Below are 63,867 nucleotides of genomic sequence, written 5' to 3' on the forward strand. Positions count from 1 at the left end.
AGGTTCGATTCCCTGTTCAGTCACAAATTTTCTACTCCAAGGGAAATTAAGGTCCATCATTCCTATGTTTTTTCACAATAGGTTTGATTAATGGGATATGCATATTTCAAAGAGAATAATAAATTACTTTTTGAATTACACACAACTTCATCATACCTTGCGAAGCAAAGTCAGATATTATTGTTGCCATTTGCCAAGTTTATAAAGGAAAATCAGTAATTTTTCACAGTGGTAGTTTTTTTCCTTAACATGGGATCACTGCACCTTATTTATACTACAAAATAGGCATAGTCTCTGACAGATGTCTAAGATTTATACTACAAAATAGGCATGGTATCTGACAGATGTCTAAGATTTTTAATACAAAATAGGCATAGTATCTGACAGGTGTCTAAGATTCATGATTAAGGACATTTATAAAAAGTAAAGTATTTGTGATATTTAGTTATATTGTGTCAATATGCATGAAACTTGATTCATGGCATTTGAGATATTCGATATGCAAGGTATTCAAGATATCCAATATGCATTGTTTGAGATATCCAATATGCATGGCATCTGAGATATCCACTATATAGGGTATCTGAGATATCTAATATGCATGGTATTTGAGATATCCACTATATAGGGTATCTGAGATATCTAATATGCATGGCATCTGAAATATCCACTATATAGGGTATCTGAGATATCTAATATGCATGGTATTTGAGATATCCAGTATGAAAGATGTTTAACATATCCTGTATGCATGGTATTTAAGTCATCCTATGTTCAGGGCATTTGAGATATTCAATATGCAAGGTTTTAAAGATATCCAATATGCATTGTTTGAGATATATCTATTATGCATGGCATCTGAGATATCCACTTTATAGGGTATCTGAGATATCTAATATACATGGCATCTGAGATATCCGATATATTGAGTAGCTGAGATATCTAATATGCATGGTATTTGATATATCCACAATGAAAGATATTTAAAATATTCTATATGTATGGTATCTTAGTGATCCAAAACTCATGGCATTTGAGATATCCAATATGCATGGTATTTAAGATATCCAATATGCATAGCATCTGAGATATCAACTATATGGTATCTGTGATATCAAATATGCATGGTATTTGAGATATCCACGATGAAAGATATTTAACATATCCTGTAGCCATGGTATTTTAGTGATCCAATGTTCAGGGCATTTGAAATATCCAATATGCATGGTATTCAAGATATCTTACATACATTGTTTGAGATATCCAATATGCATTGCATCTGAGATATCCACTATATAGGGCTATCTCAGATATCTAAAATGCATAGTATTAGAGATATCAACAATGCTAGATATTTCAGATATCCTATATGCATGGTATTTAAGTCATCCAATGTTCAGGGCATTTTAGATATTCAATATGCAAAGTATTTAACATATCCAATATGCATTGTTTCAGATATCCAATATGCATAGTATCTGATATATCTAATATGCGTGGTATTTGTGATATCCACTATGAAAGATATTTAAGATATCTTATAGGCATGGTATTTAAGATATCCAATACACCTTGTTTGAGATATCAAATATGCATGTCGTCTGCGATATCCACTACACAGGGTATCTGAAATATCTAATATACATGGTATTTGAGATATCCACTATGCAAGATATTTAAGATATCCTTTATGCATGGTATTTAAGTCATCCAATGTTCAGGGCATTTGAGATAGTCAATATGCAAGGTATTTAAAATATCCATTATGCATGGCACCTGAGATATCCACTATATAAGGTCTCTGAGATATCTTATATGCATGGTATTTGAAATATTCATTATGAAAGATATTTAAAATAATTTTATATCCTATATGCATGGTATTTTTTTAGTGATCTAATGTGCATGGCATTTGAGATATCCAATATGCATGGTATTTGAGATATCCAATATGCATGGTATTTGAGATATCTGTTTCATATACTTAAATCTAACTCAACTTAAGAAATCACAAAATTGTATGTACAGTTTGAATACTTTTTAATTTTCTGATTGACTAAAAAATAATGTAAAACCACAAACACTTTAAGATGACAACTGATTTCTGGCAGAAAAAAAAAAATAAAAATCAACAAAATACAAAACTGAGGTTTAAAATTTTTTTTCTCAGATATCTATGAAATGAACAACATAAAGAATAGTGTTCAAATATATATAATGGATAAAGAACAGGATAAAATTAGTGAATATCATATGGACAAAATCGAATGAGTATATTTGTATATGTCAGTATTAAAGTTATTGCTATGGTAAATATAAAACCTCTTCATGCAATAAGGTAGTAACACCGGACTCTTTCTAATTACGGTACACTCAATAACTTTCTATACATTCAAATGACAAGATGGGGGGGGGGGATTCTTGGCATTGGCATCAGATTGATTTTACCAATAAAATGGTATTTAAGAAGCAGCATATTGTACACTAAGTGTCAATGTTTTTAAATTATAATACGTCGGATATATCCGACAAACTACATCGCCATGCAGATATTATGACAAGTTACAAAACAAAATGATTTATGATATAGTTGATAATTAATACATGTATCAAGATTCTCCAAACTAATCCTAAACATTTTTGTTCTTGAAAGGATATTACTGAACAATATTTGTTTCAAACTAACCTCAAAATAACTTTTAATATATTAAAGAAATAAATAACATAAATATATTTCTAAAACTGATGTTAATTGATCATTCAATTAGAATTTTCGAGAGAGATTTAAAGTAAAACTTCGCGGTGTTTTGTTGTTTTGTCTGAAATTCGTAAAAAAAATTGAGGTATTGGACAAGCTTCATAATTACAGTGAATGAATATTGTTTGTATCAAAGATGAACAACAATAAACTCATAATACAATAGCAAAAACTTTCCTTTAAGTTATTCCGATACCTATAATACAGTTACAACACAAGTCTTTTCATAACTGCTAAAACATACATTTCGTACTGGTTAAGTTGCATCATCCCTCTATATTACAGAAGCAGAAAATTTTTAATATCAATTAGAATTTTTTTTATGATTATTATTCACCTCCTCCTCCCCCCCCCCCCCCCCCCCAAAAAAAAAAATTAGACTGTAAATGAAAACCAAAGAATTTCCGAAACCTTCCATCTTGACGAATATTGTTGACAGTACATTGGTACAAAGTTTTATTGTACATGTAATTTACATTAGAAGAAGTTATCTCTCTTTACAGATTGACATTGTACCTTTAGAATTACTCACACATGCACTTAAACTATTCCTATGCACACACTTACACACACACTAAGACTAATTTGGTCACAAAATCTGAATTATAATAACTGTAGGACAATCAAACTGTTCGTTATAATAAAAACAAATTTTAAGGCTGTACCCAGGTAAGAATCGTCTAGCAAACGAGAGAAAGAGATTGGGTTTTACCCTCCTTATGGGACATTCCCACCATGATGTAGAGTCACATCATGTCGAACCATTTTAATAAGACCTTGGACTTTCGGTAGAATGTAACTATCTATTTCTTACATCAAAACAAGATGAAACTGACACTGTTTTTAATTAAGTGAATCATACACAGACTGCGTAGTCTTAGCTTAAAAGCAAGACAAGTCTTGTTGATTTCAAAGAGCCGTTGCTGAGTGGCCGGCAATGAAATAGACAGGCCAACGTCACATTGCTGTTTGACACAACTACCCATAGTCCAAGCTCTTGTTAAAATGGTTCTATGTGTGCAGCGGTGGAACCCATGTGCTTGAATGGACTAGCTTAATGAGGACTCCCTGAATTCTAATGGGTCTTAATCATAATATCACCATCTTATTTAAATGTTGGCATTTTGCAGTTTGACTGATTTGTTGCTTATAGTACATAACTGCTTACTGCAGGATAAAAATTCTTTACTTCTCCCTCTCAAAACAATTAATACACCATTTTTAACACCCTCTTTCTTCGAAAAAAAAAAATTATAAATAAAAAATTTCAAAAGGGAATTTTAATAATAAGTATTTTTACAAAACATAATTCTAATACATGTAGTAGACCACTGTAAAATGCAAAGACTTTCATTGTTTTGGACTGGTCATCATTTCCAATAACTAGTAATTCAGTAGGAAGATGCACCTTAGTAAAGAAAGATAACTTTTGATCCTCCAGAAGTGCAAATCTTCAACATTAATGATGCCAGCATGTGTATACAATATCTAACTAAGTGAAGATTCATTAATAAAATCTCCAATGGCACCAAAACATAAAGTTGGTCAAAAAATGGACATTTATTTTATCAACATGTTGGGATCATTTCCTATGATATAAAAATGTTATATATCTTTTTTTTTTATTTGCATGATCAAAATCTATGTAAAATAGAATTATAATGAAGCTATAGATGTTAAAATGATGTTCGGCTACAATGAAAGTCGGAAGGGAGAAAAAAAATGCTTTGAGTTTTCATGGTGTTTGCAGTAGAATGGGTAGAAAATATGGTGTAATATCATATTAATAAATTATTGCACTGAAATAGACTGTTTATGACATTCAACAACATGCACCAAATGACAATTAATGAAACGAAAGTTTAATACAGAGGTAAAATCATAAAGTATATGAGATATAATAATCATAAAAACGAGACAAAAAACCAAAAAAACATTGTTTTGCCCAATGGCATGCTTGACAAAGACAAAATAAATCATAGTTTGCGGCAGTGCAGTGAGGGCAGTGCATACACATAATAATACATGTATAAAGTTTCCAGTCTTTCGAATTTTCCAATACTGATTTGAATTGTGAGGCACAGAAATTTGTGTCATTGCAAGAGAGAGATTGAGTCAACAACCAACCTTGTTAGATTTGTCAAGTTTTATATATCAATATATCTTTATAACTGCAGATCTCTCCTCGATCGCTCTTCTACTTTCATTTGTTTTCTTTCACTTTACACTGAGGTATGTTTGTATCCGTTGCGATCTTCGATGCGATTACAACAAAGCGCCACCACTATCGCCACAAGCCCCACGAGGAGCACACCGCCTGCCACAAGACCGACGATGATGTAAATTGTCCATGCACTCATGCCCTCTTCCTCTTGCTGCTGCCCTTCCGGAAATTCGCTGAACGGATCGTTATTGGTGGGAAGCCGATCATTAATAAACGTATTATCCGAATCGCCCAGATCACCATTGATGTTTCCGTTCGGGAAGAATTCGTTGTCATCTTCAGTGGGTGGTGTTGTATAAAGGTTGGGGACGATGTTTTCAAATGTTTCAAAATGATCTAAATTGGATAAAGACACAGAATAGAACACATCTAAGATCTACGAAGTGTTTATAACAACTATAAATTCAGTCATTTCAACATATATGCATGCCCTTAAAGAGCTTAAAGAGCATGATCAATTTTCTGTTTAAAGATGGCTCACTATTTAGAAATTAATGTCATTTTGCTTCATACTTTAAAGTGGTATGAGACACCTCCATATACTGATGTAATCTCTCTCTCTCTCTCTCTCTCTCTCTCTCTCTCTCTCTCTCTCTCTCTCTCTCTCTGTCCACATTAATAATAACTGTAATGTACCCTGACTGTTGGGATGAATGATGTGGGGGTAATTCACGTCTTGGAAGTCCCCATTGCCTTTGTGAACAGTCTCCTTATTCATCCGGTCCAGTTCCTCCTGTCTCTTCTTCTCCCTCTGCTGTTGCTTCCTCTCTCTCTCCTGCTGTCGCTCCTTCTTCTTCTTATTCTTCCTGTTTTTCTTCTTCTTCCTGTTCTTCTTCTTCTTTCTCTTTTTCTTGTCTTTCTTCTTCTTTTCCACATCATTTCCACTTCCTCCTTGTAGAGAAGATAAATCATACCCACTCAGACACCGACTTCCATTTCATTAATACATGAATCAGTAATATATTTAAGTTCAGCTCACATTAAACCCCTCATCTTCTTTTATAAGAAAGAGGTTAAGATAAGAAATACTGCATCATAGTATACACGGAGAGTCTAGTAATTGATCCCTAAAAAATCAACACCCTTTAAAAACAAGAGGCCAATTGGCCTTAACGGTCACCTGAGTAGCATATATCCCATACACTAACTTGTCATGGAATCTCATATATGCATCTAATTAATTAGGTTTCATACTGGAGTAGAAAAAGTATAAATTTGTAATGACGACCACATTTCAAAAAGAACTGTGAAACCTACAATTTTGGTGAAAAACTAAAAGATCTGGTCTACAAAATCATGAATTCAGTTTTCCTTTCAGATGTGTGGGAGTAAAGAAGATAATTTTTTAATGTTATATGCATTAACATCTATACATCCATTTTGGCCCTGCCCTAGAGTCAATACCCATCCTTGAGGGGACATGAAAATTAAAATTTCAGTAGAGGTCTTCCTGGTAAACATAATTATTAGTCAGTTTTTTATATATAGATGTGTGAGAATAGAGAAGAAAATGTTTAAACATTATATGCATTAACACTATATTGCCATATTGCCCCCCCCCCCTTCATGTCCTGAACCCCTGACCCAGGGGCCATGAATTTCACAATTTAGGTAAAGGAGATTGTGGATATCATATTGTGACCATGTATTCAGTTTTTTGCCCACATGTGTGGATGTAGAGAAAAAGATTTTTTAAGATTTAAAACAGTTTTACTATATGGCCATATTAGCCCCACCCTAAAGCCTGAACACCTAACAAAGGGGTCATGAATTTCACAATTTTGGTAGAGGGCCTCATGGACATCATAACCATGCATTTAGTTTTTAACAAATATATATGGGAGTAGAGAAGACGATATTCTAAGATTTAATACATTTTTACTATTTGGCCATATTGGCCCCACCCTAGAGCCTGAATCCCTGACCAAGGGGTCATGACTTTCACAATTTAGGTTGAAGGCTTCATGGACATCATAACCATGCATTTAGTTTTTTAAAAATATATATGGTAGTAGAAAAGAAGATTTTCTAAGATTTAATACATTTTTACTATTTGGCCACATTGGCCCCACCCTAGAGCCTGAACCCCTGACCCAGGGGTCATTAATTTCACAATTTAGGTAGAGGGCTAAATGGACATCATAATCATGCATTTAGTTTTTAAAAAATATATATGGTAGTAGAAAAGAAGATTTTCTAAGATTTAATACATTTTTACTATTTGGCCACATTGGCCCCACCCTAGAGCCTGAACCCCTGACCAGGGGTCATTAATTTCACAATTTAGGTAGAGGGCTTAATAAACATCATCATCATGCATTTAGTTTTTTAAAAATATATATGCTAGTAGAGAAGAAGATTTTCTAAGATTTAATACATTTTTACTATATGGCCACATTGGCGCCACCCTAGAGCCTGAACCCCTGACCCAGGGGTCATTAATTTCACAATTTTGGTAGAGGGCTAAATGGACATCATAATCATGCATTTAGTTTTTAAAAAATATATATGGTAGTAGAAAAGAAGATTTTCTAAGATTTAATACATTTTTACTATTTGGCCACATTGGCCCCACCCTAGAGCCTGAACCCCTGACCAGGGGTCATTAATTTCACAATTTAGGTAGAGGGCTTAATAAACATCATCATCATGCATTTAGTTTTTTAAAAATATATATGCTAGTAGAGAAGAAGATTTTCTAAGATTTAATACATTTTTACTATATGGCCACATTGGCGCCACCCTAGAGCCTGAACCCCTGACCCAGGGGACATAAATTTCACAATTTTGGTAGAGGGCTTCATGGACATCATAACCATGCAACCAGTTTTTTCCTCACATGCGTGGGAGTAAAGAAGAAAATTTTTGAAAATTTGGCTTTTTTTGCATATTTGGCCCCGCCCGTGGCACCCCAGGGGTGGCAGAGTCATGAATTTCACAATTTAAATTCTTCTTACCATAGAGATGCTTCACACCAAAAATGGTAACAATTGGCCTAGTAGTTTTCAAGAAGAAGTTAAAAATGTAAAATTGTGAACGCATGACGCACGGCGACGGACGAAGACCAATTGCAATAGGTCACCTGAGTGACTCAGGTGACCTAAAGACTACTGATTTTCATCAATCATTTATGTAATGTATTGAATATTAATATGTTAAATATGTTACCTCATATTGACAACTACATACACATCCTTAATATGAGAATGTTGAGGGCATATCTTAAAGAACCTCTATTGATATCTTAATCAATAGGCAAAAATTTGCCCACTATAAGTAATTAATTTTCAGTACAAAACCCACAGACACATCTGCAATCTGAGGTTGAGGGCATATCTAAGAATTTCTTTTGATCCTCACCAAGAAACACATATTAGAAGCAAAAATTCCTCAATCTAAGTTAGTTTATGGCATTTCAAATACGATCTCAATAAAGAGACCAAAAAATCTTATGGTAGTGAACAAGACGTTACCTTCGTACACATCCTCGTCATCTGTGGTATCCGGTACCATAGGACCGATGTAGATCACCTCCATACTGGTGGTAGTGGTTGGCTGCGGTGTACTGGTGGTAGCCACAGTGGTAGTGGTTGTGGTGGTGGTAGGAGCTGGAGTGGTGGTAGTGGTAGAAGCGGTGGTGGTAGTCGGTGGTTTTGTAGTGGTGGTGGTTGTTGATGTAGTGGTTGTCTGTTTAACCGTCACCCAGACATCCACCGACTTTATTCCAATGTAGTTACCCACCATACATATGTATTTGCCAGTGTCTTCCACCTTAGCACTCTCGATCACTAGTTTTGGACCATTATTTTGTAGATACTGAAAGTGACAAACAAAATATTTGCTCGAATTGACATGGTTTTACAAGTGAGTTGAGCAGCGTGTAGAATGATATTAAATATGACCATGGCAAATGCTGTAACAATTCATAATTTGTAATTCCCTTGGAATAATAATTTGATGGGGTTGGAACCATAATGTATTAATTGTGTGGTTTAGGTGAGGGAGGGATGCCAGTCTTTCTCTTTCCTTCTTACCTTCAGAGCTGTATATAAACCAGCTACAACAACATTCATATTGATGTAAGTGCCTGATTAAGTTGTATATAAATTATTATCAATGCAACAAAATTACATTGTAATGAAGTACATGTATATAAATGCAATAAATGGTAAAGTAGAACTGCTGTCATGATGTAATTACATTTTCGCTGGGCGCGGCACCGCTCGTTGAGCCAGAGTCACTGTTTCTTTTGATCCACTGCGTGGTGGCATCTGGGTCGTTCAGGGCACGACATTCGAGCTCCACCTTCTCACCCTCCATTACCGTGGCGTTCTTTGGTTCCTGTATCACCAGTGGCCAAGATGTCCCTATACATTGGAGATTGAGATATATTGAACAGCTGATTTCTGTTTCAATTAAAACAATACTGTAAACCAACTTTTATTCGCGTGCGAGAACTTTTCGCAAGGTCAGCGAGAGCCTTGTTGTCACAAATATTTCTCGCCGCAAACAGATCCTTTTCCCATAGTTTTTATAACTTATAATACTGGTCTGAATAAGGCTTGGTCGCGAACATTTTTGTCGCGAACCAGTTTATCGGCAGTTAATCGCAAAATAAAGTTGCCGCAAATAAAAATTGGTTTACAGTAATTAAAGATGCTAGGTGCATGGTCAACAAATTATATCAATCAGATATTCCTTAAATTTTCTGATATGATTTGTTAAACTATTAAACTAAATAAAACTATTTATGAGTAAATGAAAAAAAATCAATATGTTTTAGCTTTATTTGAAAATTGGCTATAAATACAAATATAGCTTTAAACACGCATAGCTTTTTTATTTCATCTTTCTATCAATATGATTTAAATAAATGTATAATTAAATCCCCTCCCACCCCCAATAATTATTGGTACGTACGTATAACATCGACGATGAACGTGAAGTTTATGCTGCCTTCGGTGTTTTGGACGACGCACTTGTACTTTCCTTTGTCTGCCTCCTGAACATCGTTGAGGATCAAGGAACTATAACGCGCTTTCGTCTGAAACAAAAGAATCGTGTCATACATTTATTTTTTTCATGGTGAAATACTGTGGATTCCTAATTAAACATGAGGAATAAATATTCACATAAAATCGCGAGAAGCAACCCTTGCAGATTTTAACATATCTTGCTTTTAATTTTTAGGAAATTCTTAACAAAAAAAATGGTCCTTGAAAATCTAAATTTTTTAAAATTTGACAAAAAACAGTGGAAGCGTGGAATGAAGTACTTGCGAAAAATAAGGAATATACAGTACTGCCTTTTATCCTTGTAGATCATATACTGTATAACATAACTGCAGGAGCTCATTTTTTTGTGCTTTCATTTCATAGATACATGTATACTGTATACAGGTTATTTTCACCCTGTGTAGTTTTACCCTTCTTCACTTGCAAACAGTTTTGCCCCATTTTGAAATTGCAAACAGATTTATTTCAAAGAGAGATATACACATGTAATATGATTCGATACATTTGAATTAACCCAATCTTAAAGTTGCTCGCTGACAATAAGGGCAAAAGGGGCGAAAATAAAACAATGGCAAATATCTCCCAGCATACAGTATAATTATATACTTTTTGTGATTTTTGAAATGGATTCAGAGAATCAAAGTATTAAATATAAAACAATTTTTCAGTGATTTATTATTCAAATTTCCTGATAAAACAGGTATTTAAAGGTAATTAAAAGAATTTTGTAATTTGAACATAACTGATAATAAAACATGTTTTGGATAAATACTTTATAAAAACTGACAATATACAGTCAGCAAGTAAAAATTGGAAAACAAAACGCAAAGAGCAGCTTATGATATGCTTATATCTTTCATTAGTTGTTACTGGAGAGCTCAACTGAACCCTGTTTTTTGGCATTGAGCAATTATGAGTCCCTCCATGAGAGCCATAATTGAATGCATTCTCTGATAATGAGAGAGATAGTGAATCTTCTGATAACTCGACTGAATACATTCTTTTGGTATCGAGCAATCATACATGAGCCAGGAAAGTCATTCTGAGAGCTCAGATGAACACATTAACACAATAAATAAACCATGAAACTCAAACAAAAAAAAAAACCACAAAAAAAGCTCGAATAATTAGTCTTAATAAAAGCACAGCTGTTTTGGTATTAAACAACGGCAAGTTAACAGTGAGCACCTCCAATCGTCAATTGATTTAATCCAATGTATGTTAAGTATCTCATTTTGATCCTCGACCAAGGATTCAGAAAAAAAAACCTAAGCGAAGAAGTCAGTGTTCACTTGGATCTTCCTCTTCACTCATGTTCAAAAGATTTTTAGGACTTAGATGTGTGAGATAAAGTAAATAAAGAGGATTTGCCAGTCATCTCATGTTTATTTCAACAGAGAGAATGGAAACCCTCAGGAAATTGAGACAAGGTGAGCTTGAAGCGAATTCCAGGAATTTCTTTTATAAACCAGCTTGGAAACACCTATTTGGAAATGCCCATTTCTGACAATACGTAGCATACAGAATTCTGATTCAAAGCAGTTAGACTACATTGTGTTGACAGAAACTGCTTTGAGAACATGGATGAAGAGGTTGTAGACATGAGTTAACTAAATAGCAGCCATACGTGAGAGGACTTAATGCTTAATGGTGAGAGATCACAGACTTCATGTACATTCCATTGTAGAAACTGGGATTGACTAAATTAGCCAAAACAGACACCATGCACATGATGGATAAAAAATTGGAATTTTAGATTAAATTTTCCTGTATTTAACTGTTTCTTTGCATGAAAAGCTAGCTGCTGCCATTTTTTTTAATATCTGCATCATACATCAAATTTAATAAATTGTACCGCAGTAATCTTAGGAAGAACATGTACTTATATCATACCTGTACATCATAAAAAGCTGCATTATCCACAAATATAAGTAAACAAAAATGCCAAAGGACAGAAATAACAGAACCCTCTTCTATGGTAACCAAGCTTCTTGAACATTTCATAAAAATTAATTCTATCCTCAATCTGTAACTTACTACATGACCCCCCCCCCCCCCCCCCCCCCCCCCGATCCTCTCTTAAGTCTCCTTCTCCTGATGAGATTGACGATGGTAGCTTGTTGCATATTTCTTAAAATTAATGCTCCCCCTTCCAATCTCTCACCTTATTACAACCTGAACCTTACCCCCCACCCCCCTACAAACATGTCCCCTTTCTACTCCAAAATATAGGTTAAAATATCTTGATTGAATGTTTATTAAAAATAATGCTTTCCTCAAAATTCTCTCCTACTACATGACCAAGACCCCCCCCCCAAACAAAGCCATCTCCTTCTCTTCATCTAAAGGAGATGTCCTGAATGTGATGCAATCAATGGTCAATCTCACCTTTGGTCTCTGACTTGCATCAAACAGCACATCTTCCTTGTACCATGTAGTGGTCGGTTTAGGGTAGCCATAGGCAGGGCAGGCTAGCTTTATGTTGCTCCCCGAGGATTTTGCGATAATGGTGTCTCCATTGTACGGCCTGGATTTTGGCTTCCAGCGGGGTGCTGTCATGAAAAGATATCAAAAATATACACAGATACATTACATTTTTTAAGATTTTTCATCTGAATGCTGAAGTCCATACATTAGGAAATGAATGTTTTAAGTTTTACTCAGATCACATCATCATTAACATGGTTTATTAAAGAGTCTATACAAGTACTAGCCTCAACCCAGTTTATACTTGTATAAATTGGAAAATTTAATTAATTTCATTCCTTAGACGCAATATACTAACCTTTGTTTTTCTTTTGACATTCCACAGACATAAACATACACCCACACAGAAATAACAGAGTACATGAAAGTTCACAGAACGACTTCATGGCGATCAAAGGTCAAATGTCAAGGACAAGGTCAAACAAGATGTTGTGTTCCTTCAGTGATTGTTTCACATTTCTATAGGAGTTTGGAAATAAATTTTTGTTCCAGTCAGATCAAAAACTCCCAGAAGGCTCAGAGTCACTCATTGTGGATGCCTTTAGTATAAATTCTCCAAAGTAGCGGTGTCATAGATTTCAGGACAATTCAGTGCACCTACAAATAAAAGAAAATGGTTAAAATTAACTTAGTTTATAACTAAAGTCAAACTGGCATAGTAAAGTACCATGTACATGCATTCAATTGAAGGTTTTCATAAATATCTGGCTATATCTCATAAGATATCAAGGAGAGCACCACAGTATTAAGGAAAATGTTAAAACTCCAAACATGATATCTGGATATCAACCCTCAGGGAAGCCAAGAGGTGGAGCACCCAACTGTTGAATTGCTGTGTTCTCTAGTTTAATACCCTCGCATATACTTTTGTTATCTGAATTAATACACATAATGCTCCAAATTCCTTTGATCTATATATGGTGCAGTGACCAGGATTCAATTGAAATATTCTGCTTTTCCTCACTATGTGAAAATGCCTTGTCCCTACCTCCAATTTAACTGCATGCTCTGATAAAAACAAGCCTTTGAAAAAATATACAGTGATGCAACATGACACAGATAAAGTTGGGATGTAAAGAAATTGAAAACAGATGGAATATTTCTATATCACTTTCTCAAAGATTGCTCACTTAATTTTTGTTTTGATCATGAACCCGAGTGTCAAACACATGAGTCTGGCAACAAAATGGTATCCCAGCATATCATTTACTCATATAAACTTTAGGCACATACATCACTTTTCTTTGTGGCACTAGCTTAGGCCAACTATATCTCAAAAAATATGAACGCAGTGACATCACTATCTGAAGATTTTTGGATCAAAAGCTATACACCATTAATCAAATTTTCTGGGTGGTATAATGATACCTACAGAAATACACAAACAAGTCTTATATGTTGCATAAAATCTTCATCTTGTTTAACACGTATAATCCACAACATGTTTGAGACCTAAATTTAACTGCTTTTTAAAGACTTAGGCTCCACATCATAATCCAAAAGCTCATAACTAGCCAAAGGGTTAACCCAATATTAAATAAACTGGCAGGTGTGTAAAATCAAATGCAAAACAATTTTGCATTAATGCTTGTAAAAAAACTGGGAGAGAGAGAGAGAGAGAGAGAGAGAGAGAGAGATTCAACATGATGGGTCATTGGTTGAAAATTGATATGCAGAGCTTTAAATTCTTTGAGCAGGGTCTGCAGTTTCAAAAGAGAGAGAGAGAGAGAGAGAGAGAGAGAGAGAGAGAGAGAGAGAGAGAGAGAGAATGAGAGATATGTCTCTTCAGCTTATTCAGCAATCAAATTTAAGCAGTCGACGATACATTTAACTTAATATTTATCAAAATCCTCTGAGATCACGATCCATTCCAAAAACAGCACTTTTTGCGGCACAAAACTGTTCTGCATATAGAAACATCCATGTACCTCCTTGACCCAAAGCAATTTTTCCCCAGTGTTGAGCTAATATTATCAGCATTCTCTTGAAGCCGTGCCAACCCAAATCCAGATCTCTGGCTGCGACTTACAAGCTCAGAACGATGAGCTGTTTAATCTCCGTCAGATTCGAATCTTTGATTTCAACCTATCAGATATGATGTCATTTACAGTAGGTTTTTCGCACACACACTGGCAGTTCTTCAACTTCAAGCTTCCATCTAACTTACACCTCTATGAAGCCTTTTTTATTTTGACATTTTCCCCATGCAGCAGTCTGGGAATATATCTTTGTTTGAAACTCAACGCATCTTCATAGACAGAAAAAAAAAGAGAAGAAAAAACCTAAAAACATTCTTCAGCCAGATATTCTACATCTGTTTAATATATCAAAGTGTCTTTATATTGGCCTTAAGTAAATATAATGCTCTTCAATGAAGCATCAAAGTTCTGTTCACCTGCAGCAAATACATGCAGTCTGTCAAGCTTGCTGGTTATCAGGAAAATTTACCTTCTAAAAGTATGAGATATCCGAAGTTTGAAATACATGTATTGAGGGATACAAAAAGAAAATAGTAAAAAAAAAATCACTCTGACAATTATTCTATATCCACTGAGGTACTAAAGTTCATTTCTATGATATTTACATTTTCTACTGTCTTTGTCCTACTGATAAAGCTACGAATCAATTTTGAAGCCTAAAACCAAATATTAATTTCATAAAAGATGAGTGACACAAAATGGGCGTGTCTTATAGCATAACCGAAAACCATGTTGGCTGCACCGCCACGTAGTAATTTTAATACATTGCATGTGCTACATGAAAAAATAGTGGTTGATAAAATGTTGTTTTAAAGTGTAAAAATTAGAAATAATATAAATATAAGTAATAAGGAATCTTATGAGGTGATAATATAGGTCGGAGCATGGTCAAATCTATCATTAAGCCCTTTATAGGGCTTTATTGGATTTGACCACGTCCCGACCAAAATTATCACCTCATAATACTCAAAGAATGATTCATTATTCCTTAATTAGAACAAAAACCTTACAGGAACGAAAAACATCTCTACAAAATGAAAGCATTTACAAATCAGCGTAGTGAGGAAAAACCCCTAATTCGGACTACCAGTTTAGCCTTCTACTCATTAGAGGCAAAGATTCAAATAAAAAAATATCAAATTTTACTTCAGTCGCCAAAGTTTATTTCACCGCATTTATAACCCATGATGTCATTGAACTTATTTTTTGCAGCAACTTTATTTACTAATGATAACTGGTTTGCTAATATATATTCTATGACCATTTAGAAAATAAAAAACAATACATTCATGCACGGACAACTTCACACCAAGAAATATTCCAGACAATTTAACGTAATTGATTAATTTGTCCAAAAATTTAATATATCCCATCCTGATAAAAGTTAGCATATTTAGTATTCTGTAAATATGGCAGATATATATTAGAAATTAAATAAGAATTAGAAAAAAAAACAGCATAGAATACTTCTGAAAAAAAAAAATTAACTTAACCATCAATTCATAATGCACTGTATATATAGATTAGATCATCGGTCTCTCCCTTTACATCCTATATATGAACAAAATATAAAACCCTTGTTGCATGGAACTGTAAAAAAAAATTACAATGATGCATTCATGGGAATGACTTCTCAGAAAATTGCATGTGATAATCTATAGAGAATAGACTATTTATTCTGAGTAATGTACTTGTAACAAAGAGCAGTTTTCATACATCTTATCCAAAGAAAAGTTTTATGCTTTACAAAGTCTTCTGATGATTCCTGACACATTCAACCTCTTATTCTTTTGTCAAATGTGAGCATCAATTCATTTCCAAATATCAGAAAAACTGTCTCTGATTGAATCAAAGTCTTAAAGTAACTGTTTGCAAGTCTAGACCCTGTGGGTATATGGTCATTTGATATGCTGTAGATTCCTTATTTTACACAAGTACTTAATTAATTATGCGTTTCAATTGTTTTCCATCAAATTGCGAGAACATGAAATCGCAAACACCTCATTTTTATCATAGATGCATGTTCTTTACATATGTCTGCAAAATAAAGTTCATCTTGAGATTTTAGGCGGCTATTAATTCCTCGCTTTTAATGAGGAATTTACAGTATTGATTACCGGTATGTTGAAAAAGTGTGATTTTGAACCATGTACAGTACAACTAGTGCTAGTTCTACACAATAAACACCGTAATTGTAATTCGGGAATTCAGAAAACTAAAAAAAAATATACCCTGGTACATTTTTCTTTCAAGTATTTGAAGGATTTGTGTGACTTGCCGATCAAAAACAGTTACTGCATGCATGCAATGCTGTTTCACCTTTCATCTATCTTTTACATTTGTGTATGTTAAAATGAACACATTTTTGGCATGTACAACATAGTACGATCAAAGTCTTTATAGATTCACATCAGGTGGGCGCCCATTGTCGGCAATTACCTGAATCGAATAACATGCCGTAGAATATAAATCATAACTTAGCAGAATCCTGACACATTGGTGGAACTCATCCAGAGAATAGGATAAACAATGATTCTTAATATCATCCCCCCTCCCCTCTTCAATTCTGCTAATCCCCTCCCCTTTCAGAATTTTTTATTTGAACAGAACTATATCATAAGCCAAATCATAAATAAAACTTATGCATAATCTGTGTACACATGTATACTAAGACCCATCCAGAGATAATGAAAAACAATGACACCTCCCCCCCCTGAAACTGAGAAAAATGACTACCCCCTAGCTACATGTATTAATGCTTACTCCTTCTGCCACTACTTTTAAATTATATCTTCTTATGCAAGTTTCAATAGCACAGCAAGGGGGAGACCATATGTATTACAAACACACACACACTAACAAAGAAAACTGATAATTTATACCAAACAGTCAGATTTCATGTGGAGAGTCCAAAAAATCATTTGAAGATGGGTTTCCATAGAAATATAGCAATCTAATTTGTGGTGTGTATCTTAAGGTTTAAGGTTAGAAAGGCATCTGGCAAAGGGAAGCACTTCAAGATTCTGAAGTGTGATATTTGAGAGCAGCCCTTACAACATCTGGCAAGATTTTGCTTTTAATTGATATGTATGCCAAGCTAGAAAAAAAAAATGTGCCAAAAAAGCCCCGTTAAAACTGTTTTCCTGTGGCTGTAGCTTGTTTTAAAAATTGAAAACATCCAATTTCAATTTAGGAACAGACTTATACTTTTATCTCATTCATACAAGTTTCCCTTTTCCCCATCTTCCACATCGTCGGAAACCCACGGTCGGTCTTGCTTCTCTTACCAGAGAAGCGAGACCGACCGTGGGTTTCCGACGATGCATCTTCCAGTGTATTTAGCTTTAGTCAGAGGTTTACAGGCTTGGGGTAAAATGCTGACGATGGACCCTCCATTTTGGAGGGTCCAGAGTGGAGGGGGTGGGGCTTGGTGTGTCAATCTTAATTAAGGGTCTGTTTGATCTGTCATTCCAATTATGTTATTAGAAACAGAATGGGCCACAACATTGTTTTATTTATATGACTTTTAAACACAGGCACATAAAAACTCCCCTTCCCTAATTCAAATTTGCTCATTAAATACAATGAATATAAAAATTGGAGTTTATATCTGTGTAATTGTTGAAATTAATAATGATAGTCAATGGATAATGTTCTTTTAGATCTATTAATTTATTAACATTTGTTACTCAGGGAAAAAAATAAATCTCTCAACATTAGGTGAGTTAACTGTTTCCAGTTTCACTGGACTCACAATAATTGTTACACAAACATAGATTAATTTATGTATCCTGATAAAGTTCATTTGAAGTTGCCAAAATCATTAAATGTTAGGACCCCCCCCCCCCCTTTTAAACTTCTAATAAACAACCAATATGTTTTAGCTATTAGGTGCATGATGAAAATGGAATGACAGATCAAACGGACTCTGAATTAAGATTGACACACCAAGCTCCACCCCCTCCACTTTGGACCCTCCAAAGCGGAGGGTCCATCGTCAGCATTTTACCCCAAGCCGAGGTTTACAGTCAAGTTCAACATTTCATGAAGTGCATGATCGAGCTTCTTCATTTCTTAAATACAACTCCACGAGATAATTTTTAATGGATTTTTCAAAAGTGCAGAGCTGTTGGAGTAAAACTTTAAAAAAAACCCACAATATTACATCATTTTTGCATTTTCTGTGTTAATAATTTTACCAATTTGAAAAGGTGCATCAAGTATAAAAGCATTAAAGAGACAAAAAGCTAAAGCCATGAATTCTCGTCAAATCCTGAACAAATTTACTCCTATTTCTTCTTAAGCAATATTATAAAAAAATCATAAACATATTCCATTTACTTTCATATTTCTTAGCTATTACCCATCCTTGAGGATTTAAAGTTAATTGTGTTTGTTTCAATAATGATGATGTCAACTCTTATAGGGACAACTGTACATCCAGCAACTTCAATATAAACTAAAATCTCAAAACTCATTGCTGATCTATATATCAATTAAGGTGGTTGGATGGTCTCTGCCATTTTTTTTACTCAATACTGTATATCAACCTCCTTTAAAAAAGAGCTTTGAATTTATAGAAAAACTTATAAAAATATTAGGAATTTTCCTTTACTAAATATTGATAATTTATGGCTAAAAATCACGTCCAAAATTTTAAGGTAGATCTGATGGTTAATTTCTTGATCACATCCAGCCCTTTTAAAATTCACAATTTATCCGCTTTTGACAAATTGTTTGGAAAACTTGGTCCATTTCAATGATTTTGTTCTTTCCATCAATAATCAAAGAGACTCTATGTGGACATTGCCATTACCAAATTATTTATAAAACTTCCTACAAAAGAAGAGCAGCGAATGAGCCTAGAAAAATAGAACCAATTTAACAAGAGCTTGGACTTTGGGTAGGTGTGTCAAACAGCAATGTGACGTAGGCCTGTCTATTTCATTGCTGGCCACTCAGCAATGGCTCTTTGAAATCAACAAGATTTGTCTGGCTTTTGAGTTCAGACTACTCAATCGGTGTTTATTTAGCTTGAAACCGCATCATTTTAAAATTGTTAAATTTGACACAACAAATAGAAAGCAACATCCAACCGAAAGTCCAAGGTCTTGTTAAAGTGTTTCTATGCAAATTAAATTTTAGAGCTTTCACTTCAAAATGTTTCTTGACATAGTGATAGTTCATAATTTGAAAAAAAATTTAAGGTTGATCTCACAATAAATTTGTTGATTATCCAGCCTCCTTAAACAGCAATTAAGATAACAGATTTCCAGTTATTGCAGAAATGATTACCAGTACTAATTAAAAGATGAGTAATGCGTGTAATACCAAGCAGTTTTCGAAGTAACCTCAGCAGTGCTGAAATTCATCACATACAAGAGACCTGCGGTTCACTAATCTATAACATTTGTAGAACATAATTATAGCAAGGTTCAACACCAATACAAAAGACATGCCATCGTAAATTCAAGGTCTTTAGTTACATAATGAGCTCAAAATTCAGGGACTACCAGTAAAATCAAACAGAGTGAATAACTGAGAAAGCAGAGATAATTGCACAATAAACATTTGAGAAAAAAAAACCCACCCAAACAAAACGTTTGATTGATACAGGATCTCTATCATTTTCAGTGTTATGTAACCGAATCCATTGTCAACACACTTGGATTTTTAAATGGTTTCACTTCCAGCTGAGAAACTGGAAACCCTCATCTATCAAGTCGGCGCAATTAGCTGGTCAGGAAAGGTCTCACTGGGGAGAACAAATGGGGGGAGACACACTTGACATTTAAATGCTGCCCTATAGTGAAGAAAAATCTCATAAATCAATCAGTACGGAAACTGCCACCATTTTCTCAAAGTAACAAAATAAAAGTTCAAAAGGGGAGGACACAATTACTGCATTCACTGAAGTCACTGAAAATCAGGTCAGTGGGAGAAAAAAAGGGGGGAGGATGGGAACATCCCTCTACTGAATTGGGTCAATTTTTTTTTTCAACAGTGTTTAAACATAATCATAGGGGGAATAAAATATCTCTATATATATATGTCTCTTTGATAATATTTTTATGGCAACTATAATGGGCTTCAGGTATGTCTCTCTACCTTTCCTTCTATCTTTCTCTCTCCCTCAATCAAAGGTTAATGACCCATCTCATTTCTTCCTGTATATTGAATTTCATTTTGCCCCTCTCTCTCTCTCTCTCTCTCTCTCTCTCTCTCTCTCTCTCTCTCAGAATCTTATATCTTTTTGATAAACTCTATCTCCTCGCTCATATCAGAATCAACTCTCCCCAGCAACCCCCTCTCTTTTTTTCTCTTTCTCTCTCTCTCAGGATGTACTCTCTCTCTCTCTCTCTCTCTCTCTCTCTCTCTCTCTCTCTCTCTCTCTCTCTCTCTCTGAGTCTATTCTCTATTTTCCTCATGGATTCATCTCTTTTCTGCTCCCATCCTCTATCTTTTCTTGTAGTAATCAACCCTTACTTCCTCTCTCTCTCTCTCTTCTCTAAGAATATAAACTCATTCCCTTTCACTCAGACTCTTAGCTTCATTACAATTGTTTAAATGAATGATAAATTGTTAAACTCATTGTCAGGGGATGTGCCATATAAGATATTCAATTAGGGATATCAAATAGTACAGTATCAATAATCAGTACTGCGAGTACTTAGGTAACAAACTCTATCTACAGTGAGTTTCAAAGTAATTTCAAACAAACTAGGTTTCTGTGGCATCTTATAAATAATGCAATGTAATGGAGAAAATCGGCAATATATACCATCTCTCTCACTACACACCTGACCAGAACGTTTCCATTAAACAATGTAATGTTTAGATAAGGCGGGAGTCAGGGGAGGAGGGGATGGGGGGTAATCCACCAGCAGTGATTAATAATCTGACAGCCAGGGTTCAGAAATTGATGTTTGCCAGTAGGCCCCAGGTCACTAGCCACGAACAAACAATCATTATCTGAAAAACCGGAGGAACAGTGTGTGTGTCAGAAAAAACATCAGTGTGGGGATTTCTCTGGCACTTATAGAACCGATGATTTATCTCAGGGAGTGCCTCGGGGTTAACATTGGTTTACTGGAAAAGTTGAAATATGAAAAGTTTTTTTGGGGGGATGGGGTTGGGGCGTTGAGGGGGGGCGAGGTACATATATGGTGTAAGGGGTTGGTTTGAGAAGAAGTCCAAAAACTGGTTGGTTGGTCAGGTATATATATTAGGAGCTGGAAAGAGGGGGGATGGGGAGTTGGGTAGGGTAGTAGGGTAAGGCTTGGTAGGGGTGGGGTCCCATATTGGTTGAGAGGAGGTAGCAAGTAGGTCACGGGGGGGGGGGGGGGGGGGGTAGGGGGGTGATTGCAAGTGGGTGCATGGGGTTGCAGACTTTCATTGCCTAAATGTTCTGAAGAGTTGAGAAGAGTAAAGTATATATAATATCAATTCAAAGCCAATTTTTCTTGCTAAAAGTAAATTGCATTGTAAAATCTTATAAAGTTCAAAATTAATGTGTATGAGTGCTCATGCAGAAACAATGTGGCTATTTTAATACAGGGATGTAATTTTTACGGCGGATTTGAAAGTTAAAATGGTCATTCTTGGAATTGATTGCGAGTTTCCTACATTTTCTTCCTCTGCCAATCTGGCATAGTATATAACTTCAATTTCAATCCTAATTTCCTTATTTTCATCCTCCAAAAAAGTGGGGGGGGGGGGCAACTCCATGATAATTCAGTTTTTTATATGTAAATTTTAAAAAAATTAGTTGCTGTGAGAAAACATTGAAGGAATTAAGCTTAAAAATTGCTTTGATGGTCTCCAGGGGAATTGAACTAAGAATCTTTGCATCTTTTGCCACTGGTTTCTTAGTCTTATTTGGCAGTATTAAATAACCTAACCTATCTTTGTTTTACAATGAAGTTACGGATCGAATCAGCATCAATTAAGCTAAATAAAATTCTCTTTCATGAATTTTCAACTAACGCTTTCTCCTTGATGCATAGTATCCGTATAGCTTTAAAAGAACCAATGATCGCTCAAAGATAAATTTTTGATAGAAATATAAAGCTGAGTATACTTAATACTTCACCAAAAAATTTAAAGGACTCAATAGAGTTCTCAACTTAATACATCACCAAAAAATTTAAAGGACTCAATTGAGTTCTCGTCTTCTGTCATTCAAAGAAAAGTGCAAAAGTTTGAGGTCAATACTGAGACTTGAGGCTGAAAATCGACATGAGAAAAGGTTGGTCACAGATGGAAAGCCAGTTGTAGATCAATTTCATTTTATGGAGGCTCTATGGTCAACAAATTAACTATCAAATCTACCAAAAACTTTCAGATATAATTTGTTTACCCATAAACTATTATTTAGTAAAGAAAAAAATCATAAATTTTACGTACATTTTAAATTTGGTTATTTTTCCTATGTATTTATATAGAACTCTTCTTCTAAAGGAGATCGTGACAGTCTAAAAATGGCCACTACGTATGGTATACCATCAAGCCCTCTTAAGTTGTTATTACGGTACAAACACACAGTTTAAAAAAAAGAATATGGCACAGTACTTTTTGAATCATTTCGAATAATTAATTAATTCATTAGTTGCTTCAAACTTAATTTCTAAAATTAATGCATGTACAATATCTTTTAAATAGAACACGTCACATTAATATTTTTCTAATAATTAGGTGGGGAAGGGCCTGGGGGAAGGGTGCAGGAAAATTTGTAATCTATAAATAGATGGGAGCTCAGGTCAGAGAAGAAAATTTGGTCCTCATAGCAAAAATCATTGATGCACAATTTAACAACTTGTATAGTGTTTTACAAAATGGAAGGCTAATTAACAGAGCATGAGAAATCATTGAGACAGTAGCATTTATCTTTTTATTTTATTTTTTCCATTGTATAAAGACTCCATGGGGAAAAACTATTGAAAGGAAAATAATACCACCCGGTTATTAGATACAATAAAAGAGGAAAAAACATCAATTATCACATTCTAGTTGCAATGCACAATAACTATTTAACATAAAAACATACCTAAAAATCAAGAGAATATTGCCACATTAATTCCTTTATCAAAGCTCCCTTTCTCCATGCAAGCCAATCTCTACATCCTCTTACACACTGCACCCAGCGGGTTAAATGTTCTGCATGAGTAAACAAAGGAACTGACAGACTCGGGCGCTTCTCTATCTAAACAAAGGCTTTTCATTCCCTCGACCCCTTCGCACATGCACATACGTATTATTAAACGGGAGGGGTATTTTATCATCAGACACCAAGTCAAGTGGAATAGAGCCCCGGTGGAAACGGTAGATAAAGCTAATCCCTTTATAATGTGTGTCCAGTGTATAGATATTGAATTTACACGATCTTCAATATATGTCCCAAGTGATCAAGCTATACTGATAGAATACGGGGGTCAATTGACTTCTAGGTTTTAGAAATCCTCGATGGCAACGTTTTTAATTAAAATCATCGATCCCTTGAAACGCTGTGAATTTTCCCCTCGAGAGGATATCATAACCCGCTTGAGATATAGAGTTTCTCTTTGAAGTGTGAACCGTGAACGGGATAAATGCTACTTTTCACCCAAATACACAATAATTTTAAAATGCTTACCTTTATGAAGTAAAATTTTCTGCAATCCCCCAAAATTCTGTTCTTGCCTCCAATTACACTATAAATTAATATGTGTATATGATTTTTATAGAAAGATAAAAGTATACATATACACTCCCCCTATCGCGTGTGTGTTTCCTTCGGAAGTTGGCTTAGAATAGATTCAGGTAAACATCCTACTTACAAAATGATCTCGTTTCCATAGCAACTCAGATTTGGAGAGGTTCAAGTCAGCGCGCAAAAGGGGGGGGGGGGGGTTCAAGTCTTTTCCTCACGTGCGGTAAAATCGCAGTGTGCACTGTTTTCGATTTAAAATAAAACAGAATTGACTTGCATTAAATTTTTTTTTTACCATGCTTTGCACGGATGCCCTCGGGTAAGTGAAATTTTATGCAACAAAAACGACCTTTGACACTTGCCCCCGAAATGAAGCAGAGATAATTGGGTCGGTTCGTGTTGATGAATAATTCTCTATCTCAGAACGCGCGCTTTTATCAGCTTCATCGATAAAACCGCCGCTGCATGAAATGTTAAAAATAAAAAAAATCTTAACAGCATTATTTTTCAAAGGAAGAAAAAACTGAAGCCAGAGAGAATCCGACCAAAATAAACATCTTACACTATACCTTTAGCGACCTTCTGTTTTTCCCCCTCCTTTGTCACGGCCGTGATTTTGTGTAAAAGTGTCACAGGGGGGAGGGTCTGCGAGTGTTAGAATACACAATGTACCCCTGCCGGGTCAATCAATGTTTAATCTGGGGCCTTTTAAACTCATTTGGTCAGCATTTCCATTGACATATTTACAATAGTGTCAAAATCCGCCTTGTTTGTTAATGGCTAAAATTGAAGCAAATTACCGTTCCCTATTTTTTTTTTTCAGAAAATAGGAAATGCAAGGGGGACTTTCTCATTCCCATTACAAGCAAGTTTTGTGTGGAGTGATAAATATTTATATTTAAATTAAAACATCCTGTTTTGTAATATAATAAACTTTTTATTATAAAATATCAAATACAGGAACATATACAATAGGATATATATGTATACTTTTTATATATGTTATAATATGCATGGTGAATGGTTACAAGTACATGTACATGTATATATCTTTCATTGAGTAAAACTATTTTAAACTGAGACATCGTTCCAAGCGTGCTTAATAAATGGGATAATGTCACTAACTTTGGCGATTTAATTTTTCGGTCATCTTTCTTAAAAATTCATTCTACTAAAAATGAATGGTTTATATAAATACATTACTAAAGCATCTACACAGCTAAAACGCAAGCAATATATAGCTACAGCTACATTAAAATGACATACATCACAGTAATTGGATATATTTACATTTTTCAGTGTCTTTTCCTGTGATATCACTACGTATCAATTTTGTACTATATACAGTCCAATAAATTCAAATCACTTACAATTGGGGCACAAGCGGGGTTTGCTTATTTATATTCAAATATTTCTAAAATTGCTGAAAACTATGTAAATATGAGTAATAACAAATCAATTTTTAAATATTATGAGGGGATAATTTCATTTAGGGCATGATCATGCACATCGCTCATAAAGCCCTTCAGGCTTTATTCGATTTGATCACACCCTGACCAAAATTATAATCCCATAATGCTCAAAGAACGATTCCTTATAGTTATCTATAGGAAGTGTTTTTATATGGTACATTCATTTAATCTCTGTATAAACCTCTTTTATATAAATCAGACTTTGAAGAAGTTTTACTTTTTCCTAAATTTATTTTTTGCTAAATAAAAAGATATATAAGAGCAACAATAGCAGTGTTTTAAAAAAAGAAGATAATTAAAAAACAGTAGATGATATTCTTTTAAAAATTTGTAAAATATAACATTATAATGAGGTATTTACCGGTACTTGTATGTTTTCAAGGTACACTGATATGTATTTATTTTTCTTGTAAATTAATAAGGCTCCCTTTGTATTAAGTGAAAAAAAATCAAATGAAAAAAAAAAAAATTAATTGATACATATTGTATATTGGCAAATGTGAATTCAATAAAATCTTATATACCGGTAGTTTAATAGCAATATTATCTACTCTTTTGCCTATATCTATCTCTTCCTAATTTACAAGGGCAATTAAATAAAATCTCTCTCTCTCCTCTCTCTCTCTCTCTCTCTCTCTCTCAGGAGGAGGCATCTATGTCTTTTCATATTAAAATAAAGAATTACCCCTTTCAACAATTACCTTTCCCATTAACTCTATACCCCCATCTTAAATTTTTTCTAAAGTTACTATATTCTTTTATAGCTATTTATTCTGTAAAAGCTAGCTAGATCACAATCTCTCACTGCGAATTACCTCCCTTACGCCTATAATCATTTTGTTATATTAACAAGTACATGTATTAAATAAAAATATTATGGCAACTAATGTGCGAGTATTATAAAAAAACAAGGCTTGCTTGAGTCCGTCATTGTAGCATCACGTACACCAGCAAAATACCTTAATCATAAAATCAAAACACAGATACTGTACAACTCTTAATTAACAAAAATGAAATAATTTGCAACTGCCATGCTTTCTTTTGCTTTGCATATAACCACTGATAAAAATGTTTGACGTTCTTCTAGTAGACAAAAACAACAACAATATACATCAATACTATTATAATAAATAAACATCAATATTATTATGAAATATCACCAATTGACTGTATTCATATAATAAAATACTGTTAGAGTAATATTTTCTACACATTTTTTTAGTCTCTAAATGGACATAGATACCTACTAAATCTGATTCTTATCATCAAAGCTACCTATCAATTAAGTGCCATCAATGCAAGAATAATGTCTATATAAAAGGGGGGGGGGGGGGGGTGTTAAAACCAAAAACATTTAGATCGTGTATGTGGGGGGGGGGGGGGGTAGTAAAATTTAAACCACTTAAATTTCATATATTCAGGTATCAAAATTCTTGCCTCCTTATTATCACGTGCGAGTAACTGTCTTTGACATTGATACATAATGATAGACACATTTGAAATACAGATAGAATTATGACAGTCAGACTGGTTCGAATACCGGTGCCAAATAGCTCAGTTGGTAGAGCACCTGACTAGAGATTCAGGGGGTACGGGTTCCAATCCAGGTCTGGTCCGTCATTATTTCTCCCATCCTGTTACAGATTATAGGTAAAAAATAACTGATGACATCACAAATGATGATGTCATAGTATCATATACATGTATGGTAATGATAACACTTAATTTGTGAACAAAACTTGCACCATAAAAACTGAATAATCTAAAATCAATAATATAACTAAAGCAGAAAAATTGCACTAATAAAATACATGATTTAATTACATGACTAGTTAGTAAATAAATGTATTTTGTATATATTTTGAAATGGACCAACTACACACCTAATGGAGGGTTTAAATACTGGTCAAGAGGGGAAAAAAATAAAAATTTAAAAAGAAGTCGGAAAAAAAGTACGAGTAAAAACAAAAGCAGACCATATGTAAACACAAAAATCGTATCTTAATTATTTTCAAATACGAGTAATACTAAACTGTAAATCTACACTCTGGAGTGTTATCTTCGAAGGAATCAGATTTTCAATACCTCTATGTGAATATTTCTTCTCATTGCAAACAAAAATCTGGAATACCATTGTCACCATAAGTAAATGCTGCATGGTAAAAGAGGTATACTGAAATTGCAAACATAACTGAGTTTGGGAAAAAAAAACCAAACAACTTATTTTGCCCTGTATCATGAAAAATTGGGCTTTGATGAAAAAAAAAACCCATACAGCAACACTACTAAAATATAATATTAAAATTTTACATTTGAATAACCTTGGCTAAGAGTCAGGAACCCATGAAAATAATCTCTAATCTTTGAAGATTAAAGAACAATTTTTTGCACTTTTGCTGTTACAAACAATAACATGACCTTGACATTCCATTTTTCAATTCTATTGTTAACAAAGTGTTTGTGCTGGTTATTTCTGCAGGAAAAAAAAATGAAAGAATTCCCAAAATACAATACAGTTCAGAGTGCATAACAAAATCTGTTGTTGTTTTTTTTAAATCTATTGTTTTTTAGCTTTTTTTTCTTCTTTTTTTGGCACTAATTTAAGTTTTCCAAAATTTGTAAATACTTCCCTATCACAAAAATTTCCATATTTACTGGTACCGGTATGTACAGCAAGTGCTATTTCAACATTTAACAGTACATAAACAAAAACATGTACAGTTCTAACATTGAGGCTTATATATGGAATTTACCTTGTGAAATTGAGATGAACTCTTTTAAAAACACAAAAGTATTTTTCACACGGAGTTGATAAATACCCTATTCTTTTTCTTTTACCACACAACAACACATACTATATACCACTACTTTTTGAAAAAGGTAAAATTATCTATATGGCAAAATATGGTAAAACCAGTTGTCTTTCCTTGGTTGAATGATCAATTATCTCTGTTTGCCTTTATTATTGCTTGTAATGCCTCCAAAGAGCAATATGCAACAATGCCATCTCGGTTGCACCACCTTTGGGAACCAGAACCAGGTTGGTTGTCATGGTGATAAGTAATCTGCTGGTTCAAGCTTAACTCTGAACAAGATGAAGGGTCACCATTGAAGTCACATAAACTCTTGTAACTAATGACTCCTCCATTTTGTGCCAGAAGAATCGCGTGGGGGGCACAGCAATCCCACATATAGGTGCTACTCTTGGACAGAACATAAGCATCCGCGATACCCTGATTGACGCAGAGAAGCTTGTATCCTGCACCCGCCGCATGTTGGACAGAACACGAGGCTCTGAATTTTTTCTGGACGTCTGGTTTTTCGCTCTGACTCATCAGCACTACTAGGTTTTGTTTGTTGTTGGTGGTTTTTTCAGTTGGAAGGGAGAAAACTTTTGTCTCTCCTATTGCTACACCCCACATCAGATCCCCTTTCCATCTATTAAGGTAATAGAAAAAACAGTCCACATGTTATTCATGCACTGTAACATTTTTTCAGCTTATTCCAATCTTTAGTATATTCTGTCATCTGCAAATATCATAGCTGTAACTAAGTGTCAAATACCACTTTCAAAACTAGTACATTTAAACAAATTTTTAAACAATCATGTCAAAAGTAGAGACTACTGACTTCTCTCCCGTGCTCTGTGCAAATGGTCGGTTACAGACCCCTAGCTGGGGTAGCCCCGCGGATTTACTGTAGACCCCCAGGAGTACCACCACACACTGCAGACCGCAGGACACCAGGCCTTTGTCATTGATTATACCACACAGACCATCAATGTACTGGGCCGTGGAATCTGAAAAATTCAAAGTTTCTACTAATATCTACAGTTTTACTGCTACAGAATCCCACAGACACTGTAGATTCCTTTTTTTATGCGAATACTTCATTCTGCAATCCCGCTGTTTTGTATCAAACACGAGAATATAAAATGGTGAATGTGGAACTTTTATTCTAATTTCTTATAATTCTAAACTCTCAGAAAATAAAAGTGAGATTTTAAAATCTGTGAGGGGTACTTCTCATTATTCACAGTGTTCAATTCTACTTTCTATTTTAAGAGATGATTTTTTGATCAAGTAAAGGAAAATTCCAAATATTTTAGCTTTAAAAGTTGGATATTTTTTCTATATCCCTTTACAGAGCTCTTCTTCTTTTATACTGTAAATTCCTAATTAAACGCAAGGAATTAATATGTGCATAAAATCACGAGAAGTCCATCTTGCGAATTTTAAAATCTCGCTTTTAATTTTGGGACACATGTAAACAACCAGAAACTAAGATGAAATTTCGGCATTCGCGCTTTTATGTTCCCGCCATTTGATGGTAAATCTTTGAATCGCGGAATTACTGTATACGGTATACTGGATTATATTCACCTTGTTTATTTTCGCCCTGTTTCACTTGCAAACAGTTCACCCGTCTTAAATTCACCCAATCAAAATTGTGAATAAAGAAATATAGTTTGAGACATAGGAATTCGTCCAGTCTTAAATTCGCTCGCTGATAACGAGGGCGAAAGGGACAAAAATAATACGGGGGCAAATATTTCCCTGTATACAGTACAATGTATTCTTAAAGTGGCCACAACCATCAAACCCTCTTTCTTAATATGAAAGCTGTAGTATTACCAATCGGATCAATCCAGACTCCGAGATCCTCCAGATCCAGGTCTACATCCACATCATCCAGTTCCGGACCCGCGTCTACCAGCACCTCCTCGTGAGCAACCTTGGCCAGCAACCTGGCAGCAGCCATGTTGTCATCGAGCACAGAACCTACAGGCAATATACCAGTGCAACATTATTCTTACAGACATAAGATATCAGGTTCCAGGGCCATAAAACTTAGACGAGCTCACTTTTGATCTCAGTCTCCCTTTCCCACTCTATCTTCTTTTTGTTAAAGTGAGACTGAGGTCAAAAGTGAGCTTGTCTAAGTTTTATGGCCCCAGGGCCAGGGCCTTCAAAAAAGTTTCAATAATTATCGGAGTTGGCTGCTTATAAATTTTTATCAGATCTCATTAGTGTGGTTTCATCAATGTTCGTGAGCATAAATCTTCATCTTAACAACACTTAAATCTACTTTAGTATGGAACCTCAGACATATTAGTCAGTCTGTCAATTTCTAACATATCATGTTGATAGGATCATAAATGTCCACAAATTTACATATATCCTTGAAACTGTGATTTTCATTAAATCTGCAAAAGCTCAAAAATATTGATGAATCTGAGTAGAGATGAAAAGTTTTATGCTAACAGCAGGACTTTGACAAGGATTATTTGCATGTCAAAGACAAATCAGAACAAAAAGGTGAAAAAATCCACAAATCATACTTCCTATTCTGTATTACGTGACATAAAATGGGAAGCATTTACCTGAGTGATGAGGGATTATATGCAGTGGTAAATTTCATTGAGAAAATCTATATTTGCGTATTTTTTATACCTACATAAGAGCTGGGCTGTGGCTTCTTGGTCTTGAAGTACCTGCACAGAAATTGACTCGCCTAGAACATTGGTGAATTTGTTGCTCTCTTCTCCATAAATACTAGCACCAATGCCCGGAAACTAAAACCAACATACATTAATGTATTACATCTATTAGTAAATTACTAAATAATAGCACACTACAAAATTTAATTGCAGTTTTTTCTCTTATTATTTCGTTCATTGAAATTAAGAGGAAAAATTTGAGAGAATCAATTTGAAAAGTGAAGCTGATGCAGTTTTTAGTGGATATAAGTTCATTTTCACAGTTGAAATTTACGGTATTAATTTGGAATTGCTTTTTGGGGCGATTTTAGTTTAACATTATGATAAGTATAATAATGGGAGAGGGCGGTCTAAGTTTCTGAACTTGTGCCCAATCCCAGTTGTAATTTTGTATAATAAAAATATGTTCAGATCAAAATCAAATTATTAGTATAACAAGCATTCTGAGAGTATTGCATAAGCAATACACGTCCCCTACTGGTTTGTGGAAATTGTGAAAACAATGCACTGTTATGCAGAATATCGAACCCGATCATTAAAAAATTGGAATATAAAAAATTAATTTTCTCGAAAATATGTCAACCAGATGCTACAAAAGTGTAAACTTGATCTGTAGTTTGACATTTTGAAGCTGTTCAGCAAATTTCATATTATTCCTCACACGCATAAAGAAAAAAATTGAGGAAAACTGAAGTGGGACAGACAGACTGATGGACTGATGGACGGACAGACGGACTGACGGATGCAGAGGAAAGCTATAGTCCCCTCCAGTGAAAACCGGGAGGGGACTAAATAAAAACACATAAATAAATGTATCACATAAGACCCAAGCAATTATAGAGATCATAACTAATTTTGAACATCCACTTAGTACTTTGATCAGTATAATACACTGACACATATAGAACCATTTTAACAAGACCTTGGACTTTCAGTAGGATGTAGCTCTCTATTTCTTGTGTCAAACAAGTTCAAAATGACATGTCTGTTTTAAGTGAAATAAGTAGTCTTAGCTCAAAAGCCAGATAAATCCTGTTGATTAAAAGGAGACATGGCTGAGGGGCTAGCGATGAAATAGACAGGCCTATGTCACATTGCTGTTTGATACACCTACCCAAAGTCCAAGCTCTTGTTAAAATGGTTCTAAATGTATCACTTATGTTATTCAATAAATCACACAATGAATGCTTCATTAAATTTACCATACAATTTCCCATGCACATATCTTTCAAGACTAAAATTTAAAAAAAAGTTGAAAAATTACACAGGAAAAAGAGACTTTCATTGTCGAGATTACCGCTTGTTAGGGAAATAGGGGAATATGCATGTCAAAGAAAAAGTAGCTGGGTAGTGCAAGAATTGAAGAAAAAAATCTGCTGCATGTATGAAAAAGTGACATGCATGAATCTTTATGATCCAATTCAGATAAATAAATCTTTTTTACCTGGGCACTAAGATCATGTCTAACGGTTTCCTGCACTAAGACATCGGCCAAGGTCTTAAAATCCTGCACAAATCGGCGATTTTTCTGGTCCCCAGCTTTCTCCTGAACCAGCAATTCAAGTAACGCGGACTCTGCTCGGATGACCCTGGCAATTTTGGCACCTTTCTCGGAGGCGTTCACCAGCGCCTGAAGTAAACTCCGTGCTGGAACCTTCATTTTCTCCCAGATTCTTGACGTAACGTTTCTTGTTCCCTCCTGTTCACTCCTGACCAGGGAAATATGGATATTTTTCCTGGAAAGATAAGAACGAAAAAATGAAGGCGATATTCTGTATAGTGTTAGATTATTGATTTTACGTTGCAACATAAGCTTTTCACAATTTTTACGCAGTAAGTAGTTCCTCTCCTATCGTTATCAAAGAAATTTTATCTTTCAGGCTAATGTGTAACATTATTATCTTACTATATTGCTCCAGAAATTATAGCTGTAAATATATACCATAAATAATCGAAAATTTCACCAGAAGGCCAAATTTCAATAGAGATGGTAAATTCCCAATAATATTAATAAGTAGATTTTATAACATTTCAACCATATTATGCATATTTAATGTATTAAAGTAATTTCATAAATTGCACTTCCAAGAATATATATTAAATGCGTCCCTGATGAGGTAGAGAGCTGAATTTGAAACAAACACAGAATATGCATGAGGGCTCTTTTAACTACTGAATGTTTATTGCAGAAATTGCATGCTCATAGAATAAGAATTCAAACAAAACCAGTTAATTCAATAAATAATATTTGTGCACGTGCAACAATTCTTGGCATCGATCAAAATGTCAATACATAAAGCCCATACCAAATAATCAGAAAAAACTTTGAGTTCATTTAGTTCGTAAAAAAGAAAATAATCCAAAAACCAATACTTTGACTTAGCATGTACTCGGAAGCCCCAAAATCCTCTCAGTTTACATACATGTACAATAACAATTATACCGGTACATGCATACATCACAATACATCAAGATCATAGGTTTTTGTAGACTTATAATATAATTACCTCTCAGAAACATTATTTCTACCTTTATATAGACCAATAAAACTGAGAATCCTAAAACCAACATTTTACACGAAATATTACAAAATTCTTCACATTGTATTGGCAATTAATTATTACTCTTTTACACCTGTTAGACAGGCTTTTTTCTGTCATTTGAGATAATTTAATGTATTTCCTGTCTAGTGGTGGATGGGATATTCTTCACAGAAATACGATGCACATAACATTATCAATAAATTTTAGTTCTATTAATTAATTTCAATTAAGATTGCAGTTCAGAGAATCACAATAATTTTGATTTGAAATTTGTAGGTCAAATTGCAATTGAATTGTTATTTGATCAACATTGAGCCTATAGCTGGCAATTGACACTAAATAATGAGGATGCATGCATGAACAAAGCAGGGCTTTGAGTTTTCCCAACTAGGCTCAGAAGGGGAGGGGGGGGGGGGGAGCAGAGATTCTTTATAAAGCCTAACATTTGTTTTGATATTTTTGTTGACAGCATCCCAGAATTCCTGCTCTATAGTCCTAGCTTCATCAAAAATGGCTGACAGATCAAGTAGATTAAATTGTTCATTACAAATTAGAAAAAAAATCATGAATTGTTAAAAGTACATGTTGATGTAATTAAATATTTATATAGCTTTATTTAAAAAAAAAAACCCCAGAGTTTCTATCTCTTTTTGTGTGTGGTGTTGTTTAATTGAGAAAAACTAACATACATGTACGAAGAAAACTAAGAAAGCTAGATCATGAATATATAAGGGAATGTCTTTGCATGCATGCTGTACATACAATGTAATTACAAGATTAATTTCTAATGCTTTGGATAAATGTGATTCTAAATGAATGCTTAATCAGATCTGATCTAATGTACTTTCAATAAATTAATTTTCGTTGACATACTTCATTACCTGACCACTTTTTTAGCGACTGGATCAATAAAATCTGATCGAATAATATTTTGCCATATTGACAGACAATTTTTACCAAATGTTGGAATACTGGTACAAACATAAAGATTGTTTAATATCAGTTAGTTCTGATTGATTTTCAATGGTTTAAGGTAAATTACCTCAGAGTCTGAACTCCAGGTAGTAGTTATAATCAGACCCTCGTAAAATTGCTGATCTGAAGAAGGGTGAGGCGGATTTATTGTCTGCACATGAGAATTAATTTTTCTTTACAATGAGTGCTAAATAATTTACTTGTAAAGAAAAGTTAATGGGAAACCGTGTACCAGTAGAATGATATTTACCACCCCACACCCCCCCCCCATATAAAAAAAATATTTCAAAAAATTTCCCTATATAATAACAAACTATTTGTCACCCTATCCCCTGAATGGGGACAATTAAGTTGTATATTTCAGTTAATAATTAAGCTAGCTCTGAGATATTTTTCTTGCAAATTCTGTGATAAAAACCCCTGAGTCTTTCAGTTTGAGGTAGTTGAACTTAGAACACAAATAATGGAAAGGAGATGATGTAGGTGTAAATGTTTATTAGAAAACTACCGTATATTCGGAAAATTTGCGATGGTCTATTTTTTTATATCGCAAAAATTACTGTCGCAAATTAAAACTGATAAAGACTTTCCTAATTTTTGCATATTTTGTGACACACGGAAAAATCGGATATACATGTTTTTTTTTTTGTTAAAACTGATTTCAGAAGATATTTGACCCATCAACCCAAGACTTTAAAAACAATTAAATTATTCAGCATCAACTCAATCAAGGTTTGTTTTTTTTAACAGACGGGTAAATTAACTTTAATGAATATTTAAAAGTCAATAAAATTTATGCTAGGTTATATGTAACATGATTATAATGATCCGCATTATACTTGTAATCTCTTGTAGCCTGTGACTGTCTGTCCCAAGATATTTATATGCAGCACATTTGGACAATTTTTCATAAATATACAAATACCTGTGAAATTAACTACACTCATGCAATTGAAATATCAATGAACGGTAAAAAATCCAAGAAATCCTTAATTATTGACACAGTTCAATCTGATTAAAATGATTAAAAACGAGAAGCCAAACATCATTAAAACGGGAGCATCGAGGATCATTTGTTCACTCTGCAAAACTGAGGCTAACTCACAAGAACGAAAACAGATTTCTTGTGGAAATTGATAATGGGAAATGTTTACATCTTTTCTCCTATGGACGTCACTTGGAATACCTCGCACAATTTTTCAATATTATCATTTTTGATGCAATGTAAAATCTCCGTAGACATTTTATTTCTAGCCATTGTATTGAAACCTGACAAGCTTAAGAAGGGGCTTTCAAAGGAGAAATCTTGGGATTTTTTTATACTGTTGAATAAACAGCGTTTGAATCATGAGTTACTTATAAATAACGAATAATTAAAGAAAGTGTGCTGCATTTATAAATAATAAAATATCTTCGGACAGACATACTGCAAACGATAAAACAACAATGGCAAATATGAATACAAAAGATTTCCATAATAACAATTATCCGAAATAATTATTTGCCCTCAAAAACTTAATGAAAATTCCCCTGGCAAAAACAAACTACTGTTGTGTAGCCGAGAAACTACAAAACATATAGTTCAAATATCTGGTGTCTTACCTGACAATATGCGGCAGACAACAGACAATGGTAAAAATATATAAGGAAAAACAGGGTAACAGGTGTGGTGCGGTATACGGCAGGATCAGAACTGGAGCTCCAGTAGGTTGGACCAGGTAAGGTTGGGGTGGACCAGGGTCAGAGGTCATGCATAACAATACACATACAATAATACAATGCGTTTACACTACACTCCTCCCCGTTTTATAATAAAAAGATGAATGTACATAGACTACAGTAGGTAATCTCTTTTTTAAAAAGGTTGACAATACAAGATACTGAAAAATATGCTAAAATTTCTCTATACAAGTTTTGGAGGAATTATTTAAGAAAACTACCATATGAAAATACAACGAGATTAAGTACAAATCCCACTTGAATTGGGCAGAACAATATCTAGCCCTAAATTTAGCAGGAACATTACAATGTGATGGCACTGTGGACATCAGCGTCCTAATGCACCTACTATCAAAGATATAAATTTTGAGTATTGGAGTTGGCACATCACATGCAGTCTCGTCAATAAAATAAATTGGATGTATATCCCTAAATATCTTGAGGATGTGCTGGTGCTGAACATTATCCTCCCCTCCTTTCACAGTTAGGGTACAGACAATGCTGGGCAAGGTAAGGCCTCTATGTAATGGAGTGATCAGATTCCACCAACAAACACTTGTACGGTATGTACAATTATATACCAACAAATTATTGTCTAAATGCAGCTTTATTCTGGTGAAGTGAAGGTAGGTATATACCAAGATAAACAATAACTAATGTGGGCCTATGTGGAAAAAGGCTCTGATCCATATGGTAAAATCTACAGCTGAGTTTAAGATGCAACATTCTTAGTCCGCCGTCTCATGATCCGTAGAACATTCTGCTCCGTCATGAACTTCGGAAAAGTCCTGTTGATCTAGCTGACCATTCTGTAACTTGGAAATGGTCTTCTGTTGCATTATGTCAGATTCCGGAATTGTTTGTATGTATGTCTAAACAAGCCTTTGAGGATGTTAAAGCAGTAGCTGATGTTTCCTATATATATTGGTAGATTAACTAACTTAACAGTAACGGAGAGCTATCAAATACCAATTATTAAAAGCACAAAATGGATTTAATCTAATTATGACAATCACCCTTTCTTGACTAACAAATTATTTCTTGTATAATAAATAACAAAACAAACTAGTTTTACATGAAAAAGAATGCTTCTTTCAACTACACACTGTATCAAAATATGAACAACCAAAAATATGAAAACATGGACGGGGAATGTTAACTATAAAATGCTGCATGACAAAGAATACTGTTAATGATAAACTATAAATGTGACATGACCCTGATCTTGGAACTTCTTCATCGACTGAAATACAAGGTACATGAATAACATACAGGTACTATGATAATCTAAGTATATTGAACTTCAGTAGTGCAAATGACAAGCATATAACATTCTACTGACTTGTTCAGAACATAATGCATATATCTTACATATTGAAACAAATGCACATTGTACCGATATTTGTTTATACTAAACTATGAAAACTACTAGCAAATATTACATAACTAATACATGTAATTACAAGTTTCTAATAGGAAAATTGGCTTGGAAACAATGTTTACTAAAACATAATGATTGTCAGATCTACATATTTAAATTACTCTTACAACTGTATAGGATTTAATTGTTGTTCATACTGGTTTGTCAATAACATAAATTTATCAGCAGCTGCAAATGTCTTGATACATGTAACATTCTGCTTAATGAATCATGATAAGTTATTAACAAATTTACAGTTATTTCTCACTAGCAGTCATATTTCAGATGATTCTGCTCCAGATCAATTGCTTCCATTCCCTTTGTGATGGTCTGCATGTCTGTGACCAAAGAGTCGACATGATTTTTCAGGGTGGACAGCCGTTGATAGACCTCAACATAGTGTCTCTTGACTGTCCGCAGCAAAGTGTCTTGTTCATGTGTATCAAACACCTCTGGCTGCTCTCTTCCATCAGTCAGTGCCTCAGCAAGATCTGACATTTCATGTTCATTGCAAACATCTTGCCTATCATCTTCACCACAATCACTGTGTATGTTACCACTTTTTGTGTTAGCATGATCTGGGGATGATTGCAGGTTTGACAAGTGTTGCTTTGGAAGCATTGTTGCAGGTTGCTGTTCGATAGTGGTCAGTGTCATCTGCTGCTCTTGTGAACATTCTACAAACTGTTGGTGTGGTAAGAGCGACATGATTGGCTGGTGTTGAGGTTGTGCCATGTATTGTTCAGGAGGCAACTGAAGTGCTAGGAGTGGCGCAAGTACACCTTGCAAATGTGGTTGTTGGCACTGCTGCAATAACATGAGTGTTTGCTTAGATCCATGGGGTTGTGTGATCCGTGCATGGTCAGAACAAACACTTGCTTTAGCTGTTAAAATGATATTGCCAGACACTGAAGAACCCTGGTCAGATACCTCAACAGTTAGCGGTTTTAAAGCGCCCACTGTCTGGACCGACTCAGAATTGTAGCAAGGCATCTGCATCTTGGAAATCTTCTCCACATTTCCAGTAATAGATTCAGTACCGGCTGAAGCCATTAGTGGTTCATAACCACCTTGCAACTTTGCCAGACTGACTTGGTACTGAATGCTACCCGTAACTGTCAAACCTGCTCCAGGGGGAGGTATGTTACTGCCATGTAACAGAGTCGGACTGACTTGATCTGTTAGGCCTGGGGTCAGATCCTGCATCAGAGCTGGTGCCATACTTGTATTTTGGCATGGTACATTTTGCAGTATTTGACATGGTACATCTCGCATTTGAGTTTGTTGATGTACTTGACCAACATGGTATACATTTGACCTGCTTTGCTGCATTGTGTAATGCTGTGGTGGAGAGATAATCTGATCAAGTTGTGTCTGAGAGTTGTGTTGTTGCGGCTGTTTCATGTTGATTTGGGTCTGCAGTGTTTGAGTGTTAATCTTTCGTGTCTGCTGATTCCGAGATGGCAATGTTGGAGCATGTATCTGTTTTGTGAGCTGATCTTGTGTTGTTATTGGTTGAGAGTTAACCTGCTGTGTAGGTTGTATTCCCAATGGTTGCATGTTAACCTGTTGATTGTATTGTACAGTCTGCTGTTGTGTGCATTGAAGAAACTGGCTGGGTGTTTGTGATACTTGCTGTGGCTGTAGTTGTTGAAAACCTGGTGGTGGTTGAATATGATTGTGTGTCAGTACCTGTTGTTTAGTGCTGTTTAGCATAGCCTGGTTTGGTGTACACGGCAGATACTGATTGAAAGTATTTGAGCTCTGTGTTGATTGAACTGGTGGGTATAATGTTTGTGACATAACCTTGAGATCAACACCTTGACCAGTACATGAAATGTAACCCGCTTGTGGTGTAGTGGCTGTTACCAGGTTTGAGTTTGTACCTTGACCACTGAATGGTATGACACCGCCATGTGGTACAGGTGCAATGTTGGTAAGTGGTACGATGTTGACGTTTGTACCCTGACCACTAATCGGTAAGTAACCGCCCTGTGGTATTGGAGTACTGTTGGTATATGTACCTGGTACCATGTTGAGATTCGTACTATGACTACTCATCGGTATATAGATGCCCTGTGGTATTGGTACGCCGTTGGTAAATGGTACATTATTGACACTTGTATCTTGACCACTTATTGGTACGTAACCACCCTGTGGTATGGATGCATTGTTTGTAGGTGGTACATTATTGACATTGGTTTCCAGACCATTAAATGGTACATAACTACCCTGTTGTATGCGTACATTGGTAGTAGATGGTACTATATTGACATTGGTTCCCAGACCATTAAATGGTACATAACTACCCTGTTGTATAGGTATATTGGTGGTAGATGGTACTATGTTGACAATAGTACCCTGACCATTGAATGGTATATTGCCGCTTTGTGGTATGGGTACACTGGTGGTCGGTAGTACTGATGCCTGAGAAACAGATGACTGGAAATTGCTTGCTGCATGGGAAGGAAATCCACTTTGACTTGATGTTGTTTGGTATGGCATCATTAACCCCTGAACACTTGACGGTATGGAACCAGTCGAACCTCCCTGTGCCTGGGAAAATGTACCAGTGTAACTTGTTCCAGTGGCCCTTGAAACGGTATATCCAGTTGGCATCATTCCATTGACATTTGACGGTAAATAACCTCCCTGTGTCATGGAAGAACTTCCAACTAACATATTTGTGTTGTTATTTGGTCCCATTGAAACACCTGACATTACCCCCCATGGATTTAGAATAGCACTTTGTGGAGGGTATTGAGCTGAATATGGTGTTCCATATGGTGCAGGGATTCCACTGTAATGTTGGGTGAATCCTGGAGGGGCATTATGACCATGTAGCACTGTACCTGTCTGCAGGGAAAGTTGGCCTGTAGACACTGGACCTACTAATGGTTGCTGAAATGCACTCTGTGCACTCACCCCCTCACTAATATATCCAACGTTGATTGGATTAGAATACATCTTGTTGATCATAATGATGGTAAGTCAATGAATTGTCCATTATTGACTGCATGGTTGACTGCATGCTGGTGATCACAAGTAATCAGTTCTAACTTTAGTAATTTCAAAGCCTGAACTAATTTTGACAATTAAATACAAGAAATATCTATAATTCAAAAACTTGTTTTAAAACAGAGACTGAACAAAAATAACCTAATTGAGTGAAAAAACAATTTGAAAAATTTAGAAAAAAACAAAAATTCTCTTCTTTTTTCCCCCCTAAAGTGTAATTTTAAAAAATCTGAAAAATTTACAAATATAACAGCCCAAACTACTTGAACTTATGATATGTTCAACTAATTTAATACAATATAATTGTCAATAGATATGAAAAGACCTTATGATTTCGTGAACTTATCAAATAATTCTGCCCACAACTGATGTGTACACTACAGCAGCAAAAAGAGTTCTAGAAAATATTTCAAAATATTACTTCTCCTAATAAATAAAGTAAATGTTTATGTAAACAATAATAACCTTACTTAAAACTACTAACTAAGCTTGAAAATATATTTCATAAACTACTAACTAGTCTAATGTAAACAAACACGTTTTCAGAAAAGTGAAATCGAAAGTGAAAGTTACTTTCACTTTAAAACGTCACAGTCGATTTGGCGCTAAAAATGGCGACAGACAAGACGACCGAAACAGTAAACAAATGTCAAAAATAAGAAAAACCTTTTCTAGGTAATAATAACTACAAGTATGACTTTCAAAGTTAGATAAACACTTGAGTGTGACAATATACTACATAAATACGAAAAATAATTGAAAAACTACGAAAATTTTATACTCTTGAACACGTGTTTACGATCACGCTTATCATGCATGAGAAACGGTCACCCACGTGTTTACAGAAACACGAGTGACAAAAATACAAGACGAATTATACTAAATTTCGCTCTAAGTACGCTTATGAAAACTCAAGCAAACAACAATACACAATAGAAAAAATAATGACAATATTGAGTTCCGATATGAAAATATCACGACGCCGCACGTGCTAACTGTCAGCACGCCGTGACAAAAAACACACTATGAAAACATGAAATTACCGGTCAAATTGTAGGAATAACGCACCTGACGCTTTTAATAAACGACCAATGCAAAAAAATGTTGCTCAAAAACGAACTTGACCGAGAAAATCCAACCGGCGATATGTGTATCGCCGTGTGGACAAAAATATCCAAAAAATACACAAAAAATACGATAAAAGTTTACCGGCGACGCCAATGTTGTGTAGCCGAGAAACTACAAAACATATCCTACCGGCGACGCCAATGTTGTGTAGCCGAGAAACTACAAAACATATAGTTCAAATATCTGGTGTCTTACCTGACAATATGCGGCAGACAACAGACAATGGTAAAAATATATAAGGAAAAACAGGGTAACAGGTGTGGTGCGGTATACGGCAGGATCAGAACTGGAGCTCCAGTAGGTTGGACCAGGTAAGGTTGGGGTGGACCAGGGTCAGAGGTCATGCATAACAATACACATACAATAATACAATGCGTTTACACTACACTACATATCATGTTAAAGTCTTAATGATAACACGTCTTTTTCTTTGTAACATAATCAGAGACAAGAAACAGCTGATGTAATCATGTGTTAAATCATATATGAACATACCGTGTCTTTGTGTGAATGCTTTCTGTCTAAATTCTTAGAGCACATATTCTGTTTACATCTTTAAAAAGTCAAGGAAATGTCAAAATTGTTGAATCAACTACTTTTTGCTATCACTTCCGTGAGAACTACGTCATCAAACTGTGTGTTTGACCCACAATGCAATTCGGCATATAGCTAAAATTATGTGTTAGGGTACCTAAATTACTTAGGAGAAAATCAGAAAATATCGTTGTAAAATTAAGACATCAAGATCTCAAAATACAGTTTAAAAGTAAAACTGATTGTAATAAACCGATTCGTGGAAAGACTATTCTAATTTTCTTGTACCATAACGTTATTTTGCTAACATTGGTAAAGTACAATATCTGACAACGACAATATTACGTCGCCATATTTGAAGAAATATTTCATCGTTCTGTTCGTCTTGACATTAACAACACAGTGTTGTGCGGATGGGAAAGTTTCAACTTAAGTGATCTTTACTTGAAATTTTGGAATACAGCTCAATATTCGTTCAAATAAGGAAGTGAGATTTCTTCGATTTCTATTCAGGAGGAGGTAACTCTAAATTTCGTAATGGATATCCGCAACTGAGACTACATTGTCTGAAGAAGATAAAATGCCTCGCAAGCCTCCGGCAGGCGATTCGGCATATTTTGGAGAGTATGATGCAAGATCATATCGTCATATGGTGGCAAACGACTACCACGAACAATCAAGAGATTCTCGTGACGCGAGAGACGTACGCGAGAAAGACAGTTACAGTGACTCAAGTCGCAGTAGGAAAAAGAAAGTAAAGCAGAAGAAATCCAAAAGGAAAGAGCGATCCAAAGAAAGAGACTCTGTAAATGATCAGACCCGTGGAAAGCCAATTGTGGATTACGATGACATTAGTTCAGACTCTGAAATAAACACGACACCACCGCCAGCCACGCAATCTTCGCGGTCAAGGAACGTCCATCATGAAATTTCACCCGCCACTGAACTCCGCAGGTACAAATACGACAGAAGCCAAAGTAACTCTCCAATAGTGATTAGAGACAGTCCTCCGCCGCAATCTTATTCTTCCTCGTCCAGGAAAACGAAGAAGAGGCCTTATTCCCCTGAGCAACATCCTCGGGAGCCTGCTAGGCATTTTGCGGAACCTCCAAGAGCGTACGCGAATCCCCCGAAAGCTTACAGAGACAGAGATGCAAGCCCTGTGGGTAGTCCAAGGAAACGCTACAGATCGCGGTCACCAAGTCCATACAATAGAAAATCAAAATATAGCAGGTACTTGAAGTACATGTGGCATCTTAGTGAAATTGCATCACCTTGATTTTTTGTGTGTTTTATATATTGCTCTTGTTATTTACTGTATCGTAGATAAGATGAAATTGTTTACAACTAGTTTTAAAAGTATTCCTCTGTCTTCGCATGTAGATTTTAAGATAAAGTTGTAGATCAGTTGAGGAATTTGCTCTCAAAGCTTGAAGATTTTATAAATTTCAGCAAATTCAGTGTAAAGTTTGGTTTGTTAACGTAAGATTCAAAATTGCTCTTAATATTGTTTTGATGAATAATCAGTTGACTTTTTATATTTCAGTTCAAGTAGATACCCAGAAAAAAATGACAAATACAGGCGATCTTCTCGAAGCCGTTCCCCTAGTCCTCGCAGAACAAGGCGATCACGATCTCCGGGAAGATATTCCACATCAAATCGACAGAGGCGGTCTTCTTCTCGAAGTCCATCTCGAGGCTCAAGTAATAAACTCTCGCATTCCAAGTATGCAACAAACACTCTTGCCGCAGAGCTTTCAAAACATCGACGAGCACGGGAGGCAAAGGAAGCCGCCCTGCTTGCTGCCAAAGGACGTGATTCTAAAGACTCAAGATCCAGCAATAAAAATCATTCCTCAGACAAAGACAAATCAGACAGGAACTCATCCGCTATTAATTCCAGTAAAGGGGATTATGGGTCGAGGTCGCCTCCCTATTCCTCCAGCAGAAGGAGCAGGGGACCAGATGATTTAATGAAGTCCGACATCAAACGGGAGGAGAGGGACCTCGAACCAAGAAGAATGGAGCCTCGCAGAGAGGAGATTCGTGAGATGCCGCCAAAGATGCCCTACCATAGAGAAGATCTGCCCCCGGTGCGTAAAATGGAGGACCGGAGACCAGATTACCGCGAGCACCGAGCAGAACCAGAATTACCTCCTGTTCCACGTCCCAGTTTACCCCTGCCTCGAGTTTCTCCAGTAGAAAGCATGGGTACTCCTAGTCCATATAGGTATGGTTGATGTTGCATCTCAGAATTAAAAAATTATAATAAGTCTTTCTGATGAAGGAGTATAAAGTTGAGTAAAATGTTATACAGCAAAAGAGTTTTAATATGTGTGATATTGGTCTTCGAATTTCTATTAAAGATAAGAGATCGCTCTTAATTGATATCATGATTTTCAAGAGATTAAGGTTTTTGTAATTAAGGAAGGCTAAGTTTGTGTAGTTTGTTTAATAATAGAGAAGATGTGCTACAGGTCAGTTTGTTTCATTCAAAGTTATGGTCGTTTTGTTACCAGAAAGCAGGAGCTTCAGCACCGCAAGCGTATCACCGACCTCCCTATGCCGCCAATGATGGACGAACCGGAGCCAGAGTTTGACCCCGAGCCAGAACCTACACCCAAAAGGGACATGTCCCAACAATCGGCCCCAAAAGTTAAAAAGCCAAAGTAAGCATCTTCATAATATTAATCTTAAAGCTTCGCGAATATTTAGGAGAAAATATAACTGCAAACAAGCGGGCTTCAATTTTAAAATATTAGGGTCAGAATTTTTCTTAGATAAATATCTTGAGTCTTGTAAATATTCCTCATGTTAATAAGACTTTTACCAGATTTAAATTAAGTTGTGCGTGCTTTCCTTTTGTCATGTGAATAGAACTATAGAAGTCAATCATAACTCCAGGTATCTTTATTTATTTGTTTATGGCCCATCCCACCACCTCAATAGATCAGGGGTGTGTATTATTTTTGGTCAGTCTTGCTGTTTTCAACTCTGGCCTTTTTCTTTTATTTTTGATTTAATAAGATATAGACTCGTTATTTGAAATGTCAAGGTCAAATTTAAGTATTTCAGTTCAAGGTCAGTCATTAAATTGAAGGCGTGATAGGTTATTATTCAGTTTGGTGACAGTCTGGGTAATATTGTTTTTTGTCATGTTCTGTACCTCAGCTGTTTAGTGAGGTGTGTATCTCTTTCATGATTTATACATTTATAAACAAACAGCGAGATCTAGTTGGCCCTCTTTCACGCTAGAGTGTTCTCTATGAATGCCCTGGGTCTGGCATTGGGCTACACTTTATTAATTACCATCAAGTACGAAAAACGGACAGCGATTTCACTTCCTCTGTAGATCTCTATAGGATGTTTTATATGAATTTGGTCAAACCAAGCTAACCAAATATAAAGGTACATTGTATCTCTTTCAGAGATGATAAATTATTCTGGGTTTTTATTTTGGAGCAAAATGAGAATGATTAAACACCAGGTAATTCTAATAAATCGTTACATAGAATACAAATGCTGATCTGCCTGGCAAGAACCATATGTTTGCAGAGAGAAAGTCATGTCTAGGTTTCAGATCTCTAATTCTCTATATTAATTTATGAAAACTACAATGTTGATAAAACTTGGAGAAAACCAGCTTGTAGTAACCTTATCAGACATTAGGCCAGCATTTTTTAAAATTTCGATTTACAAACCCGCCGACCCTATTTTTTAAAAATTCAAATAAAAATAAAAGGACCTAAACTAGCTATTAATTTTATTTTTTCCTCCGACCCGAAATTTCCTTTCTGAAAAAAATAAAATTAATGTTGATGCAATCACGTATGTGTAAGTCTGAATTATTGTTGTTCATGCATTGATTAATTAAAAAGACCAAGTTCTTTCCGATCAAGTCACAGGCACTAGAAGTCACAAACAAAACACCATTGGGCCTACTTCTGTTTGCTTTCGTCCAACCCTACAATTTACGACCCTTTTAAGTTTTGTGATCGGCAACTTAGCCAGAATTTCCTCAAGAAAGAGAAGTTGAAGTCTTTTTCTATCACAATTCCGTAAATTAAAAAAAAAAACTCCTTGGCAAGAATATGATAAGTTACTTATTTAAAAAACATTTTTGCAAAATAAATTCTAAAATAATCATAATTTAACCGTTTGGAAATAGATCCTCATTCCTACATAATGGTTGTAAGTGGGTCATAGGGTTGGACTAATAACCCTAAACACACTGAACACAGGAGTCTTATGACTGAAGGAAAGAGAATGGTTTTATTTGTCATTAAGCTAACAAAATAACGAAACATTTCCTTTATTAAAGGTATAATTACATAAATAAATAAAATTTTAAAAATTAGTTCGTCTTTTTTAAATAAAAAAAAATTGTTTGATTTTTTACTGACATTTATGGACATGCTTCTAATCCAATTTATTTTCAGTAACAATATTTTAAATTTTGAATTTGTGAATAGCATTGTTAACTTAATCAAATAAATGATTTCTCAAACTTCTTCCTATTTTTCTGCAAGGAAGAAGTGAAAACTCCCTTAATTTTTGTGGTTTTAATGTATATGTACAGTATGTACTTGTATATATAAAAAAAAAACCTTTGTTTTTATACATGCATATACAATATATTAACACAAATTTTCAGTGCCCATGGATAAAATATGTTATGATAAGAACATCATCAACAACCAAAATTACTTATATATTTAAAAAATGGCAGCTTCTGGACATGTGTTCTTATTTTAAAAATAAAAAAAATATTGTTGAAAAATTGTTTTATTTTTATTTTTTTTTCTCGACGGACAAATTTTTCAATTTTATTTTTATTTTTTTTCCCTCCTCCTACCCAAATAATTTGAAAAATATTTCGTAAATCTAAAAATTAAAAAATGATGGCCTTACGTAACACAGTATTGAATGATTTCATAGCGAGCACCAGGGTGCCCCTCTTTATATTGCTGTTTTGTTTTTCAATGTGCATACCAGCATTATCTTGTCTTGTAAGACAGTGAAATCACAGAATAGTTGCCACATAGAAAACATAACACTGACTTTTTCCTTGTGTTTAGATGGTTATTTTTAATGTTTATATTATCTATATTATCTGTTTATTGTATGTTTTCTTGCTCTCCATGGGTTCAGAAATACATAACATTGTGAATTTCTTCTTTTTCTTTGTTGTCTGGTTCCTCTGGGAAGAAAGTAACTGTCTTCTCTCTGAATATTTATCTGTTTGCTCAGCAGGAACAATCAGTCATAGAAAAGTTAGTTTATGAGAAAAGAAGTGTTATTTTACATGTAGGTCTTTAGATCTGTTATGAGTTTGGCTTGGAAAGACTGAACGTTGTCATTATTTTCAGAGATGTATCTCATATCTCATAAGAAACCGCTGATGTCTAACAAATTTGTAGTATAGAACAACTGATGTTTTAATTTGTTGCTGCCTTTTGAGGTGGTGAATCTCTAATGGTTTATACACTCAAGCAAGACAGCTAAAGAAATGCCAGATTACATGTTGAGCAACATTCTTGTTTCTTCAGACACGGAATTTGGCTACACAAAGAGTGTATTAGGAGTGTCATTGTACTTAGATAAAGTAGGAAGTACTTAGTTTTCACAGGTACAATGTAACACTTATAGAAAGTAGAAAATGCATTACAGGATTTTTTCCCCTCTTGTAGAATCTGTCAACAAAGACGTCTTGATGAGAGGGTCAAAGGAGACTGGGGGGAGAGATGTGTTGACCTGTTCAAGATCATCGAGATCATTGGCGAGGGGACTTATGGTCAGGTGTACAAGGCAAAAGACACCTTTACAGGTGAGTAGGTCAAAGGTCAACTGACCACATGGTCTTTTGTATACAAATATATAAGTTCATGAAAGAAATTGCAATTTGAAAGTTTTTGATTCTGTTAAAACATACTGAAGTTTAAAAAAATCTCTTAAATCTCAGTGAGGAATAAGTTTGAAATTTATCATTATTAGTGCTTGAATTTGAGCAGTATATATTGTTAAATGGTTGTTTTCAGATGAGCTGGTGGCTTTGAAGAAGGTGAGACTGGAAAATGAGAAGGAGGGTTTTCCCATCACGGCTGTACGGGAAATCAAGATCCTGCGGCAGCTGAATCACCCCAATATAGTCAACCTGAAGGAGATTGTCACAGACAAGCAGGATGCACTCGACTTCAAGAAAGACAAAGGTAGGGGCACAGGAATGTAGGCCTTATGGTTTCTGGAAACTCCTTATATTATGCGAGTACTTAATTCTGTGATTCCGCTGTTTAGTATCAAATCGTGAGAATATAAATTCGCTAATGTGAACCTTTTCTCCCTTTTCTTAAAGTTCTCAATTCTCAAATAATAATGGCAAGAATTTAGAAATAGAAATAGTGAAGGGTGCTTCTCGCAATTTTACGGGAATATTCATTCCTCGCGGTTTATTAGGAATCTACGGTATGATTCTCAATGTTGAAATCTTCGAGATTAGTGCTTATACACATGTATATTAATCATATATGCTTGTTAAAATGTGAATGTTGTCACATATTTAGAACTCTAGACCCAGGAGACAGATATTTGGTGAAATGTTGTGCATTTCAGTAACAGATTGAAAATTTCTCTTTGAAAACTATTGTCACTTAGGCAAACACTTTTTTCGAGTGCATGGAGGGGTGTTCATTTGAATGTATGCAGAACAAATCTGGGAAGAATTTATGCACAAAAGTAATTTAACATTGAATTTGAAAGTAATGTGAAAGAATTCATGCACAATATAATTAAAGACACCTCCCCTTCTCCTTTTCATCACATCAACTAGATATGACAATCAATATGACCAATGTAGTAAGTCATTTTCATTTTGAACTTTGTAGGTGCCTTCTATTTGGTGTTTGAATACATGGACCATGACCTGATGGGGATTCTGGAGTCTGGGATGTGCCATCTAAAGGAGGAACACATTGCATCATTTACCAAACAGCTACTTGACGGCTTGAACTATTGCCATAGGAAGAACTTCTTGCATAGAGACATCAAGTGTTCCAATATCTTGCTGAATAACAGGTAAGTCGAGAATTCTTTTTAAAAAGGAGTTGTTGATTTTGTTTACAGTACTTTGAATTGGACAATGCCACCTTGGATGAAAATGATAAAACCATCTCGAAGAGGGTATGGAGAGGAGAAGAATTTCTTCACATCACCATGTCTGTCTCTCTGAATTTCAGATTTTTTAATTTTTTTCTCGTGCATGTAACTCTAGTAATTTTGATTTAAATACAGGTAAAAGTAAAGGATGAAAAAAAAATGGATATGTAATCAACATAATGGAAATGGTTTCAAACTTTTGCCCAATTTTTGCAAGGTTTTTTACCACTAGGAAGGAGATTCTGGTTCCCGCCTTGAGATGGCGGCCATCACGGTAACATAATGTGATTTGTTTCAGGGGTCAGATAAAACTGGGAGACTGGGGACTGGCCCGTCTGTATGACGCCGAGGACAAGGACAGACTGTACACAAACAAGGTGATCACGCTCTGGTACAGACCCCCAGAGCTACTTCTGGGCGAGGAGAGATACGGACCAGCCATCGACATCTGGAGTATCGGGTAAACTTTAATATGCTTTGTATCCTTTAACAACAGATTAAAAGTAAACAATTAAAATGAATTGTGTTTTGGAGTTTTGAATTAGTTTTGCCATTTTTGATTAGGGAGTGAACTTGTCATTCATCTTTTACTTCAATTGTTATTAAATGCTGTGTGTTGAGATGAAATGATTTTAAAAAAAAAATATAATCAGTGAAATCATTTCTATATAATCATATAGGAGTATGTGTTTGTTGTTAGTAACAATAAAGAATCTTGATAGTCTTTCTTGGACATTCACACCTTATGGTCCAAAAAAAAAATGTTCCCTGATGATTAAAAACAATTTTTTCTGAATCAATTTCAGCTGCATCTTGGGAGAACTGTTCACCCGGAAGCCGATATTCCAGGCGGGCCAGGAGTTCGCCCAACTGGAGCTGATCAGTAAGACCTGTGGCTCCCCCTGTCCCGCCGTGTGGCCTGACGTGATCAAGCTGCCATTGTTCCACACCTTCAAGCCAAAGAAACAGTACAGAAGGAGGCTAAGGGAGGAGTTCTCTTTGTAAGTCTAGTTACACTCAATCAAGATTTTTTTTATTGCTGATGATTTCAGATACCGATCTTCTTAGTTTTCTTGCTAAATTGTAAATTTTAGGATCACTATTTAACAAGCTGGTATGCAAATATCACTGACAGTGCAATTTACACTCTTTTTTCTGTAAATTTAAAAAAAAAAATATCCATAAAGATGTCGAGCAAAAATTATTTGCGGAGAAATTAGGTAATTTATAAATATAAGATTAGTTTTTCCTATATGCTTGTGATGATTTGTTAAAGCTTGCCAAAGACTGCTCTGGATTTAATGGATCAGATGTTGGACTTGGACCCCTCTCGTAGAATCACAGCTGAGGCTGCACTTATCTGCCCTTGGCTTCGGGAGGTGGAACCCAGTAGAATACCGCCACCAGAGTAAGTTGAACCTATCCATCTAGAACTCCTTGATAGATTTTTGCTTTTGTATGATGTAACAAATTCAAATTTTGGCTTTCTTGATTATTGTTAAGAAATTTTTTTTTTCATGAAAATGTAGTTTAAATCTTTTTTTATTTTGCCCCTTTTAGTCTGCCTAGAGACCAGGACTGCCATGAAATGTGGTGCAAGAATCGGAAGAAGCATATGAAAGAGGCTCAGAAGAGAGGAGAGGATCCATCAGTTTCACAAGGAAACAGCTCCAAGGGAAGTGTGGCCTCAGCTAGTGCACAGTCCATCGCTGGTAAAACAGAGGTCAAAGACATGCGACGGTCTTTATCGAGTGATAGGACACTTCCACCCAAAGGCAAGCCTCAGTCGGGGGCAAATAGCAACAGCAAAGCACCAGTGGGGGGAATATTCAACAGGAAAGAGAAAGCCGGTGGTTCCTCCGGAATTCCAGGACTGGACGTGGCTGCCCAAGAACCGCCAGTAGAGGCACCGCCTGCCACAGATCAAGATGGGAAAGAGGCAGGGCATCAGCTGACTCAGATGATTGCACTTTTACAGAAGGGCATGTCTGTGCCTGATGTAGCCAAGAGTGTGAATGTGACACTGGACGAGCAAACTCAGCAGCTGATGAGTAACCTGAATGCTCAACTCATGCTCGCAGCTCGGTTCTCCAAAGATCAGGGTGTAGCTGACCAGGCAGTGCCCGGGAGGGCAGACACTTCAGGGAACCAAAGCTCTGTGTACTCTGCCGAAGGCTTTAGGCCTGATTATGGTAATCATAGTTCTAGCAATATGTTTGGGGGGAACAAAGGGGGAGGGTTAACAGAGGGTAACTCTACTGTTTACAGCCAAGATAATAGCAACAGCTCTGGAGGCGGTGAAAATGCTGGTGTGAAGGCTGCATTGGCGCAGCTTTTGGCTCAACAAGGAATGCGTGTGAGTTTGGGAGGGACAGAAATATCGGCCTCGGAAACCCGCATGACCCACACAGATTCCTACAGTAAATCTGAGTCGAGTTACTATTCCACGGACCGAGTCGACTACACTAGATCCAGCAGCTACTCAGGGAGTGCAGTATTTGACGAAAACGCAAGGGGGAGTTTCTCTTCTGGAGGAGACAGCTATGGTGGACAGTTCAACCCCCCTCCAAGTGGGGGAGCTGGCTATTATGGACAGTATTCAGGGGAGGGGAGGCCTCCCCCTAAATCCTATGCGGAAGCAGCTCAGGGGGGCCCCAAGCCTCCCAAGAGTATACTGAAGAACAAAGCAGCCTCCTCTGGTGGTTCTTCAGCTCCATCCTCAAAGTCTGGCATTCCTTCACTGATGGATCAACCTGTTGGGGGGTTTCCCCCACCCCACTCCTCCAGCCGAAGTGGGAATCACCGAGGGGGGAGGGGTAGCTGGAATTAGTTTAAATCTTTAACTAATTATCCATTGTACATGTATTTTTTTTTTTGTTCCTGTTGCAAAAACAAGCTTGTTCTTTCCTCCTTTGTATAGTAGTCTGGTATTAATGCATGATACTACTGCCTGCATTAGGAGTAAATTAGGAGTAAATGCATTTCAAGAAGTTATCTGGATTTAGTTGATAAGCCCTATTTCAAACATTGGTGCTAAAAAAACAGCTGTTTATTTCAGTTCAAAAAAAAATGCCCATTTTAAAGTTCTTAGATGATGTTTGTTTTCAATTATCTGTGATTTCCAATGGGTGCAATTAGATAAAATTATATATAGAGATGATAGTGTTTGTAAGTACTTTGTTTACTGAAAGATGAATGGTTGGGAGGGGAAATTTTGGGCTCAGAAATTGAGCTTCAAGTTCATTTTCATAGATTGCATTAAAAGTATGTACAAGTAAAATATGCATTTTGTTTGGTGTGAAAGTGTTGGAAATATCCTCAGAGACAAAACTTTGTTGAGAGAGAGAGAGAGAGAGAGAATGAGTGATTGTGTTGCAGGTTCAGTGTCATTATTCTGTGTGCATCCGTTTTCCTTAATTAATATGGTTCTGGAGAAAACTTCATTTTGAAAAAAAGTTTCCATGCTTAATCCTAGTTCAAAGAGAACAAGTGGAAATGATCCATTGTGAATAATTGCAATGTTACGGCCATCAAAAGCAGGTGTATTTCTAAAACTTGCAGGGAAATTCAGTCTCTATTGTATTACTGTGTGCTGAAATAAAATCTCATAATGTTGAATGCTTCAATCTTGTTTATCAGGGATGCTTTGGAGGACAAGCAGATCTTCGCTGTTTTTGTACTTTGTAAATTAAACGTCATTTCCGTTAAAAAATAATATACATATTCAGATACTTCTGTATTTTGTTTAACTTTAGGTAGAAAATGGGTATATTTTAGAAACCAAAAAATTAGTTTTTGAGTAAAAATAATATTGGGAGAAGGAATAATTTACAAAGAACAAAACCAGATGCCGATGATAAAATTTGATGACTGGGGCAAGTTACATGTTGGCTTGTGGTAATCTGATAAATTCTTGTATTTTTTGTACAATTGTAGTGCAATCTTGTGTAAGTTTATTTATAATTTATTAAAAAGCTGTAATTTTTTTAATTTGTTTTGCTCTGAAAATATGGCTGGCTATTGTACATGTATTAGAATGGGGATATTGTCTTATCATTTTTAATTAATCGAAACTTTATTGTATTATGTACATAAGTAATTGTTAAACAAAAGAAAAAAATCATTTGTTCTTATTTTGTACGTAATGAGACTGTTCAAACTGAATGAATATTTTATGCATTGTTCAATGAAGCATTCTCTATTGAAATGCTTTATTTTAAAGGTATATATATTCACATTCACATATAAGTTGTACCTGTAAGAGTATATGCAATTGATTTAATGTATCCATTTTACTTCTCAAGTACAGTGTATAAGGTAAACTTTAAAAAGAAATACTAACATTGTATATTTTCATATAACAATGCCAAAAGAAAAAAAAACAAGGGAGGTAATTTATTTCACTGATGATATTTTTTCTTCAAATTTCAATGTGTTCAATGAATCAGTTTTTGGACTTTGAATCTTTGGGGGGTTATGTAACATATTGAGTAAAATTCTAATTTTTTATTTTCTTAAATACCAAGTCTTGAAATATTTAAGTTTAGTTAGATATGGTTATTATTGTAGTCTGTCCCAGGTTCAAGAAAACCTTATTTTTGGCTCTCTGAAATATTTTTAATTGATTAAGAAACAAAAATCCTTAGAACCAGTTTTGATTGTTTACTCTGATTGAATTCACGAATGTGAAAAAATGAAATTTTACCAATACCCAAATTTGAATATTCTTAAAATGAAATGGTATTCAAAATGTTCACTTTCATTTATTAACTTGAAAAAATTACATAAGCATAATTATTGAGACAAATTTATGAGGGGAAACATGAGGTTCTTTGTTATCAAAAGAAAAAGGAATTTAAGTGTTTTACTTTCATTAAGTTTCTTTTTTTGGAGGGGAAGGGGTGAATAGGAATTTAAAATATAATGCTTTTATTTAAAATATCTGTATATATATTAAGAATGCAGTACTGTGATCTCAAAGTACATAAAGTTCCTATTTGTAAAGCCATTGTTTCTATCTTTCAAGTTAAGTTTATATTGATGAATCTTTAAGATTGGTAGTAAATTATTTGTGTTGAAAATTTCCATTGCTTGAATGAAGTTGATACAATGGCTAACAGTAGATGAATTGTAAATTTGTAATGTTATTTCGTTGCACATTTGGAAGAAAAGATTTTGAACTTTAGACAGACATTGAAGACTAAATGGAAACAGAAAATGCAGAAATGAGGACTCCGAAATCGAAGACAAATGCCCAAAAAGAATGAAAATAAAAAGTCCTGATTTTTTCGTAGGATATTCAAATGTGTTAAATTCGGTGTTTGTGTGGGAATTGTGACAGTGCATTCAGGGAGTTAATCATTTGATGATTGAAGACATTGTATATGTTGAATAGGACAGAAAATATTGATAAATGGACAAACTGGCTTGAACTGCGTAGGTACGGAAGCTCCGAGTACAAAGGGGGCCTGCACACATTGATGCTGACGTTTTTAAGGTGGGTTTTGGCCACTAATCTAGGTCTTTAGACCTGGTAGTGGATTTATTGTCTAAGCATGGGGAGATTGTCGCGGTCTACAAAATCTCCCTTTATTTATTTTTTTTTCTTAATATGATCATTTTTATTTGTGACATTAGGATTCATTGATATTTTTTTCCTTGATCCTGTTTGTACAAATCGATACGTACCAAGATCGAAGACCCTGTCCCAAAAAAAAAATGAATTTAATTCCGGATGTAAAACAAAATTTGCTTGTAAAAAACCTGTTTTTGAAAGAATTTTTAAAGAAAGTTGTTTGCTTTTAAGAAGGTTTACTAATAATTGATCAGATTAAACAGGTTTTTTGCAAGAATATTAAAAAGAGATTTTTAATGATAATATAAAAAAAAATATAAAAAGAATTCATAAATACAATTTGTCATGAACAAAAAAGGGGGATAACTCTAAAACATGAAATTTTCTTATTACCGGTAATCATTCTTGGGGGTAAAAAGAAACAGTAAGATGAATTTTAAAAATATCAACTTCATGCAAAAACAAAATTAACAGGATGTCATTGTTATGAGTTAATTAAATAAAAAAAAAAATAATTCTTATACTGAAGAAAGAAGAAGATGGCCGAGGAGCAGCCTACATGAAATGTAAGTAGTTGGGACATTTATAAGTCCCTTTTTTTATACGCCAAGCTGCAGCATTTTAAAAATATTGGTTATTGTCCTAGTTGTTTTAGGTAGATTTGTGAATTGAAGTTTGTATTTTGCTGAGGTAGAGAAGAAATGTTTTGTTAAATTTTTTTTATGGTAAAACTGCTATTCAGAAAAGGATGAACTTGAGAAGTACCAATATGACTGGATATGTGTTTGTTCCTACAAACCATGGCTATTGTAAAGTGTTGGACTTTGAAATTTGAGCACTTAGATATCTTTGGAGAGTCGATACCTCGGTTCACAGATATCTCTTTGTTGCAGTTGGTTGTTAAAATGATTGAGGTAGATTAGACATTTCGGTGGAGAATGTTGTGAAATTGTTCATGAAGTTTTTATTTCAGTGAAGTAGTGGAGGTTTTCTTTGTCCAAAATTTTCATGGAGGGCACCTGGTTTGAAATGATTGAAAATGGAAGTTTTATTTGGACTGGGTATTTCAAATTCCTGACAAGTTAGTTGATCCTTTATCTTGATTGGATGATTGACAGTAACTCTCAGACTCAAGGTTCAAACCCAAGCATTGGCAATTTATGTCTCAGTCGCAGTAAACCTTTTGAAATATGAATTTGAATTCCTTGTTTTGTGTTGAGAATCTTATGTCATTAATTTAAATAAAGGAGGGGGATACTGTTTTGAGGTGGATCATTGATGCAATTGGTGGCAGCTGATACAGATTCGGGGATCACACAGATTCTTAAACGATCATCATGCCCAGGTTGCAAATTTGATGGGCATTTGTGTATCTTAATAATTGAGGTGGGTGTTGAAGAATTTCCCGAATGGTTGAGTACACTGGTTCAAGTGCATATTTGGGTAAAGCCATCCAATTTTAATTGTGCGCTAAAGCATTGATTTTAAAATATCGTACAAAATGTTTGAAGGACACAGATAAAATTTTGAACAAATTTCGACAAAGTAATTTTATATACATTCATACTCTGAACAAATTATTGAGTAGACAGGTTTCATGTAGACTAGCTGGTTGTTTAATTCTTCATTTGTGAAGACAATACCTGAAATTTTCTGATTTATAATCCATAATATGATCTATATTTCCTACAGATTTCAGTAGTTTAATGAAGTAAAACTTAACTGGACATGCAGGATGATATCAAAGAAGGGGGTTCAGGTTATTTTTCTAATTTTTCTCCTAAACTTATGCATGAACATGTAATTTATGTTAAACATAATTGAAATGTTAGATGTTAAAAACAAATTGAAGTTGTTTCAAATGTGATGAATTCTACTTTTACCTTGATACAGAAATCCAAAATGGTTGTTTTTATTTCTGCTATCTAAGGTCGAAGTTGAAAGTTGATTGAATTTTCAAGGTCATTGTGAATTTTTGATAAAACTAAGTATATCTATCATTTTTATAGTCATTTCTTGGATACTGGTGTTTAATACAAAATTGATCTGTAATATTCAGATTGCAGGTTCAAGTTGTTAAGGCAGGAATCGGGTGTTAACTTGGAATGTGTTCAATGTAAGAGTGTTTGATAGATTGCCATTGAGTATACATGTATGTCATGTGGTTTGTAGGTGAAATGGTTAGGAAAAGTTGAGAATCCAAGGAAGATGTATGATCTTAGTTATACATGGTTAATATGGAACTTTTCACAAAAGATAAAGTAAATGAACCTCTGACTGTGTCTGCAGTCCAAAGCACGAGTATATGTTAGTAGATTTGTAGATATGACAACATACTAGCTGCTGCTTGGGTTATTGGTGGTAGAGACAACAGATTTTGGAGTGCTTTTTATAAAAACGGTAATAGTTAAACCTGTGTCATTGCTAAAGACAGGTGAGAACTGCATAATCGCCAACTGGATATTTGACATTTTATAAAACAGAATAATGATTATCGCTGTTGAATTTTCCAAAGAGAGAATTATTAAATCTATAAATATCATCTGAAGTTATTTCCTCAGTCTTTGTTTTTTCAAGAACGAACGGAACTGTAGAGGAATTTTGCAAGTTCATATGAATGTTGAAAAACTATTGAGTTTGCAATAGTTGTGTAGAAAATATTTGACTTTGACCTAGCTGGCTCTACAGTTTAGTTAAAGGATGTTTGGTTTTAAAACAATGAAAGTTTTGGATTGCAGGAATGGGGATGAAGGTACAAGTCAAAGGATAAGATGTATCTGTCTTGGGTAGGTTGTTCAATATGAAATCTAGTCTTTGGATTATGAACTCTTCAAAGGAAGGAAGGATATAACTAAATGGCCTAGCGTATGAAGGCTATAAAACTCTGGCATTTTTTCTATGATCAGGATTTTTTAGGGGAAACCACCCTCCCACTTGCAAAAAAATAAAATGAATTTGTTGTCTGACAACAGTTGGTCAAGAAATTTGTGTAAATATGAATAAAACTCCAACATTAGAATTGATTGGATAATTTTCTTGTGTAAAAATCTTTTGGTTGCTTAGAGAGATCGATTTGTCAGGCAATATTTTGCAGAGGTTGGTATTAATACATGTTTGTTAATACATGACGAGGTAATATATGACAATGTTATACATTTTATCGGATGACAATGCTGACTACACCTAGATGTAATCGCATCATGTAGTTCTTATTTCAACTCTCTCAAATGTGTTGAACCAGCAAAATCCATATAAAATCTTACCGATAGTAGAAAGTGCAGCTTCTGTAACAAAGCACACTTCAAGGTGTGCATCAAATGATTAACAAATGTTATGAAATTTTGATATTTGCTTGAGGGTATAGGAGTTGGAAATAGAGTGAGTTTTAACTAGGAGAAGAACTAGTACAATTGGATAATAATGTTCTGATTTCATCAAAAGTCATGGAGGACTCTGAATCTTCAACTAAGGACATATTTGTTTCAACAATATATGCGTTATTTCTGTTACTCAGTCTTGTATGTTACTTGCAAAAGAATACAAATGGCAAAAAAGTTAACACACTATGATGGGCATATGTTCCTTTCTTGTTCAGCATCAATTTTTTAGTTGACATTTTCATCCAATTTTATGAAAAAAAAACCTTGCAGATACTTTTGTTGGTAGCACCATGGTCCGAAAATTTTCATGTTCTAAAAACTTAAGTTTTATTGAGCCCAGCGAAATTTATGACCATATTTCATGTATTTAATAATAGTTTCATGAATGAAATTTAATGTAGAATGGTCTTTAATGAAATATTCTGAGAATGAAAAGAACAGGAAATGTCCTTTTATTTTTTCAAAGACGGATGAATTGAAAAAAAAAAATGAGGGCGATTCTGTCACAGATTTTGCAGCGCATCACTGTGGTACCATAATTTGTATTATTTGACTGATTTAACCAAAAGGAAAAGGGAAATTTTTTCACAGACTTCACAGACTCTTATCTGTATTGAGGGCTGATGGAATTATGGATCCTGAGGAATGGGGGAGAGAGAAAGGGAGAGAGATTTTATCCTATATTTTACTGCATCATTCTGTTTAAAGATTTTATATTACTTGGCTTATGGAACTAAAAATGAGTTTGAAATAATCCTTTTAAGGATGTTGAATGGTCAACAAATTACCTGTCAGATCTACCTTACAAATTTAAATCTGACATTTGGCCACAAACTTTTATTAGTAAAGAAAAATGTAAATACCTTTGCTTTAAAATTTAAATACTGTTTTATATAGCTTTACACAGAGTTCTACATCTTTAGGAGATTAATACAGTCTTAAATGGCAAAGACCATCCGCCCCTTTTAATTGTTTCATATACTGCTTGTTGAATCTGGAATGGGGGTGGGGGGGAAACTTTTTGATTTTGAGTGTCACAGTTTGTAATATTTGGTTGAAAGACCTAGGGGTAGGGATCGTAGGCAATGTTTTTAACAAATTTCACTGCCTTTGGTTTCATGGTTGATTTTTAGATGTGCTACATGTAGGGGGGGGGGGGGGGATATGTCTGTAACAGATTTAACTGCATCACTCGGGTGACCAGTCCTGCTGGTGATGGTTCGAATCCATCTGGTGCAAAACATGTCTGATATCAGATGCCAAAAAAAAAAATATGTAAATTAGATTAATTTATCTAAAATTAACAATTTAGGGAAGGTTTCAGTGAGCTTATTTAATAAATAATTCAAGGCTTTCAGTAATTTTTAAATGAAGAGATGAAATTATTCATTTGAAGAGGCTGATAAAAGGAAACATTGCCTCTGGCCACCCCTTATCAAGACCCTATCATGGGTTCTGTATTCTCTGTGTGAATTGGGGCAAAATAGGACAATATTAATTTATTACATCAGTTGATGCAAAACATTTCCACCTAAATTATCTTTGATACTTGCATCAATTGAAAAAAAAGATTAATTTTGTTAATATCAAAGATTTAATAATAATAAAGGAAAACAAATCAGAAATTCTACTATCTTGCCAATCATATAAGTTAATAAATATTAAATGACGAGGAAATCTTTTTTGTTGTTGATTGTTCGAAATCTCTTCTTCATCAATCATTTAGTGATAGAATGCCTTTAGATTTACGTGTCCTTCCAAGTGTTGATCAAGTGAAAGGGAATCAGAAAGGTTATGGATGAATCTTCATTCAAGGTAAGTCAAACTAGTATATATTGAATATCGCTAGTCAAAGTTAAATTGTTTTAGAAGCTATGAGGTGCATAGGGTTGGTGCTTATGTTTAATTTCTATGGCTCTAAGCAGATGAGAGCCTACAGGTGTATGTATAATTTGAAGACAAAAACTAAATTTTAGCAAATCTGAACTAAAGCTTTAAACCTTATACTGCTCTTTCTATTAATTTGAAGTCAAAAGACTATTTTAGCTAACCTGTAGACTCGCTCAAGTGTCTATGCTGTATTAATGTTTTTATATTTCTTGCAAGATTTACTGTATTTCAGAAATTATAATTTCTGCTCTTTACCATACTTAAATGACATTATTTAAAGGTATTAATTAAAGAGAGCATTGATTATTAAACACAGAGACTTGAGCATGTCTAGCTAACCTGAAGGAAAGCTGTAATCTATGATACAGGCTTATCCATAATCTGAAGCCAAAAACTAGGTTTAGCTTACCTTAAGAAAAACTGTAAACTATGATACTGGTTTTTTCATAATAAAACTAGATTTAGCTAACCTGAACAAAGCTATAAAATAAATTTTGACTTACCGGTATTTATAATTTGGTCATCCGTGTCTTGATTGACCTAAATTGCAATCCTTGTGTTTGTTCATCCCCACTGAGACAGTCGTTGTGCATTAATTAACATTTGAACATTTTTAGCCTTTTCTTCAATACTACTAAACTAATGTAGACTTAAATTTGTAAATATAGCACCTCTATGAAAAGGAAACTATACAATTTATTAACACCCACACCCACACCCATCCCCTACCCACCCAACTCCCCTGAGGGTTCCTATATTTTGGGTAATATGTGATGCAATCTTTAAAAATCCTTAATAAAAAAATCCTTAATATATTGCAGTGTACTGACTATAGAAAATTTTGTGAGTAGCAAGAGGACATCTACCTTAAAATATTATGAGACATGGATTAGGTTTCTAGAACCAAGAGGGCATTATACACCATAAATCAAGTACAGGTTTACGTAAGAATCGGGCAATTTCGAATTTTTGCGATAAGAGCTCAAACATAAAATCAAATGAAATTTTACTCTGTAAACAACTGGAATTTATAGGAATGTGTAGGATTATGTAAACTGTCTGATAATTTTTAAAAACTTTTTATAACGTAAAAAATAACTATAGAATCTCCTTTATTCATTTTTTCATAACACACAGTCATATATGTTTGCTTTTTATTTTTTTTAAAGAGAGACATAAGAGTGGTCCTTTTTCTCTAATTTTAAAGACTGTATGGCTAATTATGGTCATGGTTGCCATGGAAACCAATGAGATAGTACCTCTGTAACATGAGAAAAAAAAGAGGGCATTGTCTTCTCTTCATACTAAATTTTTTGACATTGAATTTCTGGAAATCCTGTCAAATCTTTGTATCATAGTGTTTTCATTGTGTTTAAAGACTGTGGTAGAGTGAAACTTTATTTTAGTAACACAGCTTCGCAATTATGCATGATTCAGTAAAAAATTTATCATTTTTTGAGAACACTTGTTTGTATTGTTCTCAAATTAAATTATCATTTCAATATGAAATATATGACTTATTACTGTTTGCCTGATTCTTACGTGAACCTGTACTGTGGAGTGGGGGGGGGGGTGTTATGTTGAACCTCCTCCATAAACTTTTGATAAGAAAAAAAAGGAATTACGTAAAAAACCATAAAAATTATAATTCGTGCGGGTGGGGGGGGGGGGGGTAGAGGGAGACGTTGATTTCCTTATTTTCGTTTCCAATTGTTATATTCTCGCTAAAAAGTGGAGTAGGGGCCAACCCCATGATAATTATTTGTTATAAATGTAAATTAAAGAAAAATGGGGGGGGGGGGGGTTATTATGGGCAAAATTAAGATATCTATTTCCTTCCTGCTAATGTCAAGATGCTATTCGTCTTACCGTGTCACATATTAAGCAGGAAGGATTACATGTATTTATATAGTTATGTAAAACTGCAAGCTTAAGGGTTTGGGAGAGGGGTCTCAACTGTATTCTGGTTATAATTCCATAGTGGAAATTACTACTCCATCTATCCAATATAGTTGACTTAGGTACCATTTTTGTTGGTTATCCTGAACCATTAGCCATTTATACAAGGTAAGGTTTATATGTACTTAGATACAAAGTCAAATGTGATATTGAAATGAATAGAAATTTATTTTCACCATCGAATTACATTTTGATTTTAATAATTGTGTTACACACGCAAGCATTGAACAGGCACGTAGCATCGATTTTGAAAGTTGTGTGTGTGTGTGGGGGGGGGGGGGGGGGGGCAAACTCATCTGGCGTAGTATATCTATAACTTATAACTTCGATTTCTCTCATTTCCATTCCAATTTTTTACATATACTCCCAAAAAAGTGGGGGTGGGGGGGGGGCAACTCTATGATAATTCAATTTTTACTATATAAATTTAAGAAAATTATTTTCTGCGAGAAAAAGTGGATGGGGGGGGGGGGGGGGCAGCCCCCCCCCCCACCCCTCCCGATGCTACGTGCCTGTTGAATGCTCATTTTTGAATATGTCCTGTTCCCAGGCTGTGCAGAAAACTTGAATATCCCGCGCTAGCGCAGTATGATAATTTGTCTACACAGCCCGGGGGTGTTTTAGGACCGACGATATTAAAAACAATGTATGTAATGCTTATGTTAATCTCGTGTTTATTTGTATGAAATAACTTTTGTGTCGTCGCATTAAAAGCCATGATATATAAACCTGCACTTTAGTAAAAGATGCAGTGGAATCGGAAGCAAATTAAAAGTGTGTGTGTGGGGGGGGGGGGGGGGGGGGGGCTATACTGATCATCAGAAATCTTGACAAGCAAAAAAAAATTCCCAAAATCATGAAAATCCTAATCCGTGGGGGGGAAGGGGGGGGGGGGGCTAGTATATACCTATAACTCCAAAAAAATCTTACCTACCAAAAAAAATGTGTTTTCCAAAATCATGAAAACATCTATACTACTATATTAAAATAATAGACTCGAATTTTTGGGCTTTAATCGAGAAATCGGAAGAGTAGTGTCATTTGTTTTATATATTTTAAAAATTATTGGCACTCGAAGATTACCAATTTGTTTTTATTTTTTCTCAATCAAGCTTCGCTAATTAATAATCAACGAAAATTCCTTTAAAAAAATCAGGAAATCATATGGATTTTTCGGATTTTACAATCTTGCGCATGCGCATTACATTCACGCTAAATCACGGGAGGCTCTTTAGTTTTTTGTTTCCACAATATTACATTTGCATGGATAAACTCAGAAACAATACTTTAAATACATTGTACGTTTAAATTGTCAATGATTATTCTGTTCATCAATGGAAATACGGGAGATAACTCTAACTCAGTGCATTTAATATTAAAAATCATTGCTACCTTACGCGGGTATATAGGAGGCATTTAAAAAGTGGTGTAGGCCTGTCCCGAGACACAGT

At 34.9% G+C, this 63,867-nt stretch overlaps 4 protein-coding genes across 8 annotated transcripts; 1 reads left to right on the forward strand and 3 right to left on the reverse strand.

Annotated features, from left to right (window-relative positions):
• Nucleotides 1-2,145: 2,145 nt before the first annotated feature.
• LOC128163914 (histone-lysine N-methyltransferase, H3 lysine-79 specific-like) lies at nucleotides 2,146-24,736 on the reverse strand. Of its 4 annotated transcripts, none has more exons than XM_052827603.1 (8): nucleotides 24,721-24,736; nucleotides 12,783-13,081; nucleotides 12,386-12,549; nucleotides 9,903-10,026; nucleotides 9,183-9,349; nucleotides 8,456-8,798; nucleotides 5,619-5,873; nucleotides 2,146-5,318 (listed from the first exon to the last, which is right to left on the reverse strand). In XM_052827603.1, exons 2-8 carry the CDS (start codon nucleotides 12,868-12,870, stop codon nucleotides 4,981-4,983), a joined length of 1,479 nt encoding a protein of 492 aa, XP_052683563.1. In that variant the 5' UTR covers nucleotides 12,871-13,081; nucleotides 24,721-24,736; the 3' UTR covers nucleotides 2,146-4,980. The 4 variants fall into 4 exon arrangements, with proteins under 4 accessions (XP_052683563.1, XP_052683561.1, XP_052683564.1 ...); XM_052827601.1 differs by lacking the exon at nucleotides 24,721-24,736 and adding an exon at nucleotides 24,095-24,252; XM_052827604.1 differs by lacking the exon at nucleotides 24,721-24,736 and adding an exon at nucleotides 24,095-24,251 and having other exon boundaries at nucleotides 5,619-5,870.
• Nucleotides 24,737-25,067: 331 nt separating this feature from the next.
• On the reverse strand, nucleotides 25,068-42,551 carry LOC128163915 (inositol polyphosphate 1-phosphatase-like). The gene is made up of 6 exons (XM_052827605.1): nucleotides 42,422-42,551; nucleotides 32,568-32,859; nucleotides 31,081-31,198; nucleotides 30,258-30,404; nucleotides 29,254-29,422; nucleotides 25,068-29,061 (listed from the first exon to the last, which is right to left on the reverse strand). The coding sequence occupies exons 2-6, from the start codon at nucleotides 32,781-32,783 to the stop codon at nucleotides 28,563-28,565; spliced, it is 1,149 nt and encodes a 382-aa protein (XP_052683565.1). The 5' UTR covers nucleotides 32,784-32,859; nucleotides 42,422-42,551; the 3' UTR covers nucleotides 25,068-28,562.
• On the reverse strand, nucleotides 36,189-42,314 carry LOC128163913 (uncharacterized). The gene has a single exon (XM_052827600.1). The coding sequence runs from the start codon at nucleotides 40,757-40,759 to the stop codon at nucleotides 38,048-38,050; it is 2,712 nt and encodes a 903-aa protein (XP_052683560.1). The 5' UTR covers nucleotides 40,760-42,314; the 3' UTR covers nucleotides 36,189-38,047.
• A 47-nt stretch (nucleotides 42,552-42,598) lies between the features above and the next one.
• On the forward strand, nucleotides 42,599-53,230 carry LOC128163912 (cyclin-dependent kinase 12-like). 2 transcript variants are annotated; one of them, XM_052827597.1, is made up of 10 exons: nucleotides 42,599-43,693; nucleotides 44,007-44,690; nucleotides 44,959-45,129; nucleotides 48,151-48,287; nucleotides 48,499-48,669; nucleotides 49,342-49,531; nucleotides 49,911-50,072; nucleotides 50,419-50,613; nucleotides 50,889-51,020; nucleotides 51,173-53,230. In XM_052827597.1, the coding sequence occupies exons 1-10, from the start codon at nucleotides 43,041-43,043 to the stop codon at nucleotides 52,440-52,442; spliced, it is 3,765 nt and encodes a 1,254-aa protein (XP_052683557.1). In that variant the 5' UTR covers nucleotides 42,599-43,040; the 3' UTR covers nucleotides 52,443-53,230. The 2 variants fall into 2 exon arrangements, with proteins under 2 accessions (XP_052683557.1, XP_052683559.1); XM_052827599.1 differs by having other exon boundaries at nucleotides 42,600-43,693; nucleotides 44,980-45,129.
• Nucleotides 53,231-63,867: the final 10,637 nt, after the last annotated feature.

This window comes from Crassostrea angulata, chromosome 9 (genome assembly GCF_025612915.1).
Source record: "Crassostrea angulata isolate pt1a10 chromosome 9, ASM2561291v2, whole genome shotgun sequence".
NCBI classification, from domain to species: Eukaryota; Metazoa; Mollusca; class Bivalvia; order Ostreida; family Ostreidae; genus Magallana; species Magallana angulata.

What these genes read in the sequence shown, in the direction of transcription:
- LOC128163915 (XM_052827605.1), bottom strand. Translation starts at nt 32,783, where the DNA reads ATGAAGGTTCCAGCACGGAGTTTACTTCAGGCGCTGGTGAACGCCTCC. An exon ending in AGTCTGGATTGATCCGATTG is followed by an intron (nt 29,423 to 30,257) that starts GTAATACTACAG and finishes TGAATTTTTCAG; the next exon opens with ATTCCACGGCCCAGTACATT. An exon ending in GCACAGAGCACGGGAGAGAA is followed by an intron (nt 29,062 to 29,253) that starts GTCAGTAGTCTC and finishes TTACCTTAATAG; the next exon opens with ATGGAAAGGGGATCTGATGT.
- LOC128163913 (XM_052827600.1), bottom strand. Translation starts at nt 40,759, where the DNA reads ATGATCAACAAGATGTATTCTAATCCAATCAACGTTGGATATATTAGT.
- LOC128163914 (XM_052827603.1), bottom strand. Translation starts at nt 12,870, where the DNA reads ATGAAGTCGTTCTGTGAACTTTCATGTACTCTGTTATTTCTGTGTGGG. An exon ending in ATGTCAAAAGAAAAACAAAG is followed by an intron (nt 12,550 to 12,782) that starts GTTAGTATATTG and finishes TTTTCATGACAG; the next exon opens with CACCCCGCTGGAAGCCAAAA. An exon ending in GTGCCGCGCCCAGCGAAAAT is followed by an intron (nt 8,799 to 9,182) that starts GTAATTACATCA and finishes TGTCACTTTCAG; the next exon opens with TATCTACAAAATAATGGTCC.
- LOC128163912 (XM_052827597.1), top strand. Translation starts at nt 43,041, where the DNA reads ATGCCTCGCAAGCCTCCGGCAGGCGATTCGGCATATTTTGGAGAGTAT. An exon ending in AGAAAATCAAAATATAGCAG is followed by an intron (nt 43,694 to 44,006) that starts GTACTTGAAGTA and finishes TTTATATTTCAG; the next exon opens with TTCAAGTAGATACCCAGAAA. An exon ending in GGTACTCCTAGTCCATATAG is followed by an intron (nt 44,691 to 44,958) that starts GTATGGTTGATG and finishes TTTCATTCAAAG; the next exon opens with TTATGGTCGTTTTGTTACCA.